The sequence below is a fragment of the Solanum pennellii genome, chromosome 4 (genome assembly GCF_001406875.1).
Source record: "Solanum pennellii chromosome 4, SPENNV200".
NCBI lineage: Eukaryota > Viridiplantae > Streptophyta > Magnoliopsida > Solanales > Solanaceae > Solanum > Solanum pennellii.
Window position 1 is genome coordinate 2,492,021 of NC_028640.1, and position 62,156 is coordinate 2,554,176.

At 34.7% G+C, this 62,156-nt stretch overlaps 4 protein-coding genes across 7 annotated transcripts; 3 read left to right on the forward strand and 1 right to left on the reverse strand.

Annotated features, from left to right (window-relative positions):
• Positions 1-5,789: 5,789 nt before the first annotated feature.
• On the forward strand, positions 5,790-22,821 carry LOC107018264 (ADP-ribosylation factor GTPase-activating protein AGD2-like). The gene is made up of 19 exons (XM_027916494.1): positions 5,790-5,991; positions 6,124-6,200; positions 6,815-6,915; positions 9,630-9,700; positions 10,984-11,046; positions 11,380-11,424; positions 11,572-11,637; positions 12,601-12,648; positions 12,741-12,836; positions 12,918-12,959; positions 16,608-16,823; positions 17,174-17,302; positions 18,221-18,433; positions 19,027-19,110; positions 19,186-19,458; positions 19,778-19,899; positions 20,312-20,399; positions 20,716-21,158; positions 22,359-22,821. The coding sequence occupies exons 1-19, from the start codon at positions 5,938-5,940 to the stop codon at positions 22,471-22,473; spliced, it is 2,346 nt and encodes a 781-aa protein (XP_027772295.1). The 5' UTR covers positions 5,790-5,937; the 3' UTR covers positions 22,474-22,821.
• Positions 22,822-31,514: 8,693 nt separating this feature from the next.
• Positions 31,515-34,463, forward strand: LOC107017283 (gibberellin 2-beta-dioxygenase 8-like). The gene is made up of 3 exons (XM_015217546.2): positions 31,515-32,145; positions 32,890-33,211; positions 33,957-34,463. The coding sequence occupies exons 1-3, from the start codon at positions 31,694-31,696 to the stop codon at positions 34,185-34,187; spliced, it is 1,005 nt and encodes a 334-aa protein (XP_015073032.1). The 5' UTR covers positions 31,515-31,693; the 3' UTR covers positions 34,188-34,463.
• Positions 34,464-35,761: 1,298 nt separating this feature from the next.
• On the forward strand, positions 35,762-50,226 carry LOC107017694 (protein SHORT ROOT IN SALT MEDIUM 1). The gene is made up of 21 exons (XM_015217919.2): positions 35,762-36,038; positions 37,678-37,878; positions 39,482-39,760; positions 40,408-40,523; positions 40,770-41,492; positions 41,593-41,632; positions 42,232-42,324; positions 42,397-42,452; positions 43,207-43,324; positions 44,109-44,320; positions 44,399-44,462; positions 45,176-45,349; positions 46,628-46,655; positions 46,763-47,853; positions 47,954-48,028; positions 48,153-48,227; positions 48,334-48,681; positions 49,252-49,422; positions 49,501-49,542; positions 49,635-49,697; positions 49,775-50,226. The coding sequence occupies exons 1-21, from the start codon at positions 35,967-35,969 to the stop codon at positions 49,859-49,861; spliced, it is 4,128 nt and encodes a 1,375-aa protein (XP_015073405.1). The 5' UTR covers positions 35,762-35,966; the 3' UTR covers positions 49,862-50,226.
• A 313-nt stretch (positions 50,227-50,539) lies between these two features.
• Positions 50,540-60,493, reverse strand: LOC107018083. 4 transcript variants are annotated; one of them, XM_015218454.2, is made up of 8 exons: positions 59,335-60,493; positions 59,107-59,206; positions 58,876-58,932; positions 56,339-56,453; positions 55,306-55,388; positions 51,402-51,463; positions 51,217-51,313; positions 50,540-51,027 (listed from the first exon to the last, which is right to left on the reverse strand). In XM_015218454.2, exons 1-8 carry the CDS (start codon positions 59,679-59,681, stop codon positions 50,971-50,973), a joined length of 918 nt encoding a protein of 305 aa, XP_015073940.1. In that variant the 5' UTR covers positions 59,682-60,493; the 3' UTR covers positions 50,540-50,970. The 4 variants fall into 4 exon arrangements, with proteins under 4 accessions (XP_015073940.1, XP_015073938.1, XP_015073939.1 ...); XM_015218452.2 differs by having other exon boundaries at positions 58,864-58,932; XM_015218453.2 differs by having other exon boundaries at positions 55,306-55,385; positions 58,864-58,932; positions 59,335-60,492.
• Between the last annotated feature and the right edge of the window lie 1,663 nt (positions 60,494-62,156).

Below are 62,156 nucleotides of genomic sequence, written 5' to 3' on the forward strand. Positions count from 1 at the left end.
TTATTTTAGATCACAAGTTTCAAAAGTTTTCAGTTTTTTCTTAAACACTATATCGAGTCAAAGTAATTCATATAAAATAAAATGAAAAAAATAATATTTTTCTTTTGTCTAATTTAAGACATAATTCTCAACTATTCTATTAACCACTAGACGATACAATATTAATTATTTTTTATTGCTTTTGAGACATGTGGCAGGATTCACATTAAATCCAACATTATAGAGATTTTACTTTAATTTAAATTTAAATCTAGAAAAAAAAATGTAAATATATTTTTAAATATTCGAAATGAATTAGTCTTTTTTTGGAAATTCTTTTTTAGCCAAATATGGCGATGACGATGGATCAATATGCGAGACATAAAATAATTTATAAGATAATAATTTGTTGAATGCCTTGAATCGGACCCGTTACAAACTAATTGGGCCCAAGCCTGTTAGGGCGTAGCTTAGCACTATATATAGACGCTATGGCAAACCCTATTCTGTAATTCTGTTCTTGCCTCTCCTTAATAAAACTGCTCTCCCTCTTCCCGTGGACGTAGCCAATTTATTGGTGAACCACGTAAATCTGTTGTCTTGTTTTTCGCATTTATATTTTCTCGTATTATCTCGAATTCCGCATAACAAATTGGTATCAGAGCCTCTCGGTTAATCAGGTGTTCTTGAAGAATTCGAGATGTCTGCTTTGAACGTGAAAATCGACAAATTCACAGGGAGGAACAGTTTCAGTTTATGGCAGATCAAGATGCGGGCTTTGTTGAAACAACAAGGATTCTGGGCGCCGTTGTCGAAAGACAAGAACGCCGTCGTTACTCCTGAGATGGAGATTCTGGAGGAAAAGGCGCATTCGACGATCATGCTGTGTCTCGCGGATGACGTCATCACGGAAGTCTCGGATGAAGAGACTGCTGCTGGTCTGTGGTTGAAGCTGGAGAGTTTGTACATGACAAAATCTTTAACCAACAAGCTGCTTCTGAAACAACGTCTATTCGGTTTACGAATGACTGAAGGTACACAACTCAGGGAACATTTAGAGCAATTGAATACTTTGTTAATATCGATGTGAAGATCGAGGATGAAGATGCTGCCCTGATTCTGTTAGTATCTCTCCCAATGTCGTTTGAGAATTTTGTTCAATCGTTCATTGTTGGGAAAGATACTGTGTCGCTGGAAGAAGTCAGATCGGCCCTTCATAGCAGGGAATTACGGCATAAGGCTAACGGCACAAGTACGGACATACAGCCTTCCGGTCTGTTCACCAGTAGCGGAAAGGGAAGGAAAAACGGCGGAAAGAAAAATAAGCCGATGTCGAAGGGTGCAAAGCCAGATGATGTTTGTAATTACTGCAAGGAGAAGGGACATTGGAAATTTGATTGTCCGAAGAAGAAGAAGCAATCGGAAAAACAATCAGTTTCTGCTGCTGTTGCTGAAGAAGACACCAATTCTGAAGAAGACATTGCCCTAGTTGCGGATGAGCACACTCATCATTCAGATGTGTGGGTTCTCGATTCTGGGGCATCCTATCACATCTGTCCTAGGAGAGAGTGGTTCACGACTTATGAGCAGATAGACGGAGGCAGCATCTCGATGGCCAACAGTTCTGTCTGCAAGGTGGTTGGGACAGGCTCGATCAAGATAAGGACACATGACGGTAGCTTCTGCACATTGAACGAGGTCAGGCACGTTCCATTGATGACGAAAAATCTGATATCTCTCAGTTCTTTGGACAGCAAGGGATTCAGCTGGTCGGGAAAAGATGGAGTCTTGCGGGTCTGGAAGGGTTCAAATCTGATTCTGAAAGGTGTCATGCGTGGTACTTTGTATTTTCTACAAGGTTCCACGGTTACAGGTTCAGCCCATGTTGCATCGTCAGAAGTTCACCAGGAGGATATGACTAAGTTATGGCACATGAGACTTGGTCATATGGGTGAAAGAGGGATGCAAATTCTGTCAAAGGAGGATCTTCTTGCTGGTCATAAGGTTAAAAGCCTAGAGTTTTGTGAACATTGTGTCTTTGGAAAACTACATCGCAACAAGTTTCCAAAAGCCATTCACAGAACAAAAGGCACTCTTGATTATATCCATTCTGATTGCTGGGGTCCATGCCGTGTTGAGTCTTTGGGAGGCTGCAGATTTTTTGTGTCCATGATTGATGACTACTCAAGGATGACTTGGGTGTACATGATGAAGCATAAAAGTGAAGCTTTCCAGAAGTTCAAGGAGTGGAAAATTTTGATGGAAAATCAAACAGGGAAGAAGATCAAGAGGTTGCGAACTGATAATGGGCTGGAATTCTGCTGGTCTGAATTTGATCAATTCTGTAAGGATGAAGGGATTGCTCGACATCGTACAGTCAGAAATACACCACAGCAGAACGGTGTAGCTGAGCGGATGAATCAAACACTTCTGGAGAGAGCAAGGTGCATGCTCTCTAATGCTGGGCTAGATAGAAGATTCTGGGCAGAAGCGGTTAGTACAGCTTGCTACTTGATTAACCGCGGACCACATACAGGCATACAGTGCAAAACACCTATGGAGATGTGGTCAGGAAAAGTTGCTGATTATTCAAATCTGAAAGCTTTTGGTTGTACGGCTTACTATCACGTCAGTGAAGGTAAGTTAGAACCAAGAGCTAAAAAGGGAGTATTTGTGGGCTACGGAGATGGAGTGAAAGGTTTCAGAATCTGGTCTCCAGCAGAAAAGAGGGTTATTATGAGCAGGAACGTTGTCTTTGATGAAAGTTCTCTGCTTAGAACCATTGTGAAGCCTACAACTACGTCAGAAACTGGGAGTCTTGATAAACAGGTGGAGTTTCAAGTCATTCAGAACGAGAGCGATTTGAAAGAACCTGAAGAGGAGGATCAAGAGCCACAGACAGAAACTGATATTCCAGAATCTATGCCATCAGATATCCATCGGAGTATAGCTCAAGATCGGCCAAGGAGGGTTGGAGTTCGGCCACCTACGAGGTATGGTTTTGAGGACATGGTGGGTTATGCACTGCAGGTTGCTGAAGAGGTAGATACATCTGAGCCGTCTACTTACAAAGAAGCCATTTTAAGTTCTGATTCTGAAAAATGGTTTGCCGCTATGGGAGATGAGATGGAGTCCCTACACAAGAATCAGACATGGGATCTGGTCATACAGCCTTCGGGGAGAAAGATTATTACTTGCAAATGGGTTTTCAAGAAGAAGGAAGGGATATCACCAGCAGAAGGAGTCAAGTATAAAGCCAGGGTTGTTGCCAGAGGTTTCAACCAAAGAGAGGGAGTGGACTACAATGAGATCTTCTCACCAGTGGTCAGACATACTTCCATCCGAGTGTTACTAGCGATAGTTACACATCAGAATCTGGAGCTTGAACAACTTGATGTGAAGACAGCGTTTCTACATGGAGAGTTGGAGGAAGAGATATACATGACTCAGCCGGATGGTTTCCAAGTTCCAGGGAAGGAAAATCACGTCTGCAAGTTGAAGAAGTCCTTATATGGACTTAAGCAGTCTCCAAGGCAGTGGTACAAAAGGTTTGACAGCTATATGGTGAAGTTGGGCTATACTCGGAGCTCATATGATTGTTGTGTCTACTACAATAGGCTCAAGGATGATTCATTCATCTATCTGGTGCTTTATGTAGATGATATGCTGATAGCTGCAAAGAAGAAGTATGACATTCAGAAGCTGAAGGGTTTACTTAGTGCTGAGTTTGAGATGAAGGATCTGGGAGCCGCTCGGAAGATTCTAGGGATGGAGATCATTAGAGACAGAGAGAGAAGGAAACTTTTCTTGTCACAGAGAAGCTACATTCAGAAGGTCTTGGCGAGGTTTGGCATGTCTTCATCTAAGCCTATTGATACCCCCAGTGCTGCCAATATCCATCTCACTGCCATGTTCGCTCCACAGTCAGAAGAAGAGAAGGAGTATATGTCACGAGTCCCTTATGCCAGTGCCGTAGGAAGTTTGATGTATGCTATGGTCTGTACAAGGCCAGATTTAGCACATGCAGTCAGTGTAGTGAGCAGATTCATGGGACAACCAGGGAGAGAACATTGGCAGGCTGTGAAGAGAATTTTCCGGTACCTTAGAGGTACATCTGACGTTGGTCTCATTTATGGAGGTGATACTCAGTGCTTGGTTACTGGCTATTCTGATTCTGACTATGCTGGAGATGTTGACACAAGAAGATCGATGACTGGCTATGTGTTTACCCTTGGAGGATCTGTCGTCAGTTGGAAGGCAACTTTGCAACCTACAGTGACTTTGTCTACTACGGAAGCGGAGTACATGGCCTTGACAGAGGCTGCAAAAGAAGGGATTTGGCTGAAAGGGCTGGTTAGTGATCTTGGTCTGCATCATGATCAGGCTACGGTGTATTGTGACAGTTTGAGCGCAATTTGTCTAGCCAAGGATCAAGTCCATCATGAGAGAACCAAGCATATTGACGTAAGGTATCATTTTCTGAGAAGTGAGAAGAGAATCAAGGTGAAGAAAGTAGGAACTGCTGATAATCCTGCTGATATGTTCACAAAGCCGGTTCCACAGAGCAAGTTTCAACACTGTTTGGACTTGCTCAACATCAGAAGCTGTTAATTGCCCTGCGGGGCAACTCTGAGGAAGAGGGGGAGGCCTGGCACTATCATAGTGCGTCTGAAGAATCTGTTCGGAGAATTCAAGTCAAGGTGGAGATTTGTTGAATGCCTTGAATCGGACCCGTTACAAACTAATTGGGCCCAAGCCTGTTAGGGCGTAGCTTAGCACTATATATAGACGCTATGGCAAACCCTATTCTGTAATTCTGTTCTTGCCTCTCCTTAATAAAACTGCTCTCCCTCTTCCCGTGGACGTAGCCAATTTATTGGTGAACCACGTAAATCTGTTGTCTTGTTTTTCGCGTTTATATTTTCTCGTATTATCTCGAATTCCGCATAACATAATTAATATAAGTATTTTTTTATTTTTAATTTTTTAGGAGTAAATTTTTCTCATATAATTATCTAAATTTATTTTTTATATTTATAATAATGAATTATTTTTACTAACCTAAGAGTGATATGATAAAAATAATAACTTCATCTACACTTTGAATACTTTATATTAGTATCGTAATTTTAAATAATCTTAAATTTAACTTGAATACTTTATATTAGTATCGTAATTTTAAATAATCTTAAATTTAAATTGAGATTAGTATAATAATTTCTTTTAAAAAATAAGTTTCTTAAAAGATTCCAAAAGTAGGGGAAATAAATGTCATATATTTTTCAATTTCCTTCATGTTTGATTATCAATAAAACGTGTTTATATATCAAATTGATAGTACAAAAAATCAAATTAAATTGACCAATAACAACTTCTAGTCCCCTAGTCACAATTAATATTTCACACTAATTATATCATCTTACTCCTTCATTAAATTATAATATATTAATATTTTTAAAATAATGTTGTTGTTTAATCACTAATTATTAAATTATAATAGAATAATATTTTTATTCGATTACTAAATACTCAAATAGAAATTTGACAAATAACGTATTTTCCTATGAAAGACGCACAAGTACTTGTATTACCCGTTTTAAATCTGAAATCACTCTCCAAGCTATCCTATCATCACGTGAAATTAAAACTCGTCTAAAACTTTTTATTCTAACATAATAACGATAGATCGTAATAAAATATTATAACCATCTATCGTTTGGGATACGAGTTTCAAACCGAATAAAATAGTTACGACTCAACAATTGTGTAATAAAACATGGTCCTCCAACAGCTCATATATACACATTTTACCCTCAAGAATGAAGAATATACAGAGTGGCTCTACCTATTTGCCACTATGAAGATCTGATTCAAAGTTTCTCTTCTTCTTCATTTGGGAAAGTATAGTAAGAATCATAGAGATAAAAAGAAAATTGAGGAAAAAAACGAAAGAGAAATATGTCAATGGCTGCTTTTATTAAGCTGGAGGATTCTCCTATGTTTCAGAAACAAGTAACTTTTCTTTTGATCCCCTTTTCATTTTTATGTATTTTGAATCTTTTTGAAAAATTGCTTTCTGGGTTTTGATGTTTGAGGAATTTTGTATCAATTTTGTTTTTGAAATTAAAATTTGTTGCTTTGTAGGTGAGGGGTCTTGAGCAGACTACAGATGACCTTAGAGATCGATGTCAAAAGCTGTATAAAGGATGTAAGAAGTATATGTGAGTACTCAATTTTATCATTTTATTTGGTTTAATAGCTTCTGTTTACTGTAATTACGTGTAATGACTTAAAAAGGTGGAATCTTTAGTGCATTTAACTACATTTCAATCAAAATTAATATAGTTTGCTATATGAATTTTGCTCCTTTTTTTTATAACTATAATGTCGGACCAATTTGCACGCACCTCGACTAATTTAAGATAGCCCTGCCACCTCCCACCAAGAACGGTCGGGAAGAAATCACCAAGTATTTTTTTTTTGTTTGGTCTTTGTTGGGGTTTGAAGCTGACCTCATGAGTCTTAACTCACTTCATTGACTACGAGGCCACACCCTTGGGTATATTCTGTTCTCTATAGGTCCGTTTTGTTTTAATACTAAAGAATTTGTCTTTCATGGCAAATTGGAGGTTCTCTAAAAGCTATAAGTTTGTAGTCAGTAATCATTCATCTTTCTCTCTCACTGACACGTGATACGTTCTTCCCCTTTCTATGCGTTGGCAATTTTGTTGTTCTGCAAAATATATCATTCTCTTGTTTTGTTTGAAAGTTCTGGTTTCTTCATCTGCATTTATTTGTTTAGATAGATGCTATTCTTGATGCTTAGTTATTTCAGGGAAGTTCTTGGAGAAACACAGAATGGAGACATCATGTTTGCCGAATCATTAGAGGCATTTGGTGGTGGTCTAGACGACCCTCTCAGTGTGTCCCTTGGAGGTTAGTTGGCTTTACTCATTCAAACTATTACAAAGTTCTCATTTTTGCTAATTTTATTTGCAATTGTCAATAGGTGCATCATGCCTGCTGTTTGTTTTGTTGAAGGTGTTTTTCTTTTATTCTCTTCAATGTTAATGCTTGATTTTGGAATTCTCATATAAATGATCCCTCGAAGATCACACTAAGTTTGGATTTTTTTAATTTTTTCTTTTTGAGGAAGGTAACAATTGTATTTCTATCAAACAAAACTTAGACACTCCAAAAGTTGCATTAAGTTTGGAATTCTCTTATAAATGTTCTTCTTCTCTAAGGTGGTATGTTCCCTAAAGGAATTCACAGCTTTCTTAATTGCTTAATGGATAACATTTCGGTCTTCTAGGGAGATGCTGAGTCAATATTGAGGTCAGGCTAGATACTTAAAGCCTGAAAGTTGTCAGCTATTGCTCTTATATGGATGTTGTTGAGAAGGTAATGTTGAAAAGCAGCCTGATAGTTGTCAGCTAGTGCTCTTATATGGATGTTCTTGAGAAGGCAATATTGTAAAACCTTTCACGTTGTTAAAAATCTCAATAAGATGTCTCTGAGAAGCACATATATGTTTCTCTTTTTCCCTCTAACTGGTTTATTTTTTGTTTTCCCTCTTTATGGGTGTGGTATGGGAGGGAAGTGCTCAAGACGTGCCAAGTCATATAGATGATTGGATGAGGTTTACATGACTTGTATTTCTGTAGACTGCTTGTTGGTATGTCATGGAGTGGTAAAAACATCTTTTCCAATCATATTATGCAAGGTCAAACTATTTGACATGTTAGTTAAGGGAAATGAGCAATCAGGGGTTAAGGTCTTCTCTTACCTTAATTAACAAGCTAACCACACAGCTTCCCAACTCATTATCGTGCTGAACTCCGTTAAATGCCTCCTATCAACATAAAATATATCCATTTGATTCATCTCTCCAAATTGAGTCTTGGACAAAAGTCAAAGTCATCCATTGTGCGGTCAAATTGATGGAGCAGATATATTTTCAGATTACCCATAACTTTCTAAATCCAAATATATTATTAGTTCTCCATCGAAGTCCTTGAAGTGGATCAAATGCTCAAGTTACTAATTTGAGGTTTTAGGGCTCAATCCATGTATTTCTAAGTTCAAATCCTTCAAATAAATCCAACTTCTGTCGTAATATCATCATCTAAACAAAAATACTTCATTTAAAATCTTAAATATTGATGTCCATATCTAAAATAGTAGTCAAAGAGAACACATAGGTACCAAAGAGCTAATAGTGAACTATTGCTGATTCAGGATTCTACATTAGTAAGAAAATCTCGCTACCAGCCCAAGCCTTATCTCACGTGGTTGTAGCAAAAGCAGACCCATAGGTTTCTCTTCTTTCATATAGTGTAAAGAGCCCTAGCAATTGCTTTTGTGGAATCCTTTCTCATCATTCATTGACATTACTACATGGATTTTGCTTCACTTTATTATACTCATTCCTCACTTTAAATCTCCAAATCTGGCAACCCACTTCAGAGTGTAGGATCAGTTTGGTTATTTCTTAAAATTCACTATATACCACATTTTAAAGACCCAATAAGCTGTCGCCTATACCACCTTCTTCGGGGCTTGGATTCATAAATGTACTTCATATAAAATATCACCAAATGCATATTGTCATCAGGGAAGTGCACCAATGCTGCATTCTAGACACCAAACCAAGTCTTCTTAATAGGCTATTCAAGACCCCAGTCATTCATCACATTAAACTTCTTTTATTTGCTCAATTCGTCATCAAAGTCCATATAGTTTGTTGTCTAAAGTCCAAACTTAAACCATTGTGACATGTCATTATAGTAATTCATTAATATATCACAATTCCAAATCTTCAATTGGTATATTCCATACACATGTTACATGTACATACATATAACTTGTCAAAGTAAGAGCGACTCGTTTAAGAAATAATTTGTAAGCCAATTCTAAACTTCTTGGGATAATTCATGGGGCTACATAACATCAAAGTACATCAAGGGTTAACGAAGAAAATATGTGGTCTAGCCCGAACCCACTATGCAGTGATAGTTCATTCTAATAAATCCCCCATTGCTTGTTTGTCTTACTAAGTTCTGTCTTCTATTGTTTGTATATCATAATTCCATGAAGCCTTGTCCTCTCGCTTTAATGTGGGTCATTTGGAAAGAGCAAAATAGTAGATCTTTTGAAGGGGTGGAGATGAACTTTGCTTAATTGAGGAGTAGACTCCAATCCCTTATTTTCATTTGGTGCACCCATGTAGTTCCTGTTTGTATTGAGGATGGTGTGGCTTTTTGTGAGGACCATATGTTGTAGGTTTCTCCTTTTTTGGTATACCTCTTGTATATGGCCATGTTGACTTTGTTATTATCAATGAAAACTTCAACTTGATCAATAAAATAATTCCATGAAGCCTTGTTAAAAAAATATCATAAATCGATGAAGTTGTAGTTCTATTTGCAAAATATGCATGCTGATGTGAAATTTCAAGCTGTAGTTCTGGTGTCACTTGATGGAGTTGATATGGCAGCTGGTCTGTTATTTACTCCATTTATATTTCCAAAGTATGGTTGCCCAATGTAATATGCTAATGTTGTCTCCATGCTTACATTGTGAAGCTTATAATTACTTGTATCAAACAATAAGATTATGTATCACTCTTAAATGCATCCGTATGTCAGGTCCAATCATAATGAAGTTTATCTCTGCATTGCGTGAGCTTGCTACATACAAGGAACTTATCCGTTCCCAAGTAAGTGGATGTATTCTAAATCACCATAGTGAGCCTTTTGTTAGAAACTTTGTACTCTTCTATAAAAGCATATTGCTGTGTATGGCACACTGTTCTGTTTTTTTTACTTTAATACACCCATTATAGTTATTTTCGGTGCACTAAACCTGTGTCAACAACTCATGGAGTGAGATCATGAATGTAGATAAGTCATCGCTGGGATGAGTTACATACTGAAAACAATTCAAGGTGGGTCATAGTAGATAAGATTCTGGTAGGATGCATGGCTGAGACGTAGAGTCGTATACCCTTGAGGAATTACCAGGTCTATACAACTTTGTCTCATATCCTGAAGCAACCATAGCTCAGTGCAAATCTACTAATAGCTGGAATATTAGATTCATGAGGAATTGTTAGGGACTGGGGGAATAACTGGCCATTATCATAGAACATGGTGAAAAAGAAGTTCCTAAAAAGAACATGGTGAAAAAAGAAGTTACAAAGGCCCCTGGAAAGCTACAGTTACCAGTTCAAATAAAAAGGCCCCTGGAAAGCTACATGGAAAAGCGTGGCACCTACAAAGGTGAAATGTTTTTCATGGTTTGTAGTGAGAAAGGCATGTCTAACTCATGAAGCACTTAAGAAGAGGAAATCCTAATAGCATCTAGATGCCTCTAAGCATGGAGGCAACTGAAACTAACACTCACATATTCCTTCACTGAAAGGTAACATCCCAAATTTGGGCACTCTTCATTTCTGTGACTAGGGAGAATTGGACAATGCTAGAACACACTGCAAACTTACTAAGCCGCTGGATCAGAAGGGGAGTGAGCAAAAGTCCAAAGGTAGTGGAAAACTGTACCAGCATGCATATGGTGGAATATCATAGTTCTGTAAATCGTTCTCTTGAGCTCCATGGGCATAGCAACTTTGCGCTAAGTGGAACCACAATCATTCTCATCAAATACCAATCTTTCTGTTGTTTTAGTTACACCAATCTTATACACGATTAAGTTCTTGTATAATCACAAACTTGTTAACTAACCAAATAGATACCTCTGAGATGTTCATTAATTTTGTTTCACTTAAATGCCGTCGAAGTGGAGACACCTAAGTAGAAAACTTGGCCTTGCAATTTTTGAACAAGCCATTAGGAGCTTTCGCTGGGATCGCAAAACGAAGTTGTTTCGGTACCTTCTGTAGTTGGATGTGCTAAGCTTGTCTGATTATGTCGCTTCATTTTATATCAATGTTTATTCTGATATAGTTCTTTGAAAAAGTAAGGCAAGTTATTCCTTTTGCAGGTAGAACATGTGCTGGTGGATCGTGTGAGCCAGTTTTTGTCTGATGATTTGCGGGATGTAAAGGTGATCAAATTTGGCATTATTTCAATATTGTTGTGGAAATCTAGATCAAGCTCTCTCTATGTTTGTGTTAATAGAATTAGGTAGCTGTTTTATTTTTTTTGATAAGGTAAGCAATTTTATAAATAATGGAATACCCCAATATACAAGTTGAATACCAAATTGTAGAGAACCTACAACAAAACATGGCTCCCTACAGAACACCAATCCACTGTACTTGGTGGCCAGCCTAACTTGGCTGTAATTCTGTCAAATGGGTGCCTCTTAGTGGATTTTGACATACAAGGATTGGTACTTTAATGTCATGTGTCTGATGACTCGTCTCTAATTTTGCAGGAATCCCGTCGCAGGTTTGATAAAGCTGCATCCACTTATGACCAGGTAATGGAGATGTTTCAATAGAAACAGGTTTAAAGCTGCTTTTTTAAATGCTAAGCAGACTTTATGTGCAAAATTCTGTTCATTTGGAAGATAACACTTCCAGTTCTTTTTGTTATTAATTTCACTCCTGAGTTGCTAAACTGCCAGGCACGTGAAAGGTTTTCTTCTCTGAAGAAGAATGCACGGGATGAAGTTGTTACTGAACTTGAAGAAGTAAGCCCTTTCTCTGAAAAAGGTTATCATTGTGGATTGTTCATCCTCTTATGTGTATCTCTCTATCTGCCTAACTTGATGAGGTGCAACCTAACACAAACTGATAAATGTTGCAAAAATTACCAACCAAAAGTGATCGGTGTCCTGATTGTTATGTGTTCAAATAAAATTATGTCCTAAAGAATCTCAAAATTTTGGTCGGCTTTAGGTCTTTTCTTATAGGACCCCTCTGAGGAATCATTTACATGCTTGTTTTCCTTGAGGAAAAAAAATGAGGTGAAAGGTGTTGCTTTGGGAGGAACTTGTAAGAGAATTCATCCTCATGAACATATCACAGATAAATACCTTTGTCCAACCACATCTTCCATAGTAGTACCATTTTTTTATTTTATCGAGATTATGTAGGGACAGGATGAGAAACTCATTCTGGCATGCTATACGTGAAGAGCATCATCCATATTGCTACCAATTATTTTATAGGCAGGATATTATATTAGGGAAAGTATAAATAACTCAAGCTCATGCTCTACTTCAAAAAAAAAAAAAGAAACTCAGCCTCATGCTTTTGGTAAACACATCTTCCCCCTTCTTTTGCGTGTGTGTGTTTTCTGGTTGTTGTAAAATGACCTTCACAAAAGAAAGAATGTTGATACATGTTCGGGTGAAGCTCGCCGAGGCCACTTATTGGTAGAGGCTTTTTCCTGAAGCATGTCTCAGAGCTTTTACATATATAGACATTGCTCCCAAGTCCAGGGAACAAATTGTGATGAATTAATGTTGAAGCGTTTCACTTATATCTCGTTCTGTTTTGATGCTAACAATATCCTATTCAGGTTTTTATGAAGTATGTCCAGCCTTCTGTATCCCTCTGTTTTATATTAGTGCTTATCTGTCAAGGAAAACATTTGAAGTAATTAGGAGTCAAAACTGGGAATTGGAGTTTTACAGCTTTTTCTGTGACAGGAGCTTCATAACTCAAAGTCCACTTTTGAGAGAAGCCGTTTCAATCTTGTATGTATAATGTATACAAGAATCTTTTCTACACAGCAAGCATTCTTGCCTCAAGATTCTAATTTATAGCCTTGTCGCCTCAAGGATTTCAGGTAAATGCTATCACAAATGTTGATGCCAAAAAGAAGTACGAGTTCTTAGAATCCTTTAGTGCTATTATGGATGCACATCTGAGATACTTCAAGCTGGTATGATGTTCTTTATCTACTCTTTGATGCAGTTATGTTTCTGTCATTAAACTAACAAATTTTAATACTTGTTGAATGTAGGGCCATGACTTATTGAGCCAGATGGAGCCGTTCATCCATCAGGTACCCATCACATGAGTTATTTTGTCCTTATATTGTGATTGACTAGCTACTTACTGGAACGAGGTAGTACCATCATGCTGCCATTGATTCATTTTGGGTTTGACAGTATTGAAATTTAGTTGAAGATAGATTTGTACAAAATCAGCTAGTTGAAAATACAGTTAGGATATGCTGATTAGTTAGTTAACTGAGCTGAATGGATTAAAGTGTAGTTTAATTAGTCCAGCTGGCATGATTAGTTGGTAGAAAGTAGTTAGTTGGTTAATGCAAAGATGCTTCTTGTATATGTATAAATAGAGCTCCGTTGAGATGAATCAATCAGTTAGACAATTCCACAAAATATCTTCATACTCTCCAATGGCTTCATGAACAAACACACTCTTTGTATGGAATATGGATTATGACAGACCGACTACTGGTCCTCTCATGCTGCGATTCATTCTTGTTTACTATTTACTTGTTTCTTGAGGATTCTTCATTGTTCCTCTGGTTCCTGTTTGGAATGTGTGTAAATTACATTTAAGGAGATTGATGTTTGCATAAATAGCTCACTCTAGCTCTTAGCGCTTCTTGGTTTTGTGCTTGCTTACTATTAGTATACTCTGCCTCATTATCATGAAATTAATTCTAGCCTTAACGTATCAATGAAAGTGAAATTAATATCATGGAATGTGAGGGGGATAAATGGGGGTGGTTAGAGGAGCATTGTCAGGAAACTACTATATCTTGGGATGCCAATATGTGTATTCTAGTTGAAACAAAACTAGAAGGGCCACTTAATTTCAAAAAAAACTAGAAGGGCCAATTGATGGAGTAATACAGGCTACAGAGTATATGGGATAACAGATGGATGGGAGAATTTCTTAAAGAGGCAATAGGAGCAGTGGGGGAATTGTAGTCCTCTGGGATGAAAGCGTGTGGACAGGAGAAATGGTGGAGGTTGGTGATCAAAGTATTACTCGGAAGTTCACAGGGGTAAATGAGGATTTCAGGTGGCACATTATGCAGTCTATGCAGATTGTAATAAAGAATCAGGAAGACACTGTGGAGAAATTGTTAGCCATTAAAAGCAGGTATGCTGGGCCATGGATAATGTAGATGACTTTAATGTCATCAGATTTCCCTCAGAAAGACCAAACTGTATGAGACTTAGTGGTGCAATTGGAGCTGATTGATCCTCCTTTATTTGGGGAATCAGATACTTGTAGGAGAGGGGAAAACCACAAAACTACCTCAAGGATTGATAGGTTCCTACATTGCGCACAATTGGGTGGGGTGGGTGGGGGGGCTCTCAGATCAAGAAGATGTGCTATAAAGTTAAACTTCAGATCACAATCCTGTTGCTTTGACATGTGGGGATCAGGAAGAAATCCGACTTCAAATTTGAATCGTGGTGGCTGGAAGTGGAGGGTTCAAAGACAAAGTGAAGTGGTGGAATTCTTTCAGTGTTGAAGGAAGAGCAGACTTCATACTAGCTAAAGGCTAAGCTGAAAGAGTGGAGGAGGGATAACAAAGGTAACCAGAAACAGAGAAACGAAGGCATTTTGAACCATATAGCAATCTGGGAAAGCACATAGGAACACAGAGTTCTCACTGATGCTGAAGTTCTTCAAAAGACAAATTTGATGAGGTAGCCAAGAATGAGGAGATAGCTTGGAAAGAAAGGTCCAGGATACCATGGCTGAAACATGGTGACAAAAACACAAAGTTCTTCCATAGAATTGCAACTTCACACAGGAGGTTCAACTCTATGGAACAACTTCATGTGGAAAGAGTCACGGTGAAGTATCCTGTCTTGATCAAAGAGGCATCTCAGAATTTTTACATGAACTTATACAAAGAGTCTGAACAATGGAGGCCTGGTCTTAATATACTGGATGTTACTGTGATTTCTGAGGAAGAACAGACCTGGCTACAATGACCTTTTGAAGAGGATGAAATATAGGAAAGTATTAGAATGTGTGCTATGGAGAAGCCACCTGGTCCAGATGGCTTTCCAATGATCTTCATTCAGACTTTTTGGAGGTTCTGAAAGGAGACATAATCAACACTCCGTCGTATTTCCACTCAAATCAGAACTTTGGAAAGAGTTCCAATGCAACTATCATACCTCTAATCCCTAAAAAGGTTGGAGCCTCAGAGCTGAAGGATTGTAGGCCAATCAGTCTTACAGGAGGTGTGTACAGGATAATTGCTAAGCTACTGGCAGAAAGGCTTAAGAAGGTGGTGAGCAAATTGGTTGATAATAATCAGATGGTAAGCAAGAGTCAAATAATGGATGCTGCTTTGATAGCCAGTGAATGTATCTATTGAAGATGGAACTGCAGATCTACTATGCAAGTTGGACATCCAGAAATCTTAACTGGTCCTTCTTACTAAACATTTTGAAACAAATGAACTTTGGCAGTAAGTTGAAATGGATAGAATTGTGCATCAAGATAGCGAGATTCTCAGTCCTATTAAACGGAGAACCAGTTGGTTATTTTCCTTCAGAAAGAGGACTGAGACAAGGGGACCTTCTAGCAATGAAGGGTTTGATAGTATGATGAGAATAGCTACACAACATAGATGGATCAGAGGCTTTCATATAGGAGACAAAACTAGGGGATGGGGTGGAAAAGAGATTAGTACCTATTATATGCAGATGATACTTTATCATGTGTGAACCAGAGGCAAAGCAACTGAACTATATCAGATTGATCTTGATTCTTTTTGAAGCAGTACCAGGCCTAAAGGTCAACTGGGGGAAAAACAGTCTGATTCCTGTCAAAGATGTACATCAGATTCTAAGACTGGCAAATATCTTGGGGTGCAAAATTGATGGATCACCAACCACATACTTGGGTATGCGCTCAGGGAGCAAACAGAAAACACTGGAGATATGGGATGGGATCCCGGAGAAAGCCCTCAGGGAGCAAACAGAAAACACTGGAGATATGGGATGGGATCCCGGAGAAAGCAGAAAAGAAGTTGGCTAGGTGGAAACACAATATCTCACTCGAGTATAGAGTGATTCTGATTAATACTGTCTTGGATCCCCCCCCCCCCCTCTACTTATGTTATGTCTTTTTTCTCAACTCCTTCAAAAGTTGTCAAAAAGCTGGACAGACTTACAAGAAACATCCTGTAGCAAGGGGCAAAGAAGGCAAGGGTAATTACCTGGTGAAATGGAATACTGTAATGTTGAGCGAAGGAAGAAGAGCTCTGGGTAAGGCTGACAATGGACCGAGTTTGGGACCACTAGACCGGGAAATACCAGTCCGGTGGCCCGTAGCCGGTCCGTTGCCAGCCTTAGTCACTGTTAGAATATGGATAGGTTTATACAATCCTATTAGAATAGGAATAGGTTTATACAATCCTATTAGAATAGGAGTATGTTTATACAATCCTATTAGAATAGGAATATGTTTATACAATCCTATTAGAATAGGAATACTAAATAGTATCCTACTTAGTAAAGGATTGTATTCTAGGGTCTATAAATATGGTCTCAATGTAATAATGTAGACACAACAACAATTCAATAATACTAAATGGTTGATTTTTGCAGCTGCTTGATTAATGACATTGATTAGAAATTTGAGTTTGTTTTTGATATCTTTCTTCTTTTTGCATATTTTTGGTGCTAATGTTATCTCCATAAATCAGGTTTTGACATATGCTCAGCAGTCGAAAGAACAGGCCAGCATAGAACAAGATAAACTTGCCAAAAGAATCCAAGAGTTCAGGACACAAGCTGAGCTGAATCATTTGCGGGGATCTAGTAACCTTGGTACTTCAACTAGTTCTATAGCCTCAAATGGTGTTGGTATGAATTCAGACAAAAATATAGAAGCAATTATGCAGTCCAGTGCAGAAGGAGCGGTAAGTAATATAACAAAGTTACCATGTTTAAAAAAAAAAGTAATATAACAATGATTTTCTGTCTGCTATCTGTCTGTCTTGGGGTTGAGATCCCTACAATAGATATATTTGTCTGCTTTTGGTGTACAAATGTCTACTCCAATGAAACTGAGTCAATCATAGATGTTTTAGGATTCATTTAGATTTGGTTCAGTTTTTTGGATAGATTGTACTTACTTTCTGCTTTTGTAAATATGGTTTTTCAGTACTACCTAAGTACTATGTGAAATACAATGTTACAGTTTCAAAAAAAAAACAATAGATATAGCACTAGATGTTAAAGTATGGATGTTTTTTGAACGTTCTTTCAGGTCCAAACAATTAAGCAGGGATATCTTTTGAAAAGATCTTCTAGTTTGAGGGCAGATTGGAAGAGGCGGTTCTTTGTACTTGACAGTCTTGGCAATTTGTACTATTACAGGATCAAGGGTGCACAGATGGTATTGTTAATTATTTTCACCTTCCTGCATTAGTCATTGTCATGCCTCTATTTTGCTTCAGACTTCTTTTTTCAAAGTTTTCCGCAGACACCTAGTGTGAATCAATCCCTGTTTGTTTAAATTTAATTTCTTGTCTATTTACATGAAAGTTAAGTTTGATTAATTCATCCTAAGTGTAATGATTAGTATAATAAAGTAGATTTGTAAAGTATAATCATTTGGTGGAAAATTTGGAGTGATATGGGAGAAAAATCTAAAGAGCAGGCATATGAAGTTGCTGATTCTTCGACTTTCTCAGACATCTTCATGAGTAGGTTTACTTCTACATGAACTTCTGACTGTTGCCAACTATATTATGTATTTCAAAAGCTAATGTTTGTGAACAACTGGCAAGTCAACATGAATTTACTTTGATTATAAAGAACAAATGGAGTATGTCTATATTTGCTGATATAGATGGGTTTCATTGACATGCCACATGACCATCTATAATAGGTGAACATTGTGCTCATTTTCTCCCTTCGAAAGGCATCCTTTGCCAGCTCACTCAAGAGACTATTGTTCGATTTCACTGACATAGCATCATAGCAGGGGAAAGTTTTCTTTTGGAAAAATGGTATTTGAAAAATCTGGCACCTGATTCTTTTGTTCAGTAGTAACCTCTCTATTCAAAACTGTGAAGTACTGTACAGCTCTAAACTTGAACTTTTTAAAGGAAATTTGACACAAAGTTCTACAAACTAGAAGTACTTTATGGTACTTCCGAGCACTTTGGAAAGCACTTCTATTTAGTGTAAAAAGTATGGTTTTCTCAACTCTGATGGATTTTGACTTACACAGTGCTAGAGTATTTTAGGGATGAAAGTGTTTCCAGAACACTCATTTGCTTACGCCATTTATTTTTTATCTTATTGCCAGGGCTCCCCATCATCTCACCCTTCTGGTGTTGATAACCATAGTAGTGTATTTGGCAGATTTCGGACAAAGTACAGGTCGTCATCCGCTGGAGAGGAGAATTTAGGTTGTCGTACTGTTGATCTTCATACTTCTACAATAAAACTGGATGCAGAGGACACAGACCTGAGGCTTTGCTTCAGAATTATTTCGCCATTAAAATCCTATACATTGCAGGTAAATTATAGAATAGTTGATCTTTGTACTCAATGCTTAAATTGATATATCAACTCTAGAAGGGAAGAACATCTCAAAGAAGAAAGATTTAAGAGTTACCTAATGTTTTGAACTGTTTTAGTGTGATTTTCTTTTCCTGTCTACAATAGAAGTTTGAATTTCTTGGTATACTATTACTTCGATGCATTGGATCCATATCTGATTAATGCAAGGAAGAAATGACGTAGTAAGCTAGTATCAAGAAGTGTTGACTTGATATATTGTAATTGTTTTATTTGGCTACTTCTCTTTTGCTCAAGCTGTTACAGTTTGTCATTTCTAAGCTTATGCACTGTATGTTTTATTTTAGACTTCATCTTGCAAATAAAAGTTTCTGGCAACTGTGTGTTTATCTAGTTTTGTGCTTTGACATTTTGTTAGCAATCAATGTGCTGAACAATAGTCACAATTGGCTTCTTATTTTCTTAAGCAGAAAGAACCACAAACAGTACAAACTCTTTTGCAGTTGGACTAATGTGTTACCAGATTCGATGACACTTTAGCAAGGGCTGATCCACCATGTGTAATGATTTCCCTTTATTTTCCACTGGCAGGCTGAAAGTGAAGCTGAACGAGTTGACTGGATGAATAAAATCACCGGAGTGATTGCGTCCCTTCTGAATTCTCATCTACAGAAGGTTGAAACTTGAAATCTAGTTTTCTGTAGAAAATGATTTTCTGAAGTCATCTTGAGCATCGTCTTGTCTTTGCAGTTTGATGCTAGTAAAAATGACATTGATGGTAGCAAAAACACCTATGCTGCTTCTTTGAATGTTCAAGGGGCTGTTAATGATGAAAAAGCCCTAGCTTCCGTAAGAGTCAATCAGCCTGATTCTGTTTCTAAGATTCTCAGAGAAGTTCCTGGAAATGACAAGTGTGCTGACTGTGGTGCTTCAGAACCTGATTGGGCTTCTCTAAATCTTGGAATCCTAATTTGTATAGAGTGCTCGGGCATTCATCGGAACCTAGGTGTTCATATTTCAAAGGTACATCTTTATCCATGTTGAAATTTCTTTGTTCCTCTTGTCTACAAACATCTGCCTTGTTCCAAAAAAAAACAGTAATTCCATTTAGTTCACGGTGTTTGTTCAACTTTGTACTGGTCCACATGCATTTATATTTGAGAATATGAGTATTTGCACTACTTTCATGACAATGTACTACAAGGTTAGTAGCTATTGGATCTTTTCTGAAATGTATTTTGAAGTATAACTTGTTTTCAGTTGCTGACCCCAGAAAGTAACAAAATGAACGATCTATGGGCCTGTTGAGTTGATTGATGTTTGAGATACTTATCATTTGCAGGTAAGGTCCATAACGTTAGATGTCAGGGTTTGGGAGCCTACCATCTTGGATCTATTCCGCACATTGGGTAATTCTTATTGTAATTCGGTGTGGGAGGAGCTGCTTCAACTTCCAAATGACGAGTATGTACCCTTCGTTGATAATATATACAAGAAAGTCATTTCTTGCATGGGTGGAATTTCTATAGATTCTGTGTGTTTATTGATATTTGGGTTCAAATTTAATGTGAAAGGTCCTCCCCCAGCCAAGAAAAGACGAAATGTTGAGAGATATCAAAGATCACAAAATTCCAACTATACAGTTCCCAGGATTATGTCCACACTTCTATTCATTCTTCAATTGAACTAGTCAATATACAATCTATTTTTCCATTACAATTGACATTCTATCTGGGTCAGACTATCTAGTCAGTGCACATTGTTGGATAGATAATGTTCCCATGTGCCATGATGATATAACATGCATTTAGCTCAAACATTTTTATAATCTATGTTTGTTGGTGTTAAGCTCATGTTGAATGATTAATTTATTCAGATTAACAAATGTTGATGCTATTCAATCTGCTTCCAAGCCAAGCCCCAAAGATGCCTTTCATGAAAAGGAGAAGTATATTTTGGCAAAGGTATACTTTCTTGCATGTTTTAAGGGCTTTCCTTCTCCGTGTTATACATTTTATCCCTTGTGCTAAGCTTGATCATCCATCAACTCGGTCTTCTTGTTTTTCCATGGAATTCTACAAAGAGAATCTCATGATCATTTGTCTGTTGTTTCATTAATGGTGGAGGTCCAATGGAGAAACAGTGTGTCTTCCCACTTAATGTGAAAGAACTATTTAAAGAAGTTTGGGTTAAAGTTGCTGTGAGGAAGTTTCTATGAATTGAGAATACATGCAAAGCTCGTGCGATATATGCGATATTAACTTCCTTCATGTTATCCAGTATGTTGAAAAGCAGGTTGTGAATAAAGAAGCTTTTGCACCTTACAGCAATCGTGCCACCCTCATTTGGGAAGCAGTTAGGAGTAATAAGGTGAAGGATGTGTACCGAATTATTGTAGTGTCAGATGTGAATATAATCAACACTATCTATGATGAGGTCAAGGGTGCCACAATGTACCATGAAATTCATGAAAATGATTCAAAACTAGGCCTTCAGGATTCCCAAAAGAAACATCAAAACCCAGCAGCCTGTCAGGGAATCAAGCTTTGCCTTCAAGGCTGTTCTTTGTTACATCTAGCCTGCAATGGGGAAACTCCGGTGATGCTTGAACTTCTTCTGCAATTTGGTTCTGATATAAATAGGCGTGATTTTCATGGAAGGACTCCTCTACAACATTGCATCGGCAATGGAAGACACCACTTGGCTAAATTTTTGCTTAGAAGGTGATATATTTAATTCAGAATCAATTTTATGCAGCATGATTTGTAGGCAATTTAATGATCTGACCGCTCATCGACATATTAGTTATCTCAGTATTTAAGCACCCAAGAATGTGGCCTAGAAGTCAATGAAATGGTTGAGAACCGTGAGTACTCAAATTTAAATCCCAACAGAGACAAAAAAAAACACTATGTGATTTCTTCCCATCTGTCCTAGCCTTGGTGGATAGAGTTACCTAGTACCTGTTGCTGATGGACGGTTGCAAGTATCACCAGGGTCATGAAAAAAAAGGTTCTCCCAGTATTTAATTTGCTTACATTATCTCTGCATTTAGATCTTTAGGATACGTGTGAGTGATAAAACAACAGATGCAGGTGATAGGATACATACTGCTAATAAGCATGGAAGTTTTAGGTTATAATTACATGTATATAACTTTATGGCCATAAATAATGAATATTGCTTTGCTTTGGTATAAGGATGGATACCATTATTTCTGAAGGTTAGGTTAGGCAAAATTCTGGTTGTTAGATTGCCATCTACCCTCGTCTTTCAGTGATAAAGTTCAGTTTATGCCGAAGAGAAGGATTACTTCATGGTATCAGATTTTCCAGTTTACCGTGTACTGTGTACTTGAGGCTTCAAGGTCTGAGCACTCCACTTCAGCAAACCAAATTGGAGTCCTACATGCATATGTTAATTTGTAGGCAAAGATATCAAAGATAGATTGTTAATATTTACAAGTCCCTTTAGCTTTCAATTGGTGATATCATCCCAATAGTTACTTTACATCACAACCAGGAGTTTTCATCCCTTGATACATCCGATAGTAGCCTCTGGAACAATTCCTCCACAGTCAGCCTATGATCTCATCCAATAGTAACTTCTTTCTCTTCACAACTAACTACAGTTGGTTGGTTGGCGAAACATGATTCAGCTGCTATTGGTGAACTCTCTCGTGGCAGGACTGCTTCAAGATTTCTTGTGGGCATTAGTCAGTAGCTGTGAAATAAGCTTTCCTTACATCCATTGCTTAGTTTTCATCCAAGTTTCTGATTTTACATTCTCTACTAGCTCTCTTTTGTTACTGAAAATACTCGCGGCTTCCAACTTCAAAGGAATTCATGTTATGCTTTGTAAACGAAACATCATACTCTTATATTTTCCGAGTCTCTTATGTTCTCTTCTTTGTATGTGTTCAGGGGTGCTCGTGCATCAATCAAGGATTATGGTGGACTCAGCGCCCTGGATAGGGCTATGGAGATGGGCGCAATCAAAGATGAGGAGTTATTTATCCTGCTTACTAAGAGTGAGTGAAATGGGACAGGTGCTTTTAACTGGTAGCTCTACAAGCTTCCATCTTCATTTTTTAAAGCATGATGTTCTATAAATGCTTACCATCTCTCCTCTAACGCGTTGAAACTTAATTCGTCTCTCCCCCTTTTCCCTCTCTCCGGATTCCCTTGTTGACGTTGCGTGAAGTTCCTGAAAGAATCAAGAATCAGTGCACAGGCTTACCAATACTTTGGCATTCATAATTTTTTTAAACCACTGTAATGTTAAGAGTAAAATTTGTAAGAGTTTAATGATCAGGTGTAGCAAATCTGCATATTCTGATGTATTAATCAAAAAAGTTATTGGAGTTGTTTCCTAGTAAGTTGTTAATTTGGTCTTTTTGCCTTTTTTTGTTTTCATTTCTTTTTATTTTCTAAAGGGAAATAAGTTGACGCGTGGTGGATCTAAAATTTAGAGTCGATAAAATAACAACTACACCTTAGTCCGAAACAAGTTCAGCAGTTACATGAATTTTCATTCTGCAAGTCTATATCTAGAGTTCATCCAAATGTAAGCCATATACATATTTTTATTTTTACTTTCTTACTCGGTGTTCAGTATTCGTTCTAGAATCTCGACTAATTTGGATTTGCGTTGGATAAGAAAAAGCTTTCTTTTTAGTACGATGAGTATTTTTCATTCCTAAGGTATGGATATGAGATATTTAATTAAGGGTGTGTTTGGTACGAAAGAAAAGTTTTTTAGAAAAAAATAAGTGAATTTTTGAACTTATGTTTAAACAAAAATTATTATGGAAAAATTGCATAAATTGGTACATTTTAATAAGTAATTACTGATTTTAGCAATACTTTTTATTTATCACCATTTATAGCAATATTATGTTAAATATGCAATATGAATTAAAAGAGAATTATGTATGCAATATATATGAATTATAATTGTCTTTTTAAATATATTATGTTTGTTTGGTAAAAATTTGACACATTGTATTATAAATGTATTAAAATGTGTGATAAATGTATTATCCATCATTAAAATTTGTATTATATGTGAATAATAAATTGTTCTTTGTAATATGTATTAAATTTGTATTATAAATGAATTAAATCTGATTAAGTAAAAAAAATATATTATTGTTATAAATGGTAAATATTTTTTTATTATAGTATATTTATGTAAGTTTCCCAATTATTATTTTATATATAATCTAGATAAATACAATGGAAATTTGGGATGGTAATAGGGTGGTGGAGATAGGGGCTACGAGGATGGGTGTGAATATGAAATGTATTGAAAGGTGCGGAAGACACAATCAATGTGAAATACTACTTGTAGAACTTGTTTTCCGACTTTTATTATGGAAATCATTTTCTTTATTTAAAAATAAAAGTAAAAATCATAGAGTGCCTTTTTTAGTTAATAAATAAGGGGAAAAGACAAATATACCCCTGAGCTATCGTAAATGGTATACAGATGTCTTTCATCATACTTTGGGGACATTGGTGCCCCTGTCGTCAAAAACTAGACCATATATGTCCTTCACTCTAACGAACATGTGACACAGTCTTATATGTCCATGCGATATTTAATAAATGTCCGATTGGTGGATAAGATTATGACACGTGTATGTCCGTTGGTATAAAGGTTATATATGCTCTAATTTTTGGACGGTAGCGGCACCAATGTCCAAAAAGTATGATAGAGAGTATTTGCATACCATTTATGATAGTTCGGCGATGTATTTGTCCTTTTTCTCAATTAATAATGGTACGGAGGAACCTTTTCTCAAACGAAAATGACATAGATGAGCTAATTTTTAATGGATGATATATATAAATCTTTTCTCAAAATTTGATGACATATTTGAGCTTTTTCTCGTGAGAGCGGACAATTAATAAAGAAATATACCAAATTCCTCATAAACAATAGGCACCTAACTCAATGATATGGAATAAAAGAACTATTGAAGTGTTGAATATATTAATTGAAATAATAATTTTTATTATTATTATTATTTTAAAATCCTTATTATTCCTATATGAAAAATAGGGGACCTAAATGAAATCATGTATAACTTCATGCCTTTTGCCGCCCAAAATAATATAATTAAGGCCCTCAATTTTGACATTTGACTATATGTATTATGAGATTCTAATGTTTTTGTCTCTAATCTTAATTAAATATTACTCTATTAGTAGATTATTTAACTACTAATTATTAAAATTATTATACAATAAAGTCCATAAAGTTCTCTTTTAGCTCTACTCATAGATGATTTTTTTTTAATTGCTTATTATTCTATTGGAATATATTCCTAAAAGAACATGACAAGATGTTCCTATATATATATATATATATATATATATATATATGTGTGTGTGTGTGTGTGTGTGTGTGTACACACTACATTATTTGTATATTTAGAAATTGGAATATGTTGTTTTGTTATTAAGAGTTATTATTGTGATCGAAAATTTAAAGTAAGGTTAGAATATGAATCAGACATAATATAATGTACATACAATGGATCAATGCAGAGTGGTAATGATATAATATTCGGATGAACTCTTCATTTCACGTTCTTTTCTCTATTTTTTTATGTATCTCTTTATATATAAGTACGTACTGATTTTGATATCAGGAGTTATCTTTGGGGTCGAAATATATCACTTTAGAGTGTTCTTTCGCTTTTTCTACAGAAAATATACTCCCCACAATAGCTCGAAAGAATTTATCTACATATTAATTTATTTGTTTATCAATACCTTTTTTTCAATCGATATATACATGTTCAATGTTTGTTTCAAGACGTGTTATGATGTTCCTTTTCGAGAGTGATACATTCTCTATTAAAAAAAATACTTTATTTTTTATGATTCGAAATCGAAACATCTGATGCATGAATAAAAGTCCCACGTGAAACTAAATTATGCCTTTTGCCGCCCAAAATATTATATTTAGGCCCCTCAAACCAAAACCCTATAAAAAGCCAAGTTTTAGACCTATTGACTTTATGTATTTATGAGATTCTTAATGTTTTTGTCTCTAATCTTTATTAAATAATTAGCTAATTATTTAATTAAAAATATTTATTAATTTTATAATTATACAAAACCCTTTTATCTCCACTCGTGGATACAATTTTTTTAAAATAAAGTATTATTCTATTGGAATTATTCCCAAAGAAAATGACAAGGTTCATCCCTTTACTATCCTTTACAATTATAGTAACAAAATAATATAATATGCTTATGGATTTACTAAATTTATATATTTGACTATTGTATTAATTAGATCCTTTTTTTTTTTGGCAAAATGGAACATATTATTTCTTAAAGAGTTAATCGTGATCGAAATTTTAAAGTAAAATTAGAGTATGAATTATATCTAATATAAAATATAATGGACCGATTCAGAATTCACGATCACATAAATATCTTGAGTGAGCTTTACTGTTAAACACATGCGTTTTCTAAGAGAATATTATGAAAAGACAATGTTGGTAGCTAGGTTATCATAAAATACCATAAACTTTTACATTTAATTAACTAAATAGTAACAATCGAAAAGTATTGTCAGTGGTATGTGTTGGATTTTATTAAATCGGAAAAAAATGTGTTAGTCTTTCTAGTTTATACGTTTTTCTCTCTATCTTTCGTTTCTTACATATATTTCTACGTATACGAATACGTATTAATTTCAAGTAGCACTGGAGTGCAACATGATTAAATATATGGTTTCCATTAATTAAATTACATTATAATATGATTATGACATAATTAAATGACCTTAATATTAAATCACAAGTTTGTGTCTGTTCTTGCCGCCCTACAACTAAAGTTAAAAAGATTTATAATATGTTTTGGGCCTTAAAAGTCAAAATAATTACCTTAATTAGACAATGACTTTCCTTAATCAGAGATTAGGATGTCATTAACTCTTAATTGTTGTTAATTCAGTATATTTGAACCATAATTGTTTCAATTTTTGCGAAAATGCACAAGTACCTCCAATTTATGCCAGAAATTTAGAGACACACTTGTACTTTACTAAGATCTTGTTACCCCCTCGAACTTATTTTATAAATAGTTTTCTACCTCTTTTCGATCTACGTGGCAGCGGTGACACTATAATGAAGAAATTGTCAACACGCGCTGGGCCTACAAGATAGTGTCATATAAGCTGAAAAGGGATAGAAAATTATTTATAAAATAAGATCAGGGGGTAATAGGACCTTACTATAGTATAAGTGTGTCTCTGAGATTTCGGGCATAGTTTAGGAGGGTACTTATGCATTTTCCCTAATGCACAAGTACCTCCTCAACCTATGTTCGAAATATCAGACTTATGTTATATTAATGTACTATTACCCTCTGAACTTATTTTATGAATAATTTTTTATCCCTTTCGACCTACGTGACACTATCTTGTGGACCCAGCGTGTATTGACATTTTTTTTCAAACTAGTGTCACGTAGGCCGACAAGGGGTAGAAAATTATTTATAATGGTCTTAATTAAATTGATATGACAATTTCCATATGCTTTAGAATATCCGATGCTTTTCTCCTATTGTTGGCCCCCCACCTAGTTTTTTTATCTTTTTTATTTGTTATTTCTATGCTTTCACATGCAACTTTTGAGTCAAAAAAATATTCTTCTATTTATATGACACTTTTTACGAAGAATTATGATTGAATTAGTTCGAATTTTTTAAATTTCAAATTAAATTATTTACGTGTTTAGATAGCTATTATTTTTTAAAATTAGCATGTCTCTGTAAATTATTTTTTTCGATAGATAATAGCTAAAGGAAATTTACAGAAATTTCACTAGTTTAGGAGCTAATTATTTAGATACATGGTAGTTTGCATTATTACGAATTTTATCAGATTTTGATGCATTCAGATACGTTTAGATACATGTATTCGGGATACATGAGGTCAAATTAGGCGTAATTAGTCTAAATACATCGTATTCAAGTGGATTCATATGTATATGGGATATATAAAAAAAATCTCGCTCATCACTCTCGTATGTATATGATATCCCAAATACACGTGAATTGCAGTAGATAAATTTATGCATGTATTCAAGATACATGACTATCTCACTTGCCCACGTAAAAAGATCGCGCTTGCACTAGAGGGTGATTTCATTGCTTCTTTTCACTTTTTGATTTTGATGCTTAAAGGATGGATGGCAAGTAATGTGAATCAATCTAGCTAGGTTAAATTGAAAAATAAGAATAATTGAGATGAAATTTTGTTAATTAATTAGCACAATTAAATCGAATCAAATTTTAAATAATTCAAAACGCACTTTAAAGGGAAATGAATACTTCACTTGTAGCTATCGATTATGTAATATATGGATGATAGGTTGGGGGAGATACATAACATCATGATAACGACGTCGTTTTTAATTAAGCATTTGAATATTTGATAAAAAAAATTTTATTCGTGTGTCTAATTAATTGGGATAAAGATCCGGTCAAGTATAATTAGGTCAAGTAGTGTTTAATGGTCTTATAGATTCATGTCATGTGTACTGTATAATAATTGATGGTTGAGATCTATTTAAATTATATACTCATTAATTAAAATTAGGTCAAGTAATGTTCAATGACCTTATAGATTCATGTCATGTGTACTGTATAATAATTTATGGTTGAGACTGATTTAAATTATATATTCAACTTAATAATAAAAACAACAAAAGTGTCAATTATTTTTATTTTTAATACTATCAAATAAAACAATTAAGTGTACCATAGCTAATATTTTCAAGAAAAAAATAGGACTGATGAAAATATGTGGACTTCCCGACTTTTTTAACCTGCCAAAACCTCGTACTTGTATTGAATTTTTTTATATTATACTAATTTTAAAGAATCCGACATTTTTGAAAAATCTGAATAAATATATGTTTATAATTATTTGAAAACCTCCAATTAAGTATTTTTACAAAAAAAAATGTATTATCATGTTCTTTAATTGAATTATTATTTAGATTTCGGTTATGTTTTCAAGTTTGATCTATTCTTGGAGATTTCTTCGGAATTTGGAGAAACCATGTGTGAAATGACCCCTGAACAAGTTTGTCGGGTAAAAAGTCAGAAAGTTTGCATATTCCGTCAATGTTAAATTATTTTCGTGAATATATTAGCTTAGGTACATTTAATTGTTTTATTTGATAGTTTTAAAAAATAAAAAAAATTGACAACTTTGTTGTTTTTATTATTATAATTAATGAGTATATAATTTAAATAGATCTCAACCATAAATTATTATATAATACACATGGCATGAATCTATAAGGCTATTAAACATTACTTGACCTAATTATACTTGACCGGATTTTATCCGTTCTTGAGTAGTAATTCTAAAAAATATTGATCAAACACAAAGTACCGATTTAGTATTGGCAAAACTAATTTTTCAAATAATAAGTTAGTAAAACACAAATTATTATTCTTTAAAAGTACTTGTGAAAATTTTTTTTAAGACAAGTAGATTTTAAAATTTTAATAAAACCGGACGATAATTCGTTAGATGTGAGTTTTAGGCTCTCAATTTTTGGAAAATCACATTTTACTGAGGTTTTAATTACATAAATAAGAGGAAATTAATTACCATAATCTCTTTTTTAAAAATATATTTAGTTTTATGCTAATTACACTAGAAATTAAAACTTCCCTCTGTTATATAAACAATATAAAATATAATACAATAACAAAATATAAACCTTAGCGTCAATATAAAATATAATATAATAACAAAATATAAACCTTAGCGTGAGTTATATATATATAGATATATTGATTTAACGTAAACACTTGATATAAGTAAGTTTTACTCTGGCTCTAATATACACTTTACTATATATCGAAATTTCACCAAAATTTCCAAATTTTGCTTCACAACAACCTTCTTTTTTATACATTAATAATGATATTTTGTGACACAATGATGAAGTTACATTTGTTAAGAATATTTTAAAAATTAAATATATATTTCTAAAAATAATTAATACAGATATGTCGATGATTCTTTATCTAGTTATTGATTATGTAAATTTTATATTTTAAAAGATATATAAATTATGGAGTTGTCTATGTTCACTTAACTTTGAATTTATACAACAAGACATTCAAATTACAACAAAAAAAAATCAAATTTTCCTGATTCTACAATGACTTTTTTAAGTTTCCACTATATATTAGTCAAATAAATAATTAAAAGGCAAACATTTATTTTCATACTAAAAATTGACTGTTTTTTTTCTACTTTAATTAATATTCAGCCTTACGTGTGACTAACTTTTTAATCAAATTTTAGAATTATCGATTTTAACAAATTCAAGAGAGTTCATGAAAAAGTCTCGAATTCACATTGTGATCGTTGTTTAATAGGTGAGATAAAGAAAATTATTTTGAGATATTTCAAAAAAAATATTTTATTTCATATTTGATTAGTTTCATAATTATCTTATTTTATTATTTTAGTATAAATAATGGATAAATAATACTTTCTTCGTTTCATTTTACGTGATACTTTTTATATTTTGGAATTTAAATAAGTCTATCTTTGACTGTATTTTTTTATAGATTATTTAACATTTTGAATTATCAATTATTGTGACTTATTGTATTCTTTACGTAGTTTAAAAATATATAAATTTCATTTCAAAAAGTTTGAAAATTCTATATGCAGTCCGGTCAAAGTTAAACTGTTTGACTATCGAAAACGAAAAATGTCACATAAAATGAGGCAGAGGGAGTATCATATAAAATGTGAGAATAAAATTATTGTCAAGATCATTTTTATGTAATGTGTTTGCTTGTTATTTAGGTTTGTGAACAAGATTTGTTTATTACAAATTGGTATAATTTTATTTATTTATTATAAATATACAAATCTCATTGGAAAATATAGTAATTTCTCTAAAAAAAAATTCTGGACAATGTTGAATTTAACTTTTGACTTTATATAACAAATCATTCAAATTTAAGACAAAAGAAAAAAGATCATTTTTTCCTAATTCTGCAATGGCTTAATTAACTATTTTACGTGTGAGTCAAGAAATAAAAAAGCAAATATATTTTCACACTTAAAAAAAATAAAAATTGACTTTTTTCTTTTCATTTTCTAATTTAATATTCAGTCATACTTGTGAGTTGTAACCGATTATTTCATTAAAAGAATACAAAGCAAAATATGATAGCAATATTTCATGAAAAAGTCTAATTGGCATTCACATTGTCACGCTAAATGTGATGAGATGAATGAGATTTTTTAAATTTAATTTAATTTTAATTTGAGTTTTAAAAATTAAAATATTTTTGATCAAGAATGTTTTGTTATTTGAATGATTTTATTTGTTATGAATTCAAATTAATCTACTGACTAGCATACGTGTAATATCTATGACGCAAGTCAAGTTAACAAAGACGGAGCAAAAAAAATAACCTACATGCTTCTAAATTGAAAATCTTAGAAAAACAACGATATGTATGATATCTTTAATCGAATTTCACAGTGAATAAAAAAAAGTACAAAATTTATATGATATGCACGCACACTTTTAAAACTCGATGATAACAATAGCTCGATCGATTAATTTTTTAGATCTATTGGGATGAATTAAAATTCTTTGAATCTGAAACTTTTCTTGACTCCAATTATCTTGGGAAAAAAAAAGTGTCTCTCAAACTAAAGAAAATAATTTTAAAATGATTTCAAAATGTTTATTATAATTAGTCATATATAATAATAATAATAATAAAAATAGTCCAATTTCATTTAAATCCGAAATAAAAGCAAAACACTAGATGAATTCTCCGTATTTATTAGTAAACAAGTAGTCGACATGTACTTGTTCTGATGATAAAAACTATCAAAATCTCGTAAAATTAATCAAGATACATGTAATCAGATTTAACATCGAATAACATAGCTATATATAAAAAGAAAAAAGGCCCATTTCAAGAAGATACATTGTCATTGACAATTGTCATGCATAAAAAAATAGAGATACATTCTTATTGTGACAATTGTCATGAATTAAAATGGTTTAATTTCCTCTTGTTTTTTCCCCCCCACATGGTGTTATTTTGTCACATTCCTTTCTTTTTCCTCCCCACTTTATACATTTAAAAACCATATAAATACATCATGTATACACTCTTTATCCCAAACTCTTCTTCATCTCTCATATTTTCTTGTTTAATTTGATCACAATATGATGATAGAGTCTTGGAATCCTCCTCTCCTACATGATTACTCAAAGTTGTCGCGACTACAGAGTAATCGCGTCTGCTCAAACAATGAAGTTCTCGTGATGGAAGAGTTGGAACTTCCGATGATAGACTTGAACGGTTTAAAAAGTGGAGATGAGAGAGAAGCGATCAGATGTGAAAACGCGATAGCTAAGGCTTCTTCTGAATGGGGTTTTTTTCAAGTTGTGAATCATGGTGTGAGCCTTGAGTTGCTAAGAAAAATGAGGAATGAACAAATGAAATTGTTTAAAGCACCATTTGAAATGAAAGCTAATTGTGGATTATTAAATAATTCATATAGATGGGGAAATTCAACAGCTACTTGTCCAAAACAATTTAATTGGTCAGAAGCTTTTCATATCCCTTTGACAAAAATTTCAGAAACTGCTTCTTATGGAGAGTTCACAACTTTAAGGTACTATGCTATTATATAGTTTTAGTTACATATATAAACTTGCTAATATTAAAAAAAATAACAGAGCGTCAGGTTATTCAAAAGTTATCTACATAGTAAGACAATTTACATATTATCTGGTATAACATGTAAATATGACTTTATTAATGGTGTTAATACTATTATATAGTTTTAGTTACATATATAAACTTGCTAATATTAAAAAAATAACAGAGCGTCAGGTTATTCAAAAGATATCTACAGAATAAGACAGTTTACATATTATCTGATATAACATGTAAATATGACTTTATTAATGGTGTTAATTTACTTTCTTTTATATAAAAAGGTGTATATGACATAATTAAATAGATAGGTTTTTTTAATTTATACGTCTAGGTCGATGAATTTTTGAAAAAGAGATTTACGTATAAAGGCGAATTCAAAATTAAGAATAAATTAGGCAAGTTGAAATTAGAATTGATACACAATATAGCGTACGGATACAACAAAACTCAATAGCTTTAGTTCAAAACGTATACATGTATGACATATAATAAGTCTGTTACAAAGAGCTAGCTAATATGTTATTACAACATTATTGTCTTTAACTTCTTAGAGAGATTCCAAATGGGATCTATCGAGAATTGTTTTGTCAGTAACACTTTTGATGGTTTTGGACAGAATGTCTATTGAAAATTAGGGATTTTATGATAGTCTGTTTATTAGTGTACGTAACTTAAATTCGAACTTTTTTTTTTGTAGGGATGTCATGGTGGAATATGCAACTTCAATGCAAGATTTAGCCAAATCACTTGCTAGTGTTCTTGTGAAGAAATTAAACCACAAAGATAGTGAAATTGGAGAAATTTGCAATGAAAATTCATGTTTTCTTAGGTTAAATCACTATCCATCATGTCAATTATCACAAGAAATATTTGGATTAGTGCCACATACAGATAGTGATTTCTTAACTATACTTCATCAAGATGAAGTTGGTGGACTTCAATTAATAAAAGATTCCAAATGGGTTGCTGTTAAGCCTAATCAAAATGCACTTATTGTAAACATCGGAGATCTTTTTCAGGTATGTTCTTTTATTATTCGGTCTTTGCTGTTTAATTTTTTTTAAAATGTCATTTTTTTTAATAATAATGATTTGATATTAGTGCGATAATATATTTGAAGAGTTTTAGCCGCATATATGTTTTTTCACTTTTATTTGATTATCAATTTTATACAACTTTTTAATATTTGAGAACTATGTCATTAGTATAAAATAATTAATCAAAAGTGCAATTAGTTTATAATTGTCTTTGATTGGTCAAGAAATGGTGAAATCAATGTCCAAAAATTCTAATTTCTTTTTCACCAACTTTTTGTCTCCAATTGCTCATGGTCTTGTCATCATTTAAATAATATAAGCCAAATAATTAAAAAAAAAAGAGCTAACTATGTGTGTTTATTATTATTTTTTTACTATGAACTAATTTGTTTGATTGGTAGATAATCCCCTAAGCCATTGACAAGTTTTTACATTTTATTGCTATAATAGTTTCAAGCTGGTTTAAACGTCATCGTTATTTAAAAAATAAAATTTTTATTTTTATCTCGAGAAGTTTATATATGTTTTGACATAATAAGATTCAAAATCCAAATGAAGTTCTAACCATCCATAAGGTAGAAATAATGAATGGGGTTTTGTACATTTTGCAAGAAATTCTTTCATTTCTTTCGAAAATAAAAGATTAATCACATATTTTTTTGACGTTCTACGAATTTCAATTTTTATGTTCAAACGCGAATTAATTACTATGTTAAAATAAATACAGGCTTGGAGCAATGATGTATACAAAAGTGTGGAACACAAAGTGATGGCAAATGGAAAGAAGGAGAGGTTCTCAATAGCTTATTTTCTTTGCCCTTCTTATGATTTTATGATTCGAAGCTACAAAGAACCCTCTATTTATAAGAAATTCACTTTTGGTGAATATAGATATCAAATTCAACAAGATGTCAAATTTATTGGTCACAAAGTAGGCCTCTCAAGGTTTCTTCAATAGCATTTACCACATACAAACAACTAAACAAATCACTATCAGAAAATCAATAATTTTTGAAAATTTTAGTGACAAATCAAATTTTAATGGATTTCATTGAAAATTATTGATTTTCTGATAATGAATATACATTATATTGATATTGTACTAAGGTCTAAGAATATAATTTCTTTCATGAAATACGAATTTTAAGATTACTCATTGGTCTTCGATCTCGAAAGAAACCCTCAAATTTGAGGGAGTTGATTGAAAAAAAGATTTTGTTTAATTTCATTTTTATATATATTAGATTTATTCGTTTTATTATTATTTTCATTTTGATGAATGAAGATCTGAGTTAAGTTTTGTCATTTAAATTGTTCGTGTCGTTTATATTCCTAGAATCACTACATCATGTATATTTTTGAAAGACACAATACATATGCATTCACTCGATCTAATTTTAGCTCACAGATGAACACTTCAACTTTGTATATGTACATCTTAACACCTCAAATCATTTTTATTCTGTCAATCGAATACTCTAACTTACAAATTAATCATCTAGCTTCAATTTTTTTGTGCTATGTCAGCACATGGTGTTCACAAGACACAATAGAATACGAGTTGGAGTGGTAAGTTTCCAGTTGAGACTGAGTTGAGGTGTCAAGACGTGTACTCTTCAAAATTGAAGTGCTTACTTATAGTTATTTACTCCGGCATAACATCTTGCTATAGTTAACAAAAAATATACACAACTATATACACTAAAATTTACTATCGCAGTTCCGCAAAGCACTAAAGTGACTAACTAGAAACGATGATCTTCGCATTAATTGGTAATTCAATGTTAAATCAATTAGTCCTTGTTTACTTAAGGGTTTTTGTCAGAGTTAGAAAGAATGTCGATGAATATAACGTATTAATAAAGCTGTTATCAATCATGTTTGTATTAATTTTTCATATTATTTTATAGAATGAACCATTTTCCAATATATAAAACTTTTTTCCAAACTAGTTTATAGTCCAGAGGCTTTAGAAAAATCCTCAAAATATTTATGCAAGGTCATCGTAGAGAAAACGTCACTTTTCCGAAAATTGTAAAATATTATCAACAAAGCTAATATGGGTAATTTCCAACTTTGAACATATCTTTGATGACGCTAAAAGGTTCACACCTTGCTTAGATCATCGAAGCTGCTACTTACATACTCCACAGCGATATAGAAATAAGAAAGGAGATGACCAGTTCCTTCGCCCCAAATCTTTAATAAAAATAAAAATTAAAATACGGTAAAATTGAAATAGAATATGATTACATAAATTAACATAATCATTTTTTCGTTAGTCATTATTTTATTTACACGAAGACGAGAACCTTCACCAAATAAATAGTACTCAAAACATATTATTGTCATTCATGTTTACTACTCCATTACATTGTGGTTCTGAAGTCAACAAATTGTGTATATAAAGTCAACATAATTAACGGCCAGATCATCCGGTTGCAAATATCTCCCGGCACCCGCGAAGCAGCAAATTATCAAATATTATTATTATTATTTTTGACAAATAAATATCAGTAGGGCTTTTTTCCCCAATCTTTTTTACAGTTATATTAATAAAAGAAAACCTCAAATTCCGCCGCAGCTCCGCCGTACGCAGCGGCGTCCTTCTTCTTCTAATTCGCCGGCGCTATAAGAAAGGAAAATAGCTCAGTTATTTGATGTTGCGAGTCTTTAAATAGCTGTATCTTTTACAGTTTTGTTTAATTTTAGTTGTTAGGGTTTTTGGTGGTCGAAGATGTATCCTTCTCGAGGAAGTAATATGTATGGACAACAATCCTACTCTTCGCAACCAAGCTACGGCCAAAATGTGAGTATTTTGTTTTTTCCTTGTTTTGTTATGTGTTATACTTTTGTTGTTGTTGTTGTTGTTGTTGTAGTGTGATTAGTGTGGTGTTGCAATTGAAATTTATTCAATCAATTTAGTTATGAGAAATGAGAATTGAGAACTCATTTTAATCCAAAAGGCTGATTTGAGTTTGTCAAAGTTGAATTGTATGTTATCTTAATCTCACACTTGTGTATACTAATTTTTAAGGTTGAGTTAAGTTTAGGGGTCATATCTTTGCGTTGTATCATAGTCAGGTTCATTATCATTTGGGGTCTGGCCCGTAAGGGGTGTTAAGTGTGTTAGAGTTCCACATTGGTTGGAGAATTGACGATTATATGGACTTGGGTAATGTTCCACTCGCGAGCTTGTTTTTGGGGTTGAGTTAGACTTATGTGTCATACATGTACACAATAAAAAAGCAATTATTAAAATTTAATCCCCGTCAGTTGAGTTAATCACCGATTTCAGTAATCTCAAATTAGCATATAATAAAAAAAATAATTATAGTACAAAGAAACGGTACTCATATTCAATATACATGTAATATTTAAAAGGTAACCAACTACTCAAACACAATATATTGATATAAAAGTTACCATTAGAATTCTAAATATTTCTGGACATGAAGGCGAACTTAGTGAAGGAGAACTAGAGATGAATCTGAAGTGGCTTGGGCCTTGAAAAAATTCGTGATTATGCAGACTTTCACTTCCCAATTTTAACCTATTTAAATGCAATAATTGAATTTTAGACAGTAGCTAGAATCCAACAATGGTCTGGAAGTATGTTCGGAACCAACAACCTTCTTGGTATTGGGTTCTGTCTAAATTTAATACAACAACAACAACAAACCTAGTGTAATCCCACAAAGTGTACACAGAACTTACCTCTACCCTTACCCTGGAGGTAGAGAAGTTGTTTCCGGTAGACCCTCGGCTCTATGAAACACATTTCAGAGCATTTCAGATAAGGAAACAGCAAAAACCATCTAAATTTACTACAAATTTTAATGAATTTCTCAATATAAATACAAGGACCGTGTAAAAGCTATGCATTCCTGGGAACCCATTCTCGACACTGTCCGCTCCTGCTCTGTGGATCCTTTCATTTTGCTGTGCTATTTCCTTTGCTATATCAGCATTGAGTTTGTAATTGTAAATTGCTAATGCCGGAGCTATTGTTCATTGCCTTGGACGAACTCTGAACCAACAGTGCAAAAGTAGAAATATAGGTGGTTCCATGACTGTATTTAGTTGAGACTGTAACAGTAAAGACCAAGTGATGATTCAAACAATGATATTGCCGTATATCAGATGAGAAATGAGATAGGCAGGAGTATTGAGTGTGTAAATAGTGATCATGAGAGTCAAATTGTAGTCGGTCTAATTTTTCGACTTGCAGATCAGGTGCTGGCAATAATAAGGATTCTCAGCTGTAGTACGTTGTGTTATGAACTAGCTTTTATTCTTGGATAGCTTTTTCCGTATACCATGGGTGCATAAATTCATTCTAAAGTAGCTCTTGATAAACATTTATGAATGACAAAACTCTTCTATTTTATAGTTTTGTGTACTATGTTCATGCTTGTAATTTTGTATCACTTCCTCTGTTCATCTAGTTGGGACATGGTTACTCCGAGAGTTCTGCCGGAGGGCCTGAGAGGTCCTCTCAGCTACCTACAGGTTCACGACATTCTTCGATGTTAGGAACCCCCCAAGATGCAGAAATGAATTCTTACACAAGTCACAGTCATCATCCATCAACAGCGCCTAATTATGGTGGGCAATACAGCTCTGTGTATGGTTCAACTGCTCAGCAGGTCAGCAGATTCTTCTGCACTGTATATATTCTATTTGTATGATATGTGATCTATTGCCGTAACTGTCTGAAGAATGAAATATTGCCACAAGCGGTACAAATTCTGGTGTTATATTTGAAGGAGGGTGACCATGTGTTTCTTGTGATGTGGACTTGATGTGAGACTAATAGCTTGTTTGCCCAAGCTTTTAAAATTAGCTTATTTTGAGAAGTGCTTTTCAAAAGTATTTTTGGTGAGAAACAGTTTGTTCTTGACTAATCAATCTGAAAAGCACTTTTGGGCAGCAATTAATGTTTGGTCCAATTTTTTATTTTTTTTTTTGAGATGGTAACATATGTTTGGTCTACTCATTTAAAATGTGCTTCTAAGCTATGTTGCTCGGACTTTTCAAAAATGTCAATGGGTGTGTGTTGTGTTGTTCAAAAGTATTTTTTGGAGAATCGGTCGGTGGTGTGGGACATCAAAAGGGAAGAGTCCGTACAACTTAGCTTCTTAGTTTATACTCTCAAAAGTGCTTTTCAAAAAAGTACTTTGGGTAGAAGCTACTTTTAGAGACTGTTTGGATGGACTTATAGCTTATGACTCATCAACACTAGTCATGAGTTAGGAAATCCTAACTATTGTTTTTAGGCTTATTTTTGTGATTTTAGCTTTAAGGCAAGTGTTCAAAAGCACTTTTTCATTCTAGCCAAACACTATAAAAATGCTTAAAAGCGCCTAAAATAAGTCAATCCTAACAGGCTTAGTTTCTCAGAAAACAACTTAAGTCCTAAAAGCTTGACCAAACACCTCAACTTTGAAAAGGCATTTTTTTTTATAAAAAAGGCACTTTTGATGAAGCTTGGCCAGACGAAATGTAATTCTTCTATCATCATGAGGGAGGAAATTCCTTCTCATAGTACTCAATTAATCCAAACTTTGACCTGCTTGAATTTTATCTGGTTCCTTGTTTTGTTGTTTGAACGAGTTTAATATGTCGGTTGTTTCTGTTTGCATATATTTGCAAATGCTCACAGTAGTGGTAAAGCTGTTGTGCTACTAGAGTAGCTGAATTTTTTTGTCTATTTTCGCACAATTGGATGTTGATGTTAAAGGTTTTACCAGTTGGCATGCCAAGAAATGTGATATTTTTCTCTGCAATATTGCCGTGTTGCATTTTAGAGTTAAACCATTTGGAAGATAATCTCACCCTTGAGCATGTAGCTTCTTTTTTTGCATGGTTGTTGCCAAAAAAATCCTCATTGTTCACCACTAGCCAGTGCATGCCTTGAATGTCTGTAGATGTGTGTATCTGTAAACAAATCGCTGCATGCGCATACTGCTTTTGGTATAGCCTGTGTTGCATTGTCCATAGATTTGACCATCTCATGGACTTGTTTCACCAGTGGGATGTTCTACAAAATTTTCTGAAGTGTGCTTTCTTTTTCCACCAATTTCAAGGATTGGGTTTAAAAAACTTCTACCACGTTTAATTTATTAATGCTTGCATTGTGTGTGTGTGTCGCTTTTTGTGTGTTTCAGTTAAGCCTTTTGCATTATCAACTGTTTAATTTTCTGTTCATGGGTATAAAAGCTTGTCTCTCTACATCTCTTTCATATGCAGATGCCCACTATTGGTGGAAAAGGATCTGGATCATCAGCTTTGGAAAGCCGTAGCGGCTTTGGTGTGGATTCGCCAAAGTTCACAGCAGGTGACTACATTTCATCATCCAGCCATGGATATGGTCATAAAGCTGAACAACAATACACTGATAGGGTTTCTGATTATCCAACCCTTGATAGACGATATGGTGAACGACACAACTCTTATGCGGGGAGAGATTTGACAAGTGAACAACCCAGTCGATATTCTGATTCAATTTCTTTTGGTAATAAGCATCAGGTGTGGTTTCTACACTAGGCCTTCTACCTTTTTCAGGAACTCTTTTGCCTGTTACCATCACCCTGGACACACCATGAGCACCTATACATGAGATCGCAATACCATCAATGGTCATAATATGGATTGTGATTGTTCCCTTGTATAAATATATACAATAGTTACCAATTTTTTAAAAAAATAGAAATTCTGAATGAGCAATGGGAAGTTTGAGTTACCCAAACTTCTACCTGTTACAATTCCTTGGAGATTAACTAAACCAGAATACAAAGGAGCTGGTGGATAAGAGAGAAGTTCATAGTCCATCCTAGACAAGATAGCCCCTTTAGAATGGAATGGAAAAAAAGAGGGGGGGGGGGATTGGTGTAACAATATGTGTAGTGAATGGAATCATAGAAGTGGGTAGTTTATTTTAGGATGGTAAATATTGAAGTAATAATACTAATAAAATGCAATAATTGGTTTGGTTTGAATCTTTCAGTAAAAATTTCCAGTTTGTATAATGAGGTTAAATGTTCTGGAGGTTTGAAGAGGAAAACTGCTTCTTGTCGTTGTTTAGGCACAATTTACTTGTCTGTGTCCCGGTTAAATAATTTATTTCTTTCTATGACCTTTTTCTTAATGTCTACTATGTTTTCCCCCATTGTTAGGCTGAAAGATATGAACATATGGATCATGTATCTTTATTACGACAAGAGAAAATGCGACAAGAGCAAATACTGAAGTCTCAGGCATTGCAATCTGCATCCGTTGATGGAGGATCTAGGTATGTACTCTAGTTCTATCTCAAAATTGTGTGATGTAATAGAAAAATGTTCTTTATAACCACTTGATTGGTTGTGTTTAATTGTATTCTCCCTTGCATGATCAGTATCTATACCTGGCTCTAACATGTTAATAGGAGTGATATACTTCCTGTGAGTGATATCTTATATCTGTACACATCCTGTGCCCAACTTCTTACATGGAGCTATATGTCCTATTGCACTAAGTAGCAACAAATTTCTGGCAGACAAGCTGAATATCTTGCTGCAAGGAGTGCCGCTGTTCGTCTTGCAGCCCAAGATCCCATATCTTATAGTAGCAGAATCGACTCGGATCCTCGCACTTTATCAACGTTACCTGGATCATTACTTCCTGGGCAACATGCTCCTTCTATCCTAGGCGCCGCACCGCAAAGAGCTGTTGAGGATGTCATGTATGTTCAAAGTTCTATTAATCCTGGTTATGGAGTGAGCCTGCCTCCAGGTAGAGACTATGGGATAGGGAAGGGACTTCATGCAACTTCCGTTGACTCTGACTATCCTAGCAGTGTGTTGACACGTGCTGGTCACTCAAGGTTAGATGATTATAAGGATGACAGGGTTGTCTACTCTCGGGAGCTTGAACGAAGGGAGAAAGATCGACACTCTTCACGCGAGCGAGAGAAAGATCGAGAAAGGGCGAAAGAACGAGAAAGGGAACGGGAACGAGATCGGGAGCGGGAACGGGAGCGAGAACGAGAAAGAGAACGGGAAAGAGAACGAGAACGAGAACGGCAGCGACAAAGAGAGCGTGATCGTGAACGTGCTTTGGAACGTAAGGAGAAGGAGAAAGATCATGAGCCCAAACGTGGAGCTGAAACAAAGCATGACCGAACACCTCCCAGGAGTTCCAGGGACCGACGAGGTCCCTCTTTAAGTAAGGACAGTAGATCTACACGACGAGAATCTCCACGTCCTGAAGCTTTGAATAGGTGGATTTTATTTGGTTTTGTCCTTCTATGGTTGTGTGTGTTTAGCAGCTGCTATATATTGCAGCATTTGTAACTAACTTGGTGTTCTGTCATGCTGAAGGCGTCATTCACCTGTTAAAAGGAGAGAGTATTTCTGCAAGGTAAAACAAGAGCCTAGTGCTTGAATCGTTATTATCCCTCTACGTGGTTCTGCTTTCCATGTGGGAATGAAGTGTTGTGAGGACCTCTTAGTACTTTCAACTTCTTGATAACCATATTTCATGGACAGAGACTAATCAAGTTACTCATTTCTAAAAATATCCTTTGTTCCCTATCCAACACAATTGCGCTATTGGCTTTTTCAATTATCATGTCTTGCAACAAGCTCTTATTTTGAACCTTCGTCAGTGTTAGATATTTTGTTCCTCCTTTTCTTTTATCTTCTTGCTGGTCTCCTATACTCTCTTTCATCTTTCCTCCGGATGTTGCTGTCCTTGATGCTCAAGACATGTAGTTTCTGCAAAGAATTGTGGTGTTGTCTCTGTTCCTCCTTGGATCCTGGAGACTGTTGATCCTTTTCTGTACCATCAGAACTTGTCATCGTTATCTTTTTTGGGATGATAGTTGTCTCTCTTTTTATATAATTTTTAAGCTGCCTTTATTTGAATGGTTGAATTTTGGGACTTGAAAGACTCTTCAATTATTCAACAAGGATATCTAATGATTACCATTCTTATGCATTTATTGTTGTTTTTTGCAGGTTTATTCATCCAGTTTGGTTGAAATTGAGAGGGATTATCTCTCACTGGATAGGCGGTATCCTAGGCTTTTCATATCTCCAGAATGCTCAAAGGTTTGCCTTTTCTTTCATTCAGCTAATTTTATTTGACAATGTCACGTGACATCACATTTTGTTTTGCTGTAGGTAGTTGTAAATTGGCCAAAAGGGAATCTTAAGCTTTCTTTTCATACTCCTGTCAGGTAATAAGTTGTGATATCCTTCCCTTTTATGTTTATTTATTTCGTATTCTATTTCTGTTATTTCGCACTATAGCATTCTATTTGGTATTGGAACATCTGATTTTCAAAAGAATATTAAGTCTCTCAATGATTTTTGAAATGATCTATTCCTCGTTTTCAACCCATCCCCCCCGCCCTGCATGAACCTCCCCCTATAAATATTTTTCAATATTTTCCTTTTCTAATTAAGTTTGATACCAAAAATAAATTTAATAGATAATCACTTAAAATTTATTTTTGAGGTCAACTGGGAAGCATGTAAGAAACTGTATTAGTTTTGATTGAACCATTTTCATTTACAATCTTGAATATCTTAATAACTCAAGAAACTTTCAATTGATATTAGTTAGAATAAAAAACAATGAATTTGTCATGAGATCTGTGTATTCTTACTCTTGAAGGGTGCTCTATCACTCTTATTAAATGTAAAAAATTAAAATTAAGTTTGAACCCACATAAAACTGCATAGACCCGCAACTCTCCCTGCCCTGCTCTGCATTAATTACTTCAACCCGCCCAACATCCGCCCCCGCCCCTGCCCAACATCTGCCCCCGCCCTGCACAACCTTAAAACCGCCCCTCCCCATTGCCGTCCCTCCTAGGCATTCTCTTTTGTTTTCTCAAAAAATTAATTGGTAGATATGTAGTTTTCACTCTTTGGAATCTGTAAGATGATAGCTGGTATGACACTCTCACCCTTTTCATGATGGAACAGTTTTGAGCATGATTTTGTTGAAGGAGAGGCTGCAACAGCGCTGAAACGGCTGTCATCGAAACCGTCTGCTGGTGAACCTGAAAAATCAGAACCTGGAATGACTATATGGAATGCTAAGGTTTTTTATGAAGATATACAAATTGCTTTAGAACCTGTCCTTTCCTCTTCCTTGCCTCTGATAATTCTTAAGTTAGCATTTGTTTGAGATGCTATCAGGATATTATAAGTGGTGGTCAGATATAACACATATAAGAACCAGTAGAAGTTAATGGTGGGGAACTGTTCTGGGATTTCAATGTCAATGACACAGAAGTTTGTTAGTTTTATCATCAGAGAATAGGTGTCCTCTTTTCTTGCTTTTGTTTTAAAACTTCGCTGAAGAGAATCATAACTGAAGTGGTGAGTGTTTCTGGTTCATGGTTGTTATATTACAATTAACCATCTGTACTCCTGAGTTTTGGGTATCTTTGAGAGTAAATTGGTTGTCTTAATTGTGGAATTTTAAGAGGAAGAAAGATGTGATAATTGCATTTGGTCAACTTTTACTATTGGTGATAATTGCAATAGTTCAAAATTTCCCTTGCTCCTTATTGTTGCCAGTATTAATGCTCCTAAACAGACTTTGTTCAACTTGATTAGATTGCAAAGCATAGACCTCGTGAAATTAGAACTCCTGCACTGATTTTCTCTTCCATTGCTGCCTTCTATCTTCTATATGCTATATGTTCAAAGATGACTAGCAAGTTGGTTTTGTATTTTCTAATGTTATAGTGGAAGCACAGTATTTATGCAATGGTGTTTCTTCCATCATTATATGTACCTTCTTATCCCAATGCACTCTCTCTCTCTACATTGTGCTAAAATATTTCTAATAGTTGTCATTTTTATTTATTTATATATAGATGATTCTGATGAGTGGGCTCAGCAGAAATTCTCTGGAAGAGTTATCATCCGATCGAAATTATGATGACCGAATACCTCACATGTGCAATATGCTTAGGTTTGCGGTTCTTAAGCTGGAAAATTCTTTGATGACTGTAGGGGGGCAGTGGGATAGTGTTGATGGTGGTGATCCATCATGTGATGACTCCGCTTTGATTCAGACAGCTCTTAGGTTTGTCAATCACGTTCCTCTACTATTGTGATTTACGATTTTTTTCACTAACCCTACTGATAAAGCTCTTGCTATTAGACATGCAAAGGACATAGCTCATCTTGATTTAAAGAACTGCCAGCAGTGGAACCGTTTTCTTGAGGTAATATCTGCCTGTAGGGGTATCTCTGCCCTCAATTTATTCTACCTTGCGTATTTAAAACAATATTAAAACAATGCAATGGTACAACCACCAAATGCAGCAAGCATCAAAACAATATTACCTCTCAACTATTACAAATTGTGCCTAACTTTCAACCTAGCTATTCTCAGGGGTAAAATTTTAATCTTAAGAGGGCCTCCTGTTAATTATGCGTGATATGATCCTCTGAACACTACCTCTTGGGTTATCTTCCTGATTACCTTCTGGGATTTGCTTATAATTGCCTTGAACACATAACTATTCCTCTCTATACACACATAGTAGACACAGTCAGCCAAGGTCTCATTTTGTTGATAGCATTAGCTGCTCCATTGCCTTGTGCATGGTTATGTGCCCACTCTAATTCTTCTGTCCAAGTCAACATTTGTCTTTCTATACCCAACCACTGGAAGAGTTTGGACCATGTTGTAGTAGTTTTTTGTCAACTTTAAGTTTCATTACATTTTTAGTTCATTAGCTTCCCTTTTCCCTTCTGCGGTCCATGCTATTGAGATGGCTCATATCATAAAAAAATGTTTTGTATTTTCCAAGAAGTGTAGGTGGCGAAATCAAGCCAAGAAATAGTTTTCTGATCTGAATCACAAAAGCTTAGAAATTGCTCGCTACTAAATTTATACAGTATTGAGGATAACTTATTTTTTGATGCTTGGCAGATACACTATGAAAGAGTTGGCAAGGATGGGCGGTTCAGTCATAAAGAAGTCACTGTTTACTTCGTCCCAGACTTATCTGAATGCCTCCCTTCATTAGAATCATGGCGTGAGCACTGGTTTACTAAAAAAAAGGATATTGCGGAGAGAGAAAAGGAACTTGCTCTGAGTAAAGAGGTCTGCTTGCTTAAAGTACTAGTACATTTTTTGTACCTTCAACGAAAAATTCTCTCTATAAGTTTTGATGAATATGCTCCATTTGTTTTATTAAGAAAGGTAATATGTTGCTTTATATGACACCAAGCCGATGGGCCTTACAAAAGGAAAAAACGGGGTAATGAATTGAGAAGATCTATCAATTGTCTCTCCATTTATGTCCTGTAACTGACATCAAAGAGCTAGACAGTGAATAACTTGATCCTCATCAACTCTCCTTCCAACAAAGACCCTTTTGTGTCTCTTAACTCCTAAACTGCCCATCAAATGGCTTCAGATTGATATTCGTCTGTGCCACTGGAAGAGTGAATCTTTTGTAGTTTCTGGCATGCACCACTGATCCACTATACATTTAAGTACATACATAATACCTGGATCCTTATCAGAGAGAGAGAGAGAGAGAACTAGCATCTTTGTGGCCTTTCTTTACTAATGTTATCTGTCGCAATTGCAATACACCTCTACTTTTATAAGTTGTACTGAGTCAGACAGGAATATGTGCCTCCAACCAAACACTGCACTTTGTTGGATGCTTTATTTCTCGAATCTGTTTCTTTTCCAACATGTGGTTGCTCTTGGCTTTTCCCTACTTGTGTCTTGTTGTGACTTGTGACTGTAGTCACATGTTAGGTATATAGCAGCTGTAGGGGGTTTTCAGTTACAGAATGTCAATTGCTCCTCCATCACCTTTATCCACTGAGAAATTTTCCTCCTTGCTGAAGCTGAACCTCCACAGCCATTTGGCCACTGAGCTGTTATTTGGTCCCTCATGCTTCTTACACCAAGGGGGTCTCCTTTCTTTTTCTAGTCAGTTTCTCCCACTCTCTAAGTCTGTATGTCCTTTCTCTGCTGAATTGCCATTTTAAAACTTCCTCCCTTCATCTTCCTCTCTACTTCGTCCAAAAAGAATGCAATTGTCAGAGCACCCATGTTCAACACATAATTTTAATGTAATATTTTTTTTTTGAAAACTGTTTAAATAGTTTGAAACTGCATAGAAATACTAAATATCACAATTTCTCGTAGTTAAACACACACACACACATATGTTTGAGAACAATCATAAACTAAAGGATAAACTCATTGATTTCCATAATAGCAATATCCAGTTCTTTTGGGACAGAGTGTTAGTATTTTTGTTTCTAGTTTACTTTTATGTGTCCTTTTCATTTACTTTAGTCTTAGATGGTACATTAATGGTTTTGCTTGCTGACCTATTAAATTATTTGTTTGATCTAGAAATCCGGTGAGAAGAAAATCCTGAAAGGTAAGATATCTGAAATTTTGTTGCATCAGTTTATTTACCTTAGAATCAGTTCTGGTTCATTTATTCATTTTGGAATTCAATAACTGAAGAGTATCAGCATCTTACAGATGCTAAGAGGGGTCTCAAGTCAGAGAAAAACTCTGCATCTGGACAGTCTGCAGAAGCAAGCAAGAAGGAGAATGATGGCAAACTGAAAGAGAGTATAGCTGATAAAGAAGGGTCTAAGAAAAAAGGTGGAGAGAGTAAACAACCTCTTGAAACTGGTAAGGTGGGAAATGATAATGCTGAACCAAATCCATCTGCTATTGAAACAGATGGTAGTGCAAAAATAGTTAAGAAGAGAGTTATAAAAAGAATTGTTAAACAGAAGATCTCCAATAAGAAAGATTTGGAAACCACAGATGAAGTGAATGAGAAGGCCGATATTAAAGAAACTGGGGATGGAAATATGAGCTCAGAGATTGCTTCCCCCCAGGTTGGAACATCTGCTAACCCTCCAGTTAAAACTTTTATAAGGAAGAAAATTGTTAAGAAGGTTCCTGTGGTGAAAACTCCAAAAGAAGATGGGATGAAACTTCCTGATGTGGAAAGTGTCAAGGAGGTGGAATCTTCGGAAGATAAGGGAAATAGTAAAACTGATGGTAATAGTACTTCTATCAAGCAGGATTCTGTTGTGAAGAAATTAGTTAAGAGAAAAATAATTAAGAGGGTTCCCAAACGAAAAGCAGCAACTACAGACACCAACAATGGAGCCACTGGTGTTGCTAGTCTCAATGATGATGTGAAAGAGGAGAAATCAGTTCAAGCTGAAAGTGAGGTGAAAAATGTGGGTGATAATAATGCAGAAACTGCAGAGAATGTGAATGTTGTCAACCAAGAACAGAAGGTTAGCCCTAAAACAAAATCAAAAATAGCTGATGTGAAGCAAGAATCTAAAGAAGAAAAAAAGGCCAAGGAGTTAAGTCTTGCTGGGTCCAAGAAAGAATCCGAAGCAGACAAGCATAAGAGTCCTCAAAATGATGACCTTTTAAAGCTTAAAGGAAAGGAAGTCCCCAAAGAACAAACAGGAAAGAAGGATCAGGATGAGAAAATCCTTTCGAAGAGCAAATCAACAAAAGAGATCAAAGAAAAGAGAAGTGAAGATCCTCCTCGGCACCCTGGATTTTTTCTTCAAACAAAAGGGAGCAAGGATATGAAGGTAGGTTGAATCAGATTCACTTGACTGTTCAAGTTGGAATAAATGTTTTAACCTACTGTTTGCATGAAATAACTATGTTGTTGCGTCCCTATGCTTACAGTTGCGATCATTGTCTCTTTCATTGGATTCTTTGTTGGATTATACTGATAAGGATATTGAAGAGTCAAGATTTGAGGTATACCCTTCTTGCTGGAAATCACAAACTTGTCCTATGATTTTACTAAATCATCATCCGTGAATTGATTAATGTACTTTTGATTCAATTATATTGCGTCACCTTTTGCTTATTTCTTTTGCAGCTTTCACTTGTTGCAGAATCCCTGTATGAAATGCTTTACTATAACATGGCTTCTCGTCTCTTAACTTTTCTTCAGGTTTGCGCAAGTCATTTTATTCAGTTAGTTCCCTATGAAATGGTATTTCTGTTGCAAGTTCTTATCTAAATTCTAACACTTGCCCATTATGTTACTTCTATAATAGAAATTACGCTCCAAGTTTTTGATCAAGCGAAACCAGCAGAAAAGACAGCGAGAAGAATCATCCAAGAAGATAAGTGAGGACAAACCAGCCAAGCGTGCAAAGAAGACAGATGAACATAGGGAGGATGACAAATCTACTAAAACTGTATCACATGGCAAACATGATCAGAAAGATGAAAAATTGCCTGTCAAGGAAGATGCTATTTTGCTAAATAATGCTGAAGAGACGGTGAAACCAGATGAAAATGCAAATGACTCTGAGATGGATGAAGATCCGGAGGAAGACCCAGAGGAGGAGTCAGAAATGCAAGACACAAGCCCACAGGATGGCCAGGCTAAGGAGGCAAAGGTTCCATCTCTCTTGCTACCACTTAAAATTTATTTTATTTTAGGTTTTCTGTGTACTTAGTTATGTTTGAAATTTGCTGTGTATTGGTCTAATTTAGCAAGAACATTGTGGGTATATATAAGTTTCAGTAGGTATGTTTAGTTTCTTATATATTTTTATCAATCTTATATCATTTGACTAAATTAGCAATATGAAGAAACACGCCAAACACGCCATGCATCTACTTTCAAGAATATTTTGGATATTCTGGTACAATTAAGTCTCAATAGTGTAGTTTATGTAGAAGTTTTTTTTGCCTACACAAGGACACTTGTATATTTTTGTCATTGGTGAATATTTACTTTATTATTATAAGCTTATCGGTGAAATAAAAGAGATCATTGCGAAACATTGATCTATGTAATATGATTGTAGTGCCACTACGATTGTGTATCTTTGTTTCCGCCTATTGAGGTGGACAAACAATAATTTGAACCCATTGATCGGGAAGTTGGTTTTGCGCAAGGGTATGGAAATGAAGAGACTAGATGTCATGTAGTATTTACTGTAATCTCATGTGTCTGATTGTAGGAAAATGCCGAGGAAATGCAAACTGATGCTGATACTGGAGGTCAACTGTCTGGAAACGGCAAGGATGAAGAAGCTTCTGAGATAAAGCCAAATCTAGAATCAGGCAGCAAAGAAGTGTCAACAAAGGTGGAGAAAAATACTAAAACTGAGGTTAACAAAGAACTTTTGCAGGTAAGTTGCATGTTTCCATCTTAATTTCGATTTTTCATTCTTATGTTCTCTATCTGATGTCTTCTTGCTTTGGAACAGGCTTTCAGGTTCTTTGACCGAAACAGGGCGGGATATGTTAGGGTAAACAAACTAAGCTTGTCCTATTCCTCTCTCTCTTTCTCTTTCTCTTTCTTCTTGTTGTGTAGGGAACTCAACGATGTATGCTTTCTCAGGTCGAAGATATGAGATTAATCCTCCACAACTTGGGGAAATTCCTTTCTCACAGAGACGTCAAGGTAGGTTCATTTTGTATATCCTTAGTACCTTTATGGGTTGCTTTGCATGTATGCTGACATTAAAGCATGTCGCCCAGGAACTTGTGCAAAGTGCACTTATAGAGAGCAACACCGGGAGAGATGACCGAATTCTCTACAAGAAGTTGATCGACATGAACTTGTGAAGTTTAGCTAGTGGATTATTATCAAATTTCAGTGCTGCCTTTTCAATGAATTGTTAAATGGTGTGAACAAACGATGCCCTAGAATAGACTTGAATTATCGGCTAGTGATTAAATAAGGAAAAATCTAAAACCGAATCATTACAGAATATTTGATGCTTGTGCAATGTATTTTTCATAGTGGGCATTCAGTTCTTAGTGTACGACTTGGTTATCTCCAACATGACGATTATATTCTGTAGCCTATGCCAGACAATACACAAGCAGATGGAAGTTGTAGAATCTGCCCGTCTCTACGATGTTATTCGTCTGTAAAAACATACTTCCCTTCTCCTTGTTAAGTTATGGTATATGATTCTGTTGTTGTATGGTTGGGTTATTTGGGGTACATCGTCTCGCGGTTATGGAGATGTTTTTGTAGTCTTCGTATTCGATGTAGGAGTGAATGTGCAGGCACAGTGTGTTGGTAAATCACCCTATATATATGGTCAAAATGTTATTCCTTACGTGTGTATATATAGTAGATGATGAACTGTTTAGTGAAAATCTCCTTTCAACGTTTTTCCTAGAACTACTTGTATCGTTTCTTCCCACATATAGATCAGAATTTTGGTACAAACATATCCCCTTGTGTTAGGAATTAAACTCTCTATACACTGCGAGTTCAGTAGAGATAATATCTACGTTGACTATATAAATCATTTACATCCATTCCGCTCTATTTGAGTTCATTTCAATCCAATACTCAACGATTCGTTGTTTTTTTACAGCAAATAAGGAGAAAATAATGCAAGAAGCGGCAAAAAAGAAGAGCTAACATATTACAAAACTAAAGGATATATGTGTTTCTCGAATTTTGCACACAGAAAGGTGAAAACATGACCTTAAACTTCTAAGTGCATTATCTGATACAGATTGATATAAGATGACTGAAAAAGGCTGTTATTTCCTGGTAAATTCTTGCTCAGATATTCAGCATCCGAAAATGGTTCAAAAACATTTGTCTCATCGACTTGGTCATGCAAGTACCGCCAGTTGTTTTATGCATTTACACTAAAAACTGTGCACTTACACTAGCCAAAAATCCAAACTGAGCACTGAGCATTCTCTTATCAACAAGCTGGCTCCTGTTTCAACTGGATTCCGCTTCTGCAGCCAAACATCATCGGCTGGGGAAACAGAGAGATCAGCATCATGACATATTGCAAGAGATAGATGAACATGGAGCATATTTAAGAAGTTCTAGTGATATGGTGGAACTTGAAGAACCGATTCAATAAGACGCTGGATCAACTCTACTGGTGTGGCATTATGACTCAATATTGTGTCTAAAAAAAGGATGTGAAAAGCAAGATCACCTGAGCTGAACTAGGCGAGAGACTACTAGCGAGCTCCTCATTTAAGAAGACTGGAAGTGGTGGCATTTGGCTCATAATCCCTGGCATATTTTTCATACTGAAATGACATAATAACAGTAGTATTATATGAATGGAAGGACAACCAAAAGTCAGCATGGTGGCAAATAAAAGGGCAGTAGAATTACTTATTTAAAATCGCAGTTAAATTGTTCTTCGTCTGGAAAAAGAGATCAACATTGTCCTGCAACTGCTCATTTACATAGTGACATCAGATATCAGAAAATATGCAAAATAGAAAATTGTAAGACGAGGAACATCTGTCAGTCGCCCTCCTAAAGATGCCTACATAAACAGAAACAAAAAAAAAAAAAAAACAGACGATAATCCATGAAGATGTAATTAAATGATTCCATCTTCTTTATTTTTACTTATCCAAGGATTTTATACACCTCATTCAATACCCACATCAATATTCCTACTTAGTTCTATTACTTTAACAGTAAATAACAAGCATCACCATTCCCTTTGTAATAACTAATAGGACTACTGAGCTAAAACAGAAAGGCCGACAGATGACAATGTCACCGATCTTTTTTATGACCTATGCTATACGCACTCTCAAGTCGTGGTAATTACCATTGCTATTTAAGGATCAGACTCATTCAAAGTTAATGTGGATACAGACAAAAGCTGGATATGGTTACAAGAGCAATTCAGAATTATCTTAATTTCATTTTAGAAGAGTAGTACTTACTATTAAATTGGCCCCATCTTTTGTTGTATTCCTGTAATCCAATATTAATGAGCCTTCTTTCTTTTCTTGTTAGAGTTTTTATTGTTTATAAGTAGCACCCGTTTGAGGTGCTTTGCTTTATAATGTAAGGTAGTAAAAGCCATTTGAGGTGCTAAGTCGGGTGCAAAACTTAACGAAGTTTATATTCCCAGAGTTTTCAGAAAATCCATATAGTTTTCCATGTCATTTAGATAAAATTGTTTGATATACTTAACTTGGGCTGAGGGTCTATTAGAGACAGTCTCTCTACCTTCACACAAGGTAGGGGTATAGTTCTGTACACCCCATCCTTCCTAGAACCCACACTTATGGAATTACACTGCATATGTAGTTGTTGTTGTTGCTGTCTGTCCTACATATTTTAGGCATTTAAAGCAAGAGCATGTCCTCCAAAGCATCTCTAGATTTCCTATTCCTTTCTTCCCTGGGCCAAAATGTTTTAGTTTCCACAACATTTTCTTGCAACACATCGAAAATCCATCACTGGCTTTGGCATGACCACTCCACCTTGAACATGAAAAAAGATCAACACCTACCAATATAAAGAGATGGTTGACTGATTCACATCCAATCCACACATGAAATATCTATGACACAACTCCTCTTCTTTCTTTTGTGGTTATCCAAACTAAGGACTGCTTCCAGCGCTGTTCTTCAACCAACTACCTCCAAGAGGGCTGTAGCTTCTATTTAATTTTTGGCGGAACTGCTGACATTTGCCAGGTGTGACCACAAGAGCAAAGAACAATTTTCTTTTGTAAATGGTAAAGTTGTGTCGTATTCTTCAGCATTAAGGACAGCTGGCAACCTCCAAAAAATTATGGACCAAAAAAAAACAGTAGAAGTTGCACTAATCACAGAGATCCTAAAAAGTGTACCAACTGTTCAGCTTCTTCTATACCCTCTTCTTTACACCAAAAATACAAAGTATTGATCCAATTCTCTTTAATTTTCTGGTTTGTGTTAGAGATATCCTGAAAGCATTAGTTGTTTCTCTCTCCATGTTGACCACCATATGTTTTTTTGAATCTTGCTCCCTCCTCTCCTTATCCAACAGATGAGAAGGTCACAGTGTGCTCTGGCATTGAGACATACTTAGAAATAGAGACCAGATCTGTGTCCTAAACGGATGATTGTTGGTTTCCTTCTTCTCCTTGCAAAAAACATGCAACAGTGAATCTTTCAACTCTTTTCTTCTTCCATGCATATCCGGGCCTATACTATCAAATCCATGTTTTATTGACATAGCTGACTTACTACTATCACCTTACAGCTCTGGAAAACTTCCTGTACCAGCTGTGGTCATTCTCTGAGGAGAAGATTCGTTAGTTTTTTTAAAAAACTGGTAATTGTATTCTTCAGCATTAAGGACATGCTGGGGACCTCCAAAAAGTTGTTAACAAGATAAGGAGAGAAAGAGACTAACTTTACACCAAAAATAAAAGAAGACAATAGATTTCTCTTTCACTTTCTGAATGGAATTTGTTTTATTCCCATAACATCTTCCATTTCTCTCCCTTCCATATTGTCCACCAAATGCACGCTGGGGTCATTCTCCACCATTTCTTCTGGCTCTTACTTCCTCCTCTCCTAATCCAACAGCTCAGTGGGTCAGCAGTGTGTTCTGGCATAGTCCAGCTGTTGTCTGTGAGTTTCAAAAACATAGACCAAAGCTGGGAAGTGACTTTGCAATGCAAGAATAGGTTGATTGTTGGTCTCATCTGTCTCATTGCAGAGAAAACCTCTGGATACTATTGTTGTCCCTTCTTCTTCAACACTTCTTGCATGAGGCATGCTCTCTTGGCCACCAACCATACAAAACACTTCACCTAGGTTGATGCCTGACTTGTCCAAATCTGTCTCCATCTTGCCAATCTGATTTCTTGAAGAGATCCCACTTCCTTCCTGTAAAGCTTGATCACAGAAAAACTTCTATCCTCAGTGTGTTTCCAGTTCATTATATCATTTCTTGTGGACAGGCATGGTATAAAGTTATGAGGAGGAGATGTTCCATCCAATCACAACCTCCAGAAAAGAGCCCAATCCGGATATGTTATAAGATACTCTCCCTCAATGCAACATACCTAACCACAATCTGTCCAAAATTTTACATTCCATTCACAGCTTTATCTAAGATATTTTTGAACACCTCCAGCTGCCTTATGATTTTATCCAGAAACTCAAACTGTGTGAGGTTGGAACTGTTTTCAAGCACCACCGCCGCCAACCTACCTCCCTACTTACACCAAGTGTAGTCCATTTCCTGCCACTTACTCATCAACCAGTATTGTGCTTTGAAAGGTTTTTGACACCAAACCCTCCTTTATTCATTGGCTTAATCAACTATTCTCATTAAATAAGATGGTATTTGATGATATTTCTTCTCTCACAATTATCCTCAGACATTACCCAACCCATCATGACATAGCCTTGTCACGATTTCTATACCTGTTTGGCCAAGTGAAATTCCATTTTTTCGGAATCCAGAGCATGATTTCCACCAGAAGTTTGACTCTTATAATACCAGTATTGAGTAACTTTATTCGCCCATTAGTGCCTTGATAGTTACTGATAAAGGCTTCTTCCAGATCCCATGCATATCCCATCCACCATCAAATATCGACCTCTTGTTTCATCATTAATTTGGAAGAAACATGTATGAATGTTAATCACAATTTCCTCATTCATCTTCATTCTTCTATGTGTCCAAACTGGCCATTCAAATCAAATTTTTGACTATGCCCTTCATGCGATTTGGCAAAATCACCTGAAACTTCACAGGTTGATTATTCCACTGTCTGTACAAGCTTTTCCTCAATCCAATCAATTTAAACCATGAAAATTCTATTTGATTGTGTGTAACGATTTCGAAAGATTTCTTGCCTCGAGGGAAAAGAATCTTCCCCTCTCGAGATTTCCCCATCTTCATGCAGCTCTTTTCTCATTAAACAGAATATGATCACACATGAGTCACCTTAGACAAGCTTATAATGCTGCGTGAATGAAACTTATGTTGGCACTAAAGGACCAGAAACGATGCTGCAGAATCACTAAATTGCCGCAGATAGAGGAAGACTTGTCCAGCTCTTTTCTTGTCAGTATTACAGAGCAAATGTTTTTTCCCCTGTTGGACTATGGCTATTAATAAATACCACCCCTGCTAAATTTTCAGCAAGTCATCTTCCATTTCGAGAAAACTATTGAAGTCCTTCAACCAGAAGTTCGCATCTTGCTTTTCTGAGTCTCCCAATTATTTCATAAGTTTCATTCCATAAACAAGAGGTTGAGACTAATACCTTGAACGTTGAGAGGTTAGCTGAAATTCTGTTAAGGGCCTGATTATTTTCTTCCAATAGACGCCTCGTTCCAAGTAATGCTGCTAAGCAACACAAAAACCAGTTAGACAATTGGAGGCAAAGCTGCATGAAACCACTCAAGATACAAAATCAAAAACACATAGGAACTTCACAATAGCATTAGCAGAAGAATAAGACTGATCAGTAATTTCAGCAGGAGTTTTACCAGATTATGCTAAATGACATATTTCAGTGTTTGCATGCATAAATTGGTCAAACAACATATATTGGTAACATGGGGAGAACCTCAAGGCATTGCACCACTCAACTCTTGAGGTGCTTATGTACATAAATTATCGAATGCTCTAGATTATTCTGCATATTCCTGTCAATTAGAACATTTTGACAGTTGTATACTTGCATTCGGAACAGGTAAAAGATTACACTCCCTGCCTCTATTTATCCATACAAATCCTGTTTCCCTAAATTAGGTTGCAAGAAAGTTGTACAACCCACACAAACAGTTTAAATATGGTCAACTTGTAACATCCCAAATCTTCTTACTTTAAACTTCCCTTTCCCATTCAAACAAAAACATGCAACACAACCTTTTTCTATCTACTTCACTTTAACAGGATAGTGGTTTCCAAACTAAACATTGCAAATTGTGCAAGAAGAAGATAAATCATGAATTGTTATTAAGATTTAAGAGTGAATATATTGTCGTTAGATTTTATAACAGGAGAGAGAAGAAGATTAAAAAATGATATTTATAAATTTTTTCACTATAGCAGATTACTGTTCATCTGATACTAGAATGAATAACACACACACTTTCAACCAGAAACATTTTTTAGTTGCATCAGGTATTATTAGGTAAGCAATAATCCGTTATAAGATAACTGAAGTAACATCATTTAAGTCAACTTCAGGAAACAGCTATTTATTTTGAGAGATCATAGAACAACTTTGTTTTCTGGCAAAAGGAAAATGGAGAAGAATATCTTCCTATTGATAGACAGGTGAAACTGACCTCCTGATGGCAAAACATCACCATGGCCATGATGATTCATGGAGAGAGAATATGGAGCCAAGCTCATCAGTGAAGCAGACACACTACTCATTGAGGACATTTCTGCTAATTTATCCTGAAGACGCATGAAAAATGTAATGTTTTTCTTTCTTTATGATAAAATATGCATAAAGAAAGATGCATGTAGATAGAAACATACCAACAGACATACACACAGAGATGATTAGTGATTAACGTCATGAGTCATGACATACTGAAACTATGGCAGAACATATGAACTTCCGTAAAAGTAATTCCACTAATTTAGTTCCTAAAAGTAGAATTTATTAGTTCATTAGTGATCTGAAATGTGACCATTCAGAAATTTTCCTGCAGCAGAGGCAAAACTAATTGGCACATTCTACTAGATATGCAGACAATCATATCGCTCCTTCCCATAAATATCAAAAAGGTGATGCCTCAGGAAAGAGAAGAAATGACAATCCACTCGCCCCTACCCCCACACCCATCAGCACCAGTATAGTTTCTACACTGTAACAGCAGGAAGGTATAATATCAAAGTCCCAAAAGATCCAGCAAGACAGGTAAGAACTTTTTTTTGAAAAAAAAATCTAAAATAAATAAAATCAGATAAGTTTAACCATTTGAAACCTCGATTCAAGAATTGAAATTTTTGGATAGTAATAAGCCAGATCGAGAGAACTTTCTATAGTCCAGCAACAGTAGTATGATTATAATACTTAAGAAGTTCTTTTTGGTTAAATGATTAAGTTCTCTAACATTGAATCACACTCTACAAATACAGGGAGGAGGTCATTTCTTGTTCAAAATTGATTGAAGTACGTGTTGTCAATAGCCATTGATTTCAGGTAATAAAGATTGCACCCTCTTCCTCTTTATTAAGAAGTTAGTTACCTTTCAAGAAAGAGAGCTAAATACTTAATAGTTGGGTGTGAGCGAGTAACTATACTGACTCAACAGTTAGATAAAATACCTCGACAAGGATATTTAACATATGATAAGACACCTATCAAGTGGATTTCATTTTAGACAGAATTTATTCATTAACAGCCAGCACCAAGTAGGCGATGAAAATTTACAGTTGCAAAAACTCACTGAAATTAATCTAAAAAGGGGCTGTTAAACCTATAAGACTATTTAACATCAGCTTTTAACAAGTTACACCAAAAGGCCAAATGAGTACAGGCATTTGTATTTATGTTTATAACTCTCTTTTCTCTCCTTCCAAATCACCCAAAAAAAGTGCAAGCTAGTATGTAACAATACATGCTCCTACTTTGTTTTCACAGCTCTTTTCCTGTATAGATTTAAGAAAGCCTCCTTCAGTCCTAGGCACCCAACATCACTCATCTTTTTAAACTAACAGCCCATCAACGTTCAGAAACAAACTCCATAGCAACAACCTGTGTAGCAACAGATGGCATGTACCTTCACCATAAATCACACTAGCACCTACTACACATTAAAAGCTTATCTTCTACAGAGTCGATTGTCAAACAAGCATCAAATGTGACAATCCAACAAAACCCAACCACCTTACGATGTGCTTTATTCCTCCAGATAATCATCCAAATTAATTGAGGAGATGTTTGATGAAGTGATAACCTTATACCCAGACTCTGTACTTCAATGAACTTCCCATCCTTTTGGTGTACTTTCCACCTCAGTCTCTGGTAGAACATTTGCGCCTTCCAGTTTCCAGGAAGCTGGACCATCTTCTCAACTTCCTGATCCTCACAATTCCATCTGAAAGTCATCTCCTAGCATGATCTGTTTTGTACTATGCAATGCTAGCACTAGTTTTCCCGGTAAAACTGAACAGTTGTGGAAATTTAACTTTAAGGCGAATATGTCCTATCCATAATTCCATATATCATACCAGAACTTTAGTTGAAACAATTCCTCTTCCTCCCGCGGTGTCCTCACATTCTTCCATAATATAACTCCATGTGAATATTACTGGTTACTGCACCAAGGATCAGCTTTACATATTTAACTGGGATCACCTGTTCCTAAAGATCATTGGAACCTGGCAATATCTTCACAACCAGTAATACAATTGATGTTGCTTCGGAATATCAAACTCTTATCCATAACTCCCCTCCTTTATCTTAGTTACTTTGTTCCATTTCGCTACATTGAAAGCCTTATCCTCTATCTTCTTCGCATAAAAGTTCCCTCCTTATACTATCAAACCTTCTCTTTGCTTAGCCACCAAAGATGTCAAATTTAGGTAGATAGGCTAGTACTTGGTCAAGAATAGTAAAATCACATTTGAAAGCATGCACATTTCTTTAAACTACCATGACTAAAGAAGTTTCAAACATCAAAGTTACAGTTAACAGTTTCTAGAAACTCCCAGATTCAGAAATTGGACAAATAAATAACTCACTGTGTCTTCTGATCAGTCTAGACTTTGAGGAATCAGATTAGCATATCAAAGTAATTTGAATACCATACAAGATAAAGGGAACGTAAGAAAAGGATAAAAGGAAGTAAAGTACATGATGGCAAACCTTCCTATCTTTCACTTTCTTCCCCAAACTATAGTCTTCAGGTTTCCTTCGCTTTCTCTGACAAACAATAAATAAAGATGTAAGCAAGCCTTCTCACCAAGCATCAGCTATGACAAGAAATGCTTCAGACTAATGAAAGGAGTCATCAGAAATAGCTTCTGAAAATGAGATGAAGGATAGAGATAGGTACAGTCAAGTGATTAGAGATATTAAACAGCCTAGGTAGCTCACCGTGATCCACCTACATCTCAGTGCAACATCACGTACATTTTTATCGCGGAGTGATGCTGCAATCTTAATGTATTTCATTATCCGTGGTTCATTGGCATACCTATTATCAAAAAAAATTGAAGGTCAAATACATACATAATGATATATACTTTTGTCACAAAAAAATGGATAGACAAAAAAAATCTCAGCATCTACATTCACTCAGAAACCCAAAATAAATCTACCTACTTGATAAGTCCTTCCTCCAGTTTGTACAGCTCCTCGACCGTCCATTCAACAGCGAGGCCCGTATCATGCTTGAGCCCTGGCACTGTATCTATAAGAAAAGAATCTGAACAACTTCCATACTGACTAGTTCTTGGACTACTGCTACTAGAGCTATTGGTTGTCATCATTGTTGGATTCCCTGAATACAACATCCCTCCTCCTACTCCACTATTATTTACATCGAAATTCACTCCAAGATGACTGTAGTAATCACTCATCAACATTATCTGAGATGACGAGCTCCCAATTGCCCCTGATTGAAATGATAAAGCTTGCTGATGAAACCCTGTATTAGAATCTGCAGCCATTACTTCACTAAAGCATTTAACTTTATTCAAGTACTTCCAAGAAAACTCACTTAACTCCTGAATCCACCCAGAGCTACTTAACAAAAGGAAAAACCAGCAGCTTCAAAAACCCAAAATTCATTTGGGGTTCATCACTATTCCAGGAGATTAAAAGGGGTTGCAATACACAAAACTATACAGCACCAAGACAATTCAACTAAACTCCTCAATCCACCAAGAGCTACACAACAACAGAAGAGAAAAAAGAAAAAAAAGCTAAACAGCACTACAATCAGAGCTTCAGAAACCCAAACAAGAAAATACCCAAAATCTATCTGGGGTCCATCACTGTTCCAGGAGAGTAAAAAGGGTTGCAATACACAAAATTACACAATACCAAAACAATTCACTTAACTCCTGAATCCACCCAGAGCTACACAACAATTAGAAAAACAAAAACAAAAAAAACAACCAAAACATCAAAAAGACTCAAACTTTATCTGGGATTCATTGATTTTTACCCAGTATAGTAAAAGGGGTTTGCAACAAAACACAAAATTATACAGTACCAAGACAATACATTTCACCAAGATTCCTTCACCTAGGTGAAAATCCCCTTCAATACTAAAACCCCACTTGGGAATTAGCTTAAATTACATTGCTTCACAAAATTACCCATGAAATCAAACTCAGATATTTGGTGAAAGAATAAAAACCCAACATCATAGAATCAAGAAATAGTACTTCATGTATGTATTAGTGGATGTACAGAGTGAGAGAAATGACAGAAAAAAAGGAGAAATCTTGTTGAAGTTTTTTTCTTTATCTAGTCTTAGCTTTTTCTTTTATGCTAATAATAATAATAATAATAATAATAATAATAATAATAATAATAATAATAATAATAATAATTAAAAAAAATTGAAGATTTTGGACCAATGATTTTACGTATATTATAAAGTTGAGACCTAAGATTAGACATTTTATCTATTATCAAGACAGGAAAAAAAATGTCGACATACTTTAGGCCTAATCTGAAAAGAAAAAAAAATTTAAAAAAAAAAACTAATTTAAAACCAATTTGGAAAAAAAAAAAGATTAGTAGTTTTTACGATTAAAAAATCTGAAAAATGAAAAAAGAAAAATATATATATATTTAGTAAATAAAATAACAATAACATTCTAGAAAAAAATCGTGTAAGAATTTAGAATTTATCTTCTAAATGATCAGAATATATGAAATAACTTGAAATTCTACGCTTATTCTCGATTATAAAATATTTGATATATATAATATTTTTATTTTTAATATTCTATAATGAGAAACTTACACAAATATATTATAATAAGAAAATATTTACCATTAGCAATAAATTTTTTTTCACTTGATCATTTTTAATTCATTTATAATACAAGTTTAATACAATTTATTATTCACATATGATACAAATTTTAATGATAAATAATACATTTATCACATATTTTAATACACTTACAATACAATGTGAAAATTTTTTACCAAACAAACATGATACATTTCAAAAAACCATTATAATTCATATATATTGCATACATAATTCACTTTTAACACATATTACAGATTTAACAAACCATTGCCATAAATGGTAATAAATAAAAAGTATCGCTAAAATCAGTAATTATTTTTTAAAATGTATTAATTTATGTAATTTTTCCTTTCTATAATTATAAGAAAATATCAAATATTGTATTGAAGTATATAATTATAGTTATATAAATAATTTATATATATATACTAACAAATGATATACATCCTATTAGTATAAAATGATGTTTAGGCCGTGAAGCTTTTATTACTCTATCAATTTGTCTTGATTAAAAATTAAAATGTCTTTTTTATGTAATTATTATTTGTATTTTTTATTTTTTGAATATGTATATATATAAAACGACAAGGTATTAATATGATATAATGAGATATTTTTCAATAATTTGAAATCATAATTTTCTATCATATGAATATATATAGGTCGCAAATGAAAAAACTAATATCATCAATTCATCATACCATAAAATATCAAAATCAAACTTTAAAATTTCAAATCATACATAATTAATTTAATATAGTAATAATAGTACGATATTTTAAAAATCAAAATATCGAATCAAAAGTTTCAAATATGATACATTTTTCAATAATTTGAAATTATAATTTCCTATTATATGAATATATATATAGGTCGTAAATGAAAAAACTAATATCATCAATTCATCATATCATAAAATATCAAAATCAAACTTTAAAATATCAAATCATACAGAATTAATTTAATATAGTAATAATAGTACAATATTTTAAAAATCAAAATATCGAATCAAAAGTTTCAAATATGATACATTTTTCAATAATTTGAAATTATAATTTCCTATTATATGAATATATATATAGGTCGTAAATGAAAAAACTAATATCATCAATTCATCATATCATAAAATATCAAAATCAAACTTTAAAAT

Bases quoted from the DNA above. Each gene is read 5' to 3' on its own strand.
- LOC107018264 (XM_027916494.1), top strand. From the start codon at position 5,938: ATGTCAATGGCTGCTTTTATTAAGCTGGAGGATTCTCCTATGTTTCAG. The intron at 18,434-19,026 runs GTAAATTATAGA...TTCCACTGGCAG, and splicing joins TAAAATCCTATACATTGCAG to GCTGAAAGTGAAGCTGAACG. The intron at 19,900-20,311 runs GTATGTACCCTT...TAATTTATTCAG, and splicing joins CTTCAACTTCCAAATGACGA to ATTAACAAATGTTGATGCTA.
- LOC107018083 (XM_015218452.2), bottom strand. From the start codon at position 59,681: ATGGCTGCAGATTCTAATACAGGGTTTCATCAGCAAGCTTTATCATTT. The intron at 56,454-58,863 runs GTACTTTACTTC...ATGCGTCTTCAG, and splicing joins ATAGGAAGGTTTGCCATCAT to GATAAATTAGCAGAAATGTC. The intron at 55,389-56,338 runs GTCAGTTTCACC...TGTGTTGCTTAG, and splicing joins TGATGTTTTGCCATCAGGAG to CAGCATTACTTGGAACGAGG.
- LOC107017694 (XM_015217919.2), top strand. From the start codon at position 35,967: ATGTATCCTTCTCGAGGAAGTAATATGTATGGACAACAATCCTACTCT. The intron at 45,350-46,627 runs GTCTGCTTGCTT...TGTTTGATCTAG, and splicing joins AACTTGCTCTGAGTAAAGAG to AAATCCGGTGAGAAGAAAAT. The intron at 48,029-48,152 runs GTATACCCTTCT...TTTCTTTTGCAG, and splicing joins TTGAAGAGTCAAGATTTGAG to CTTTCACTTGTTGCAGAATC.
- LOC107017283 (XM_015217546.2), top strand. From the start codon at position 31,694: ATGATGATAGAGTCTTGGAATCCTCCTCTCCTACATGATTACTCAAAG. The intron at 32,146-32,889 runs GTACTATGCTAT...TTTTTTTTGTAG, and splicing joins GGAGAGTTCACAACTTTAAG to GGATGTCATGGTGGAATATG. The intron at 33,212-33,956 runs GTATGTTCTTTT...AAATAAATACAG, and splicing joins ACATCGGAGATCTTTTTCAG to GCTTGGAGCAATGATGTATA.